The sequence below is a fragment of the Melozone crissalis genome, unplaced genomic scaffold, assembly GCF_028551555.1.
Source record: "Melozone crissalis strain CALT ecotype California unplaced genomic scaffold, PUWL_Pcris_2 ptg000005l_1, whole genome shotgun sequence".
NCBI lineage: Eukaryota > Metazoa > Chordata > Aves > Passeriformes > Passerellidae > Melozone > Melozone crissalis.
Genome location: NW_026535783.1, coordinates 11,058,268 through 11,129,606, shown reverse-complemented (window position 1 = coordinate 11,129,606; position 71,339 = coordinate 11,058,268). Strand labels below are relative to the sequence as shown.

At 43.9% G+C, this 71,339-nt stretch overlaps 1 protein-coding gene across 1 annotated transcript; it reads left to right on the top strand.

The window, feature by feature from the left end:
* Positions 1-37,305: 37,305 nt before the first annotated feature.
* Positions 37,306-48,885, top strand: LOC128943022 (RNA polymerase II elongation factor ELL2-like). Its single transcript, XM_054285789.1, has 7 exons — positions 37,306-37,434; positions 40,809-41,006; positions 42,396-42,520; positions 46,489-46,503; positions 47,990-48,167; positions 48,603-48,647; positions 48,787-48,885. The coding sequence occupies exons 1-7, from the start codon at positions 37,306-37,308 to the stop codon at positions 48,883-48,885; spliced, it is 789 nt and encodes a 262-aa protein (XP_054141764.1).
* The last annotated feature ends 22,454 nt before the right edge of the window (positions 48,886-71,339 follow it).

Sequence of the window (71,339 nt, the reverse complement as noted above, 5' to 3'; positions counted from 1 at the left end):
AGCTCTCAGAGCAGATTTTGAATCATGGCCTCCCCTTGTCAGTGATCCAAGGAATATCCAGATCTTTGCAAGAGTTTTGTAAAACACGTGGATAAGTGTTGGAGGCAAGGTACTTCAAACAGTTTTAAAGAGAAATGAGGTTCAAGTGTCCCTATAGAAATGTTGTCCATTTCATTGAATATTTTAAACTACTCTGTCTGAACCAGCCTTTCTAGATAGACAGATGCTGATTCCTGCACAGACCTATGGGGACTTGGAATGAAGTCCTTTTCCTAAGTTTCCTTTCATTTATTTATTACTGAAATGGTAGACCTGTTAGGAGCAAAGCCATAACCTCTTTTGGGGAGGATTATGAAATTGACTGTAGCAGGATAACATTTGGGAACACTCAGTAGGGCTCTGAATGCCTCTTTTTTCCTTGGAGAGCATTCTACAAGTTCTCAAATGTCTCCATGCAATGATGTTGAGCCCCCATAACTGAGCGTTCTTGAAGTGTTTTTTGATTGAACACCTGAGCCATCGTCGCCCTTCTGTTCTCCTTCAAGTGAAGTTCAACACAATGTCAACTCTGAAATTGTGAAATTTGAGTCTGTTATTGGCTGGGTCAGGGGTTGCTCCTTCAGCTCTGCAGTGCAGCAGCCCCAGGAACGCTGCCCTGGGGGGCATGGGGTGAATTGTGCTGAGGAGCCTCCCCTTGGCCTGGTGGCTGCTGCTGGTTGACAGAGCGTGCAAGAGTTCTGCTGTTGAGGGTGGGCTGAGAGTGAGGATTTTTCATAGTTACCCCTTCATGATTCATCTTTCCGTTTATGACATTTCTTCTAATTCTACACATCATACAAAAGTTATGTTTCCAAGCTTTAACACATGAAATCTTCATTTTATTGGCTGACTCTGTTTTCCCCTCCAGTTCCTTGTGTGTTGGGGCAGGCTTCCCTTCCGGGCAGGTGTATGAACACACTGGTCCCATCCCCTTTTATTGCTGCAAGAGTGCTTAGGAACACTTGAAATGGTCCTTTGCACTTTAAGTGTCTTGTTGCTGTGCGTTCTGACACAGACACAGTCCCCAGGTTGATGAGGATGTACCTGAGCATCCAAAGTCATCAGGAATGGTCATACCTGAAATTTCTGCAGAGATGAGAGCACTTTTCACAAAGATTGTAAAAAGGGACTTAAGGTATCATTTCCTATCATATGACTTCCTCTTGAAGGGATAGGATATCCCTTGGATACAAGGTTTAGTTGTTTTTTAAGGCGTATGCTCTTTTCCCCTGGCTTCTATTGCAAGCCGCAGGTTTATGTACAAAATCATGAATGGGATGGGACTGCTGAGGAATGCACCTTGAGCTGTTTATTTTCCAGTCTCACTTCATGGCTATGACAATGGGAAGATGCCAGCAGCTGACATCCTCAGCAGCAGAGAAAGAATTCAGTTTTACAACTCAAGTTTTTTCACCAATCGCAAAAGCAGAAGCATATTGACAGTAGTTCTATCCATCCACTCGAGCACACATACATTTGGTTACAGCAATGCTTGCTTATTTCAAATACAATAACTGCTTGCAAGCCTTGTGAGTGCAGCAGCCAGGAGATCAGATATGAACAGATATGGACATGGTCTTGAAGATAAAAACAAGACTTTTTAAGAAGGAAAATGAGATTTGCATGGTAATATTCAAGCCATTTTCAATGCCATGCTTTTATTCCTTCTCCCTGTAATGCCTAGACAAGGGTTTTATGGGTGCCAGCTGACTGAAATAAGGAGTAAGATTGTGTATGGGGAAAATGAAAGTCAAATGATCATAAACTGAGCATGAAACAGTTTTCCAGATGCATCAGTAATTTCAATGGCATCTGCAGTCAAATCAGCACAAATGTCAGCAAACTGTAATTGTGTTCATGGTCCTCCCTGGCCTTTCCAGGTCAGCTCCTCCTGCAGAGCACTTGGTGGCCTGGGCATGCTGCTGGCTTGTTTCCATTGAGGAGACTGGGATGAGGAAAGGCCAGGGCATTTTGTCAAAGAGATGATATTTGAGTGACCGTGTCCATGCTGGAAGCCTCACAGACTGACGGGCCCACAACAGGATGGCTCAGAGCTGGCAGGGCTGCACCTTGTTGCCCTGGTTAGAGGTGTTGAGCTGCTCCTTTGCCTCAGAGAGAGCCAAGTACAGCACTTTGGTGCAGAAACACTTCATTAGCCCTGGTTTGCACAGCTGCAGCTACTGGGGTTGGTGGGGTGCCCCTTTCTGGACTTGGAAATGAGCAGAGCCAGTGATGGGACAGGGCGGGGCATTCCCTACCTGTGCCCATTGTGAAATCCCTCTGCCCCCACTGTGTCACGTCCCGCTCCTCAGTGACATCCCGGCCAGCCTGGCACATGGAACTCCCCGTTTCCAAGGACACATGGCCATTGTCACCGGCACAGGGCAGGAGCGCTCAGAGCCTTCAGCGGCTGCAGCAAGAGCAGGGGTGTCAGAGCCACAGCGAGTGTTGTTCCACCTTGGCTGGTTACAGCAGCCGTCGTTCAAGAGCCCGATCCACCCACTGAGTGGAGGCAATTATTTACAGTTCTGTGCAGACAGGGCTGGTAAGAGACAAATTCACAATGGCAGAAGCACAAGAACGCAGAGTGTTTGAGTATTTATACATTTGAGCAAAGAAAGGAATTAGTGTTCGTTAACTGCAAGTTCCCTAGTTGTCTTCAAAAGGAGTGTTCTGTCTGCTGCTGGGTAATGATCCTCTCACTTCTCATGCTCATTAGTCTGCATGCTGAGTTTCTCCCTTCTTCTTAGTGAGAGATTTCTTGAGTGGGCGGCCATGGTCTGCCCCTGCTGGAATGGCCTTTTACCCTGGTGGAGCTGATTCAGTAGAGTTGATGCATAGGATTTATCAGTTTGTTCCTTTTTTGGGGGGTTTGTCCAAATGGGCTTGTGGCCAAAAATTCGGTATTCTTTGTATCCACAGTCAGTGTCTCATCCTTCTTCCCAAACCTTGCTGACCCGCCCTGTGTCTGAGGCCACTGAAACCTGTCAGGCCCTGCACCTCCACAAGGCAATTCAGCCAAGAAGTCACCTGCCTTTCCAAGGCCTGGCCATCACTTCCAGCTTGTTGGCTACTTCTTGTTTCATGGGAATCATCTCCCTTCTTGTTGATGAGCCTTGAAAGGCCAAACATGCAAGAACACATTTTCCTAAAAAGTATTTTGCATTTTGTAGACCTCTCAGCAAGACCAGTGTGTGTAGGGGAGCGGGAACAGCCGAGGCAGAGCGGGATGGCGGAGCTGCGGGCCTGGGCAGGATCCAGTGAGTTCCGCAGGGCCCCAATACGCACTGCATCCCGCAGGGCCCCCACCAGCACTGCCATGCCTGTCAGGGTGAGCCAGAGGTGCCAGGAGCAGCAGGTGAGGGGCAGGTGTGGGGCTCTGCAGGTTGGCAGCGGGCAGGGGCTTGGCCATGGTGTTGGTGTCAGGTGCTGCTGAGCCCGCGGGACCTTTTGGGCAGGGCTGGGGCCCCTCTGGTGCTCCAAGGGCCCTTGGAGGCAGCTGCCTGGGGGGAAGCGACTCACAGGGATGGCACGGAGGAGGTGTCTGTGTAAGTGGGAGGTTCTCTGATGGAAGTGGCCCTCAGGGATGCCAGAGAGGAGGTGCCAGTGGAAGTCAGATATTCTGCATGCTCAGACACTCATGCTCTGGGCATGGCTCATGGCCAAAATGCATGGATTTCTCATAGTTTCAAGTTTGTACTGCACTCACAGAACATATCAGCATAAAGGAAACTCTCTAAGAGTATTTTCTACTATTGGAAGGACCTGTTACTCTAGTTCTTGCTGTTATGCATAGTAGAGAACTCCAGCCACATGCACATCATTTTCAAAACTTTTCCACCTATTGATACATTTTTACCAAAGAAAGAAATTAATCCTCATTGGTTCTAAATTACAGTTCCTTTAAATACTATTTACCTTCTATTTGGGATTGATGTGTCTCTTCTCATGCTAAAAATTAGTCCACATTTTTCAGTCCATTTATCATAGCCATTTAGATTTTATCTCAGCCAATTTTGCCTCCAGAATGAAGCAGCTGGGTGGCAGTAATTTGTTTTGTTAAAAAATGTACTTAGGTTGATTAACATTTGAGTGATTTTTGAGTTCCAATGGAATCTGACATATTCTTTACTAAATGATGAATTCAGCCAAGCAACCCAAATTTCATTACATCTCACAAAATGTTTCCATTTCACATCCAGGAAAATAATTATTTCTAGAGCTGAGGAAAAGAGAAAGGGTTTCCATGTGTGTTTAGAGTTTAAATTCAGATTGTGCAGATGAAATTGTTCTCAGAGCTGACCCTGTGATGTGATTCCATACTGCCAAATGAATCCTGGGGAATGAATGAATCCCTGGTCCTGCCCTGAATTCTTGATTATTTTGTGAACCACTCTCACCAGGGTTGTTCTTTGTTCGTTGAGTCAAGCCAGTCAGGTCTATTGTACTCAGGCACTTGATCTCAAGGGAAGCCTGTGCCTAGAAATTCTAGCAATTGGGAAAGGATGACTTGCTACTCCAAGGCTTGGCTGCATTAGAGGCTGAGTGAGGGTGGCTCTCTCAGGGCACTTTTGTAGCCGGCTGCTTTCAGAGGGAGAGCTGTGTCAAAGCAGCCCTTTTTGGTGATGTGACAGCAAACCTTTGCAAATATAGCTCTTGTTTAAAATGGAGGGCCAAGTTAATCAGCAGAAATGGAGAGTAGGCTGAAATTTTGCAGAATATTTTTTTTGCTTTTTAGCCAAATGCTGGTGAGGCATGGAAAAATGAAAGTGTACAGGTTGTCAAATTGTATAACCCACTTGGAGGTAAGGTTGCCTTTCATATTTTGCTCAATGTCTGTAAGATTTTCAACTTGGTAATTCATTTTTGCAGCATACTCTTGAGACAGGGGATCTCTTGTATACAGAGCTCTCAGCTGGAGTTTGTTTTCCCTCAGGTCAGCCTTGCAGTCTCTTGCCACTGCATTTAGACACTGGTTTGTTTTCCCCTGAGAAAGCCTGCCAGTCCTTCCTTGTTCCCATACTGCTTGATGGCCTGGAATTTGGAGAATGGAGGTCATGCTTTGGATCAAATTATGCGCTTAAATTCACAGACTTGGTAGCTAAGGCTTTGGTTCTGGAGTACCTAGGCTCTGCCATAATCCATTGCAAATAATGGGAAATTGAAAAAAATGATCTTGAGGAAGTCGCACAGAGACTTTCATAAAGTCAATATGGAAAACCACGCTTGATTTAATTATTTGTCTTGGTCATTAATAAGTGCGCCAAAATTCTACATTGGGATATTTACAAGGAAATTGAAAGGAAGATATTGATGTCATCTTCCCCACAGATTCCAACACTCCCCTCAAAGCACAATGTACTTAGGTGGTGCCATTTGTGTTAACCTGTTCTGAGTGCAGTTTCCCCAAGGAGCCTGGCTCCAGGCAGACACCAGGTGCACATTCCCCTTCCAGGCACTCAGTGGTGCTGCCTGCAGCAGGGAGCTGAGCCAGGCACAGCCAGCTGCCCTGAGCAAAACAGGCTCTGACCTGGCTGTGGCTGCAGTCACCTGCCTGCAGGGACATCCCTGCCCCTGCGAGTGCAGCTCTTGCTCTGCCTTAGCCTAGTGCAGAGCATTTTAAGGCAGCACCATGGTGGCTTCTGGAGAGGCAAAACTCAACTTCTGAATTTCTCATTGGGGATGTTCTGTTTCATATGTGATTGATGATTTGTGAGATTCTTGCTGGTGGTCTACATAGATCCTAAGGGAATATTAAACATTGAATATCTAGGGTCTGAGGTCTGGCAGTAGTGAGCTAGTTGTTGAACTTGGTGGCAATTTTGCTTTGGGCTGGCACAGAGAAACTCAAATGAGACAGGTCTGGTTGCTGGTAGGGTACAGGGTGCCTTTGCAACATGCTCCATACAGTACCAGTTAGAGACTGGGCTTTGTCACAGAATCAGAGAATATGTGATTTCAAAGGGATCTACAAGGATCGGCAAGTACAGCTCTGTCCCCAAGAATCCCACCAGGTGCCTCTGGACCTTGTCCAAATACTTCCTGAGCTCTGCTGGACTTGGTGTCATGAGCCCACATAGTTGTGGGGAGCCTTTCCCAATGCCTGACCACCCTCTGGGTGAAGAACTCTTATCTAATGTTCATCTTCATGTTTGGGTATGGTTTCAGGTAATTTTTGCTTGAAGTCATTAGGAGTCTGATTTTAGCAGGTGTTTTGCTTGAATGCTGTGGGAAGTTTCTGTATCGACATTGGATTGATCTTCTCAAAACATTAGTAGTGCGTTCCCTCTAAAACTGCCACCTTTACATTGTTCTAACTAACTGAAATGTGGGATGTTTGTGCAATTAGGTTTGCAGGCAAATATCAGAGAGGCGTGGTCCAAGGAACAGCAAGTGGAGAAAGGCATTAAAAGTTGGACCTACATTGACAGATTGAAGGAGCGTGTAAAGAAAGGTCAGTCTCTGTGTGTGGGACGGAAGAGACAAAGCTCCTGGGTTTCTCCCCAGTACTCATGAAGTCTCCATCAGGCATCAAGCACGAGTCCCTGGTTTCAGAACAGTGCCTGGTGTGCCATATCCCCTGCCTCGACCTGCTGGCCAGGCTTTCCCTGATGCAGCCCAGGACACGGTTGCCTTTCTGGGCTGCCAGCACATGTTGCCAGCTCATGCCCAGCCTCTCATCCAGCAGCACCTCCAACTCCTCCCCACCTTCATCCCCAGTGTGCCTAGGTGCCAGAGCCTGTCCCAGCCCCAAAGATGCAGCACTTTGCTCTTGCCCTGGTTGAACCTGATGAGCTTCCCAGGTCCCTACTCGCCAAGGTTCTCCATGTCCCTCTGGATGGCATTCCAGGTCTCTGGTGTTGGCAAATTTAGCAAGGGTGCATTTAATCCCATTATCCATTTCATTCTTGACATAGCCAATGCTTGGGCTTACAAACTGGGGAAATCATGTCAAATCACCATGCATAAAAGTAATTTTTCAATTATAATACCCTTCCTTTACCAGATATTTTTAATGACTGTTTCTTCCTAAGGCTTTACTTTTTGAATCCTTACTGATCTATAAATGGTGAACAAATAGAGTTTCAACAATCTCGGTACATCCTTTTAAATCAAAATCCTTGCCTTCTCCCAGCCCCCCCATTTGACAATTCTTTTTCTGTTTTTCCTTTACTGAAGTGAAAATTCCTGAGCTCAGGAGAGCCCCACACTGTTCTCCAGATCTTGTGCCTGCGAGGAAGAGAACGATGCCCACCAACCCTGCCAAATTCTTCCAGAGACCTTTCAGGATGGTTTCTCAACATCCCATCAGAGACAGGGTGATTCATTTACTGGCTCTGAAGAATTACAAGAAGGCAGAGCTGCTTTTCCACTTAAAGAGAGAGGGAATTGTGGAAAAGGACAAGGAATCTCTTGGAGAGATCCTTCAAGAGGTGAGATCCTGGAGCTGTTGCTGGCAATGCTAACTCGTAGCTGTCTTACTTCAGGGTTTCAATCAGAAACTAATGAGAGGCTTAGGAAATGCTCCTTGTTTACATTTTTCCATCAGCTTTAACCAGTTTCCCCCCTACAGCAAGTCCATGTGAGGAAAGAAAGAAATCTTCCAAACTTTGGAGGCATTGTTGTTGTTTTTCTAGAATGGCTGGCAATGATAAATTCTTTGTAATGTTGTTGCTTCTCATGCCTTATTTTAATCCTCTCTCTTCTCCTGGCACTGTTTAACTGCTTCATGGAGTAACTTCACAGGGTGAAACTCTCAACTGGGTGAAACACTTAGCTGAGGTCCTTAAAATATCCAGGGACAGGTTTCAGAGGAGAGAATTTTGGTAGCTGCAGGGGGCAGTATTTCACTTGAATGGAGCTGGTGGCCTCTCAATGGTACCTGGATTCAGCTGGGGTCTGTGGGGATTGCCTTCCAGGGAAGGGTGTTCCAGGCAAATCCTCCATGAGAGAGGTGGTGGCCCAGCTTTGAGCACAGGGCTTCTTTGCAGTCATGTGCATCAAGTCTTCAACTTGCATGGCACCTATTATAATTCAGTGACTTTTCCAGCTGCCATTTTACTTCCACACGTATTTCTTTATCATTCATACAATTCACATTGATTGAAGGATGCAGTGGCTGTTTCCTTCCTTTTTTCAATACCCCCTATTGATGTAGGCTGTTGCTGAATTATGCAAGCATTTAGTATCATCTCAAGTAGCAATATTTCCTTTTTAGATATGACAGAAGGGATTCTAGGATTTCAAAGCTCAGCTCCTTCGAGGGTTAGAGGTGAAAAAAAAATTTACCTTTCCCTTTCTTCTTGTCAATATTTAGGGAGATTTTGAAGGAGTAGTTTCTTGTTAGCAGTGTGAACTGCCTCAAGGTACTGGTTTGCATTCTGAAAGGCCTGTGTGAACAGTACTTCATCCTGAAGACTGTTATTCAGTTTTTCCTGAACTTCATAGGGAGGTGGTGTTGGTTTTGGGTATAGATGAAAAACCAATTGGTTGAACTTGCTGAGCTCTTACACTCACAGCCTTCCTTCCCTTTCAACACAGCCTTAGCTCTGCTTTTAAGAAGCAACTTCCTGATTCTCGCTATCTTGGTTCCTTTTAAACTGTTGACGTGTAGCTGTAGGCAGATTATCTCATACAAGTGTTCCATAGAAAGCTGTAGTTTCCTCTGAGAGGCACTTGAGAAAGAAAAGCAGTTCTGTTTGCAGAGACAAATGCCAGCATCCTGTGGTGCTTCATGGGATGGTGAAAACATTGCCCAGGCTGTGCTCTGCCCTGGCAATGCAACTGGGTGAAACAAGAGGGCAGCCGGTGTCCTCCTGAGGATGGAAAAATGGATTTGCCCATGGAGATGACCTTCTTCATGTCCTACTCAAACGAAAAGGAAACAGAAAGGAAAAACCTGGTCTCTCCATATATTTCAAGTGGTGAAGACTGAGAGTTTTGGCATAGTGTACTTTGACTCTCAAAGGTGTGTTAAAGACTGAAACCCTGGATCCCTGGTGCAGGGAGAGGTTTTCTGAGTGTCCATTTCCTCCATGCTTGCTGCAGTTGGGCATTTAATTACATCCAAATTTCTACAGCCCAAATGGACAAGACCTGTTTAATCTTGTTTCCTCTTCCATGTCACTGCTTTGTTCTTCACATTGAACAAAAGTCCTGGGAAACTGCTGCATGATTTTCTTTTCAGCTGTGCTTTAGCTTTGTAGTACCAGTTTTACATCTGTAGTCTGATTTCAGGTGTAATGAACATGTATGTTTGAAATGTCTGTCCTTATGTAGCCAACCTGGATGCAAATGAAAATTCTTTCAGCCTGAAGGAACATTTCTATAGAGACATTGAGGAAGAATGGCTTGGCTACAGTGAAAGGGAAAGACAGACATCGGAGGTGACCCTTTCTCAGTAAGTTCAGTCAGGACAACAAGCATTTCAGAAAACCCTCTGGGAAATGAAGGTCTGTTTTCCCTGTAAAGAAAGAGCCATGACTGTTGATATTTTTGCTTTGTAACCTGAAATGTTGGGCCATGCTTACAGGAAACTAGCTGCATCCCAGAATTCTACCAGCACCAGCCTGTCCCTATCTATGGGACCTTCTGAAAGAGATACTCCACCCAGAACTTCTCAGGTATTTGGTGAATTTTTTGAATACTCTCTACGATGTCTGATGTTTTATCCCACTTGCTCTTGATGTCCAAGCTGTGATGTGAAGGTGTAGTGTTGTCTTTATATCATATGAACCTGGAGCATGTGCTTCTAATGGCATTCCTGTATGCTTTTCAAGATGGTTGCAATGTCAAAGCTTGCAGGATTTCTGTCAGCAGGCTGGCACGGAGCCGTGTCTGGCACTTCTGCTCTGGGCTGCTGATGTGCATGGATGGGAGGAGTGTGTGCTTGGTAGGGAAGAGGTTGTGATCCAGGGGTTCCTCTGGAGAACAGCAGGAATGAGACCTGCAGCCAGCCTGGGGCTTCTCTTTGTTGTTCTCATCTCTGCTCTGCACATGCTGTGACCGGCACCGCACTGGTGGCTTCTTGGGGCAGCTTTAGGGAATGATGTGGGTGTGAGACAACAAGAGCTGAGTGTGCTCCTGGTGTGTCTGAGCAGAAACAGAGAGCAAGGTAAATCCATCCTGAGCTCCCCATTCTGGGGAAGCCTTTGACAGAGGTGCTGAAGGGAGTGTCTTTCTCCCAAAGCCTGTGAGCCACAGAGAAGGAGAAGGACTTGCTGACTACTCAGGTGAGAAAGGAGGAATGGAATGGAGAACATTTTTAGCTGCAGCAGTTCCTTGTATGACAGGCATTTTAGGTAGGAAAGGTGTTTTTCCAGGCATTGTCAGTTAAGAATTGCTGCTTTTTCAGATATCAAGCAAAACTAATTGGGGTCATCTTTGCAGAAACAGCCTCTGGCTTCTGACTTTCTCCATCCTGTGATAAGCAAGAAGCAGAGGATTATCCTAGAGCCCAGTGATGTCCAGCCAGCAGCTGGTGGCCACTCTCCTTCTTCCTTGGACCTGCCTTCCACATCCTGCTCAACTCTGAACCTGCCTCCAAGTGTCAGCTCCCTTCCAACCTCCACCACTGAAATACAACAAAAAAATGGAATTCAGACACATTCTGGAATCCCAGTGTCTTCCAGGGTGCAGGGGAAGACTCCCAAGTCCAAAGGTGAGAAAAGAGAATTAGACAGGGTGAGACCATCCCACCCTTTGGATTTTTATAAAATGCTTGCCATGGTCAAAGCCAAAGGGATGAGCAGAGATCACAGGACCCAGGCAGAAAAGGAGTCACACAATCCAAGTGCAAAGGGGATTAAACTGATTGACCCCTTTTAGATATGTTTCCATTTAATTTTTTGCTGGATATCTGTATGGTTTTTTAGTCATATCCAGCCTCTCATCCACCAGCACCTCCAAGTCCTCCCCACCTTCATCCCCACCAAGCCTGTCTTTGTGCCAGTGCACGTCACAACCCCAAAGACGGTTGAATCTGATGAGGTTCCCAGGGCCCCAGTTCCCAAGTATGTCCTGGTCCCTCTGGATGGCATCCCAGGCCTCTGGTGTTGGCGAACTTGCTGAGGGTGCAATCTCACTGTCCATGTCATTCTTGATATAGCTCCATTCTTGAGCTTACAAACTGGGGAAATGATATCAAAGCAGCATACATAAAAGGAATTTTGATGAGAACTTCCCATTCAGTATCACTCCTTTAGCAGCTTTTAATGACTGTTTCTTTTTAATGCTTTACTATTTGGATTCTTATAGATCTGTGAATACCGATTAGAAGTTGATTCCACAGCCTTGGTACATCCTTTTGAGTCAACTTCCTTGCCTTCTCCAGACCTCCAGTTTGAACTGTTTGTTTCTGGTTTTCCCTCACTTTAGGAGAAAAAACAGAGGTCAGAGGAGTCCAAGAAAACAATTCAGGGCCTGGGAAGAAGAGGATGCTGCCTGTGAGACTTGCAGACATCGACTGGAGCGGCTGCGCTACTGTTTACGGTCGACCCTACAGGGACAGGGTGATTCATTTACTTGCCCTGAGGGATTACAAGGAGCCAGAGTTGCGTGCTCAGCTGCAGAGAGATGGAGTCAGGCCAAAGGACAAGGATTCCCTTGGAAAGATCCTTCAGCAGGTGAGATCGTGGAGCCTGTATCAGCAATTCTTCCATCATGTTGTTCTGCTGTTCATAATTTTACTGCTTCCTCCCCTGTTCAAATTAGAGGCTTTTCCAATTCTCCTTTGAGTTAAGTTCCAGTGCTATTTCTTTCAGATAGGCTTTCATAAGATGAACACCCATGGAAAGATGCAGTAGATGTTTCTTTCCTTTTTAAATATTCCCCATAGACGTAGGCTGTTGGTAAATCATGCAAGCATTTATATATCAACTAGGAATATTTCTTCTTTAGCAGGAAAAAGCATTTTGAAACCTAGTCAAAGGACTCAAATTCTAAGTTGATGTAGTTTCAGTTGATCCCACAGTGACTTTGAGAACTTATTCTCAGAACCTGGGAAGTTTGTTGCTGGGTTTGCCCAGGGCAGTGGCAGTTTTTCACCCTGAAGACATTCTCAATATAATGAGAGCCATGTTCTGCCATCCCAGCTGAAGTGGCTCATTTAAATTTCTGTAGTTTGCATATAGATGTAATGAAGATTTGTTTTCCTGAATGTCTGCCTGTAGGTAGCCAAGTGGAATGCAAAGGATAATTCCTTCAGTCTGAAAGAACATCTCTTTCAAACCCTTCAGACTGATTGGCCTGGCTACACTAAAATTGATAGAGAGAATTTGAGATTGATACTCTCTAGGTAAGTTCAATCTTTTGGGGAAGGAAAAGAGCCTTTTCAGAAGAAAGCTCAGGGAATTGAAGCCTGGATTCCTAGAATAGGCTGCCCCAGCAGAGGCCCATCAGGGTGGTGGAATCCAACTCCTGGCCCTGCACAGGACACCACAGGAATCACACTCTGTTCCCAAGAGTGTTGTTCAAACTCTTCTTGAGCTCTTGGTGCAGTGACCACTGGCCTGGGGAGCCTGTTGCAGTGCTCCAGAACCCTCTGGGCCATGAATGCTTCCCTGATATTCTGCCTAAAGCTCCCTCAACTCAGCTTCAGGCTGTTTCCTTAAGTCCTGACACTGAAGATCTGTTTTCCCTGCTAGGAAAGTACTATGACAGTTGATATTTAGGCCTTGTAACATGAAATATTGCACCATCCATACAGAAAATCAGCTCCATCTCAGAACCTCACCAGCAGCAACCAAACGACATCTCCAGGGCCTTCTAAGAGAGATGCTCCAGCAAGATCTGCTCAGGTATTTTGTGCATTTTTAACATTTTGGATTGTATATTTAATTTCAGCAGACTTGCTGGTGGCGTAAAAGCTGTGATGGGAATGTGCAGGAGCAGGTCTAAGCATGTTTTGCCTCAGACATTCTGAGTGCTGTGACAGGAAGGGTGTGACAAGAAGAGAGGATCCTGCAGGGGTGGAGCAGCATTGTCCTGAGGCAACTTTCTGCTCTGCCTGGAGACTTAAGCTCAGTGCCCAGCCTCAACTCATTCCCTGCAGAAGGGCTCCAAGGGCTGGCTCTGCTTGTGTGACAGAAATGCATGAAAAATCTCCTGTGCATTGGAGGATGCACGAGGCTGGGGCAGATGGGGCCCTCTCGCTCTCTTCTCCCTCTGTCTCTCTGTCCCTCTCATTGTTGACCCCAGCTCTGCACTATCCACGTGGCTGGACAAAACACAGGGTCTACAGAAAGGTGACATTCCCTCGCTCCCTCCTCTGCCTTAATTTCTCTCCTCCCTCCCTGTGCCTGGGCACAGCATGGCTGTCCTGTTCTGCTCCATTCTTGGCCCTGAGCTTTGCTGTGCTTGTGGGGAGCTTGTGGCTGTGTGCTGTGCCTTGTGGGGCAGCACCTTTGAGAAGATCCTTGGGAGGAGCTGAGAGATGAGTAAAGGGCACTGAGCAACAGTAAGGGCTTGTTGGTAAGCACTTGTGAAACTCTCTAGTACAAATGGAAGGGCTTGTCAGCCAACAGCTTTTGAGTCTGCAGAGTGGGAAGCCTGCTGGATTGAAGACAGCTGTACCTAAAAGCACAAGAGTTTCTTGTCATGTGGCTGCTGTCTGTGTTCATCCTGTTGAGAATTCACAACCAGCCATCATACCTTGTACTGCTGGGTTGTAATAGTGATGCAATAATCTCTTCTTAACACATTGAACTCTAAAACAGCCAGGTTCCTATTTAATAAATCATGTGGGGGTGTGATAGCAAAAGCTGAGTCTTTTCCTGGGGTGTGCAAACAGTAACTGGGATGTAGACAAATCTTACTGGGCAGCCCCATTTTGAGGAGGCTTTGCTGGAGTTGCTGAAGGGAGTGTCTACTTCCCAAAGCCTTTTAGCAGTAGACTTGGAGAAGGATTTGCTAAGTCCTAAGATGAGAAAGTAGGATTGCAGCAGAGCAGATATTTAGCAGATATGCAGGTCTTCCATGTTTGACAGCTAGTTTGAATTAAACAAGATTTGTTTTCAACTTTTGCCAAATGCTGCTTTTTTGGAATGGGAGCAAAAGCTGATCCTGATCATAGATGAATGAATTATTTTGCTATTGCTGCAGAAACAGCCTCAGGCTTCTGACTTGACCAGTCTTGTGAGGAGCAAGAAGCAGAGGACTGAGCAGTAGCCCAGTTACATCCATGCAGCAGCTGGTGGCCACTCTTCTTCCTGAGTGCTGCCTTTGACATCCCATTCTACTTCCTACCTGTCTCCAAGTCTGGGCTCCATTTCCCCTGCACTCTTTAGGTTTTAAGAAAAAGTCAAAGTTTGGAGTTCTAGAATGCCAGGCCTTGTGTGCAGATGACTGCCGTGTCCAAAGAGATGTGAAGAGAACTGGGGAGGCTGAAGCAGTAGTGTCCCTTGGATTTCAATGAAGGTATTAATGTGCTGCTTTGCCTAACTCCAGTGTGGATAACAGTGGAATAAAATTTGATTGTTAAAAGAAGCCTCTGTATGAATTTAGGTGCAAGCAAGACCATATTTCAGAGTTTCTGCTACAGTTATACAGTTTATACATATTAAAGTTAAAATGGTGTTATTTACAAGTAAATATGAACTAGGGAGATAGAAAGAATAAAGGAGGAGAAGGGCCAGGTGGGGGGAAGTGCTGAGATAAACACCGAGGTGGGTTAGGCCCGGACAGGCCCTCCCTTCCTGCAGTGCAGTTGCACAGGCTCAGCTGCAGCAGTGCTGCTGCATCCCCTCATCAAATTTGCAGTGCAGGAGGGGAGGGAGAGGCGTGTGTGTGTGTGGTATCAAAGTCTGGAACTTGCTGCTAGCTTTTGTGAGAGCAGGGATGTTGGCAAGGGCAGTCAGGCCTCCTGCAGCTCTGGGCCTCTGGGGCAGCTGCGGCCTTTGGAGCAGGCGCGGCATGGCCCTGGGTCACATTGCTCCTGTGCCTCCCAAAATATTGCAAGACATGTGCAGTTTTCTTTTCAAAATTATCCTGCACAGCAGTTTTGTGCATGTAGCCTGGGATGCATCCTTGGCACAAGTTGTTGTCTGTCCTGGTACTGAATTTCAACTTATTAAAGATTTACCGCTTGTAAATATTTATCTCAGGATGGTTTGAATTGCTTGTTCACATGGGGAGGGAGATTTTGTCATCCAAAAAGAAGTAGGTCTTCAAGCCCAGAGGAGCAGAAGGATTGGTGTGAGAGTGTTGGGAAGTGGCATCTGTTATTGTTATTGCCATTCCATCTTGGATTTGTATCATGAGCGTGATAAACCACACTTGTCTTTATTTGAGGGAGAAAGGATTGAAGAAGGTTTGACTCCTATCAGTGGCTTCAAGCATTAATGAGTTTTGGCCTCCTTAGGAGCTGATGTGCTTTGGGTTGTTGTTGTTTTGGTTTCAGACTTGTCTGGAGTTTGGTTTTAGGTCTGTATTAAAACCACCTCAGTTTACAGAGTTCCCAGAAGTGTGATGGCTAGCAGAGAAAAATAGCTCAAAATTCAAACTGAGAGTATTTTTATTGTTTTACATGAATAAAAAAACTGGCCAGGCTTGGTAACCTCTGAGTGTGCCTCAAGGCTCTTTTAAAGCAAACATAATGAAATTCTAAACTCTGCAGAAATGTTAGCATGCACTAATTGTCTTTTAATTTCTCCTTCACAGGGTAGTCCCAGCTACTCTGAGATGAAGAGCAGGTGCCAGTACCTCCACAAAAAGCTGTTCCACATTCAGCAATGAGTGTCTGAATTTGGCCAGCACGTGGAGTCCTGGCAACAGTCATCTATAACCTCATAGGAACATCTATGAACTCTGCTTTTTTTATTTTATAAGAAGATTAGTTGTTTTAGGATCCTTAAACTTAGCAATTAGAAGATGATTATTTGTTAAAAACGTAAGGTTAGTTATTGGAATATAGAAGTTAGTACTGAACTTTAGTAATAAAGAAGCTGCATTATTTTTAACTCATTCTCTTATTGTCACTTATATCATTATGGGAGTGTCTTTCTTCTGGTCAATTCTTCTCTTCAAGACTTAGGTTTGTCCACTGAATGATTTAAATCAGTAGAGAGTGGAAGACCACAACCTCTACTGTGAAGTTGTGCTGAGAAGAGATTGCAGCAAATGGAAGTTCTTTATGATTCAAATAAGCTTGTTTTCTGACCTTTCTTGTTAATTTAGCATCTTTGCCTTAAGTGGCAGAAGGCGTAGAGGTTTGGGCAACCGTGTCCCCAAATGACCTTGTTCTGGAAGGTTACAGAGCAGTGCACATGGGCTGCTCTAAAGCAGCTCTCAGGACTGCTTGTAATTCATGGCCTCACCTTGTCAGTGAGGCAAGGAATATCCAGATCTTTGCAAGAGTTTTGTAAAACACATGGAGAAGTGTTGGAGGCAGGGTGCTACATGAGTCTTAAAGAGAAATTGGGTTCCAGTGTCCCTATGGAAATACTGTCCATTTCTTAGCACTTTTAAATCTCGTATGTCTCAACCAGCCTATCTAGAGAGACACAGATGTTGATTCCTTCACAGACTTATGGGGACTTTGCTGTCAAGTCCTTTTCCTAAATTTCCTGCCATGTATTCATAAAACTGACACAGGAGAGGTGTTGCTAGTAGGGCCATAACCTTCTTTTGGGAAAGTTTATGAAATTGAGGGAGGGAGGATAAGGAGGGACAATGCCACAACTCAAAGGTGGCTGTGAATGCCCGTTTCTTCCTCAGAGAGGATTCTATAAGTTCCTCCCCTGTTTCCATGCAATGATGTTAAACCCTACACCTGAGTGGTCTTGGTGTGTTTTGCATCTGTTGCCCTTCTGTTCTCCTTCAAGTGAAGTCCATTAAAATGTCACCTCTTAAACCCAAAATTTGGGTCCATTTTTGCCAGGGTCAGGGGTTGCTCCTACAGCTCTGCAGTGCAGCAGCCCCAGGAATGCTGCCATGGGGGGCATGGGGTGAATTGTGCTGGGGAGCCTCCCCTTGGCCTGGTGGCTGCTGCTCGTTGACAGAGCGTGCAAGAGTGCCGCTGCCCTAAGGGTGGGCTGAGAGTGAGGATTTTTCATAGTTACCCCTTCATGATTCATCTTTCCTTTTATAGAATTTCTTCTAAGTAATTCTAGACATCATAAAAAAGTTGTATTTTTATGCTTCTACAAGTCTAATCTTCATATTCTCAGCATTTCCCCACCATTTCCTCGTGCGTTGGGGCTGGCTTTCTTTGGGGGCAGGTGTATGAACGCCTGGTCCCATCCCCTTTTACTGCTGCAGGAGTGCTTAGGAACACTTGAAATGGTTCCTTTCTCCTTTTTTTATGTGCCTTGTTTCTGTGCATTCTGACATAGACACAGTCCCCAGGTTGATGAGGATGTATCTGAGCATGCAAAGGCATCAGAGATGGTATATCCGAAATTTCTGCAGAGAGCACTTTTCACAAAGATAGTAAAAAGCAATTTAAATTATCATTTATTATCACATGACTTCCTCTCAAAGGGATAGGCACTTGGCAAGGTCGTCCATAGAACATTTCATGTGGGATGACTTTTTCTTCAAAAGCCATTCGAATTCTGATCCTCAGGAGTGGCAGGGGACACATTTTTGTGGGAGATTTCCTATTTCCTAAAATTTTACTAATTTCTCTCTTTAGACTCTGATTTTTTCTCTCATCTTGCTTCTGGGGTAAGACCTTGATGGGCAGAGTAGGTCTCATTTAACTGGGAGTGTTTTATATAAATTTTGCACAGTTTCAACTATGAAATGAGAATCTTTATCTGATGACAATCCAAAAGGCATCCCTAATCAGAGTACTATTTTTAGTTTTGACTGGATGTATTTCTCTAGCTTTGTTGGTGTGACAAGAAAAGCCTCTGGCCATGCAGAAAATGGGTTTACTAAGACAAATAAATACCTACACCATTCTTGCTGAGGGAAGTCAGAAAAAATGTCTTGGGCAATAATCTCCTGCACTACTTCCCTGTTTTGGGATCCCTAAGGGCAGTCTTTTGAAAATGCTGCATTGATCTGTAAGCAGCTTTTACATTTCAGTTGTCACAGTTGTTGTCTGCTTAAAATGAAATACCTGCCTTTCCAAATTGTCTACTGTACCTTCAATACCCCAATGGGTTTCTCTGTGTTTGCCTTCTCCAGTTTGAGTCATTATTGCTTGAGACACTTTAACTTGTTGAATTTTTGATACCCACCACCCTTCAGGACCAAATCAGACATGTAAGGATTTTACTGAATGATTGTTTTCATCATGGTGTTCTGATTTGGAAAGGTACACAACTTTGGAAAGAATTGCCAACAAGATGCTTTGTTCTGCCACCTCTGCAGCAGTTTATTCTGCTCATCAGTCTCCTGGGCTTGTGTGAACTGGTGAGCTTTGCAGTGCATTATTGCTACTTGAGCAAGTAACTGAATGCTTCTAAAGCTGTCCCAATTTGATTGGAGATGCTGAGTCCTTGCAGAAGGACTGAGGGACACAGCAGGGTTCAAGGCAGTAGCTGTCTTTAGCACCATGTCTTTTGTTCCAGGCCTAACCCTCGTTACTTTAGGAAAACCAGTGAGCTTCTTTTTGCTCTTCACCAGACATAACCATGTGTGGCACATAAACTGACATTTTTTTCTCATTTACTTTCACACCTATTCTATCAATCAGGACTGTGGTGGTTCCTGATCTCAGGTGCACTGGTCATCCCTTGGAAACAATGTTTAGATGTTCTTTTCAGAAATTTGCTCTCTTCCACATGGTTCTTTCCTGCATTCCCAACCTTTGAGATAAATATGGGGCTAATGTACAAGGCAAAGGCTTTCATGTATGAACAGTGCAAAGGGATCCGTCAAATCTGGTAACTCCAGATCAGGGGCTGTCATCAGTGTCTTTTTAAGATATGGAAAAGCTGCTGGATTTTCTGGAGGGTAAAACCTCATGAGATTCCTTTCATGGTTCATGTTATAAGTAAAAGTTAAGTTAAATTAAGGTATAGTTCAGGTATATTGTTTTAATTATGCTATATTAATTGTATTATGTTAAAGGGGAAGGATTATTAGAACCCTAGAACACTATTACTTTGTTCTAGGAGAAGGGTCCAGGGTTTGGTGGAAGGGCAGTCTGGCGGGGCAGGGCAAGGTCGAAGAGGGATTGGATGGAAGATCTGACCAATCATTCGAAGCCCTGCAGAAATGATTGGCCCAGAATGAATGGCGTTAAAGACCAATGAGAAGCCTGGAAATGGACCAATCGTCATGCGGATCCAAAATGGACCAATCGTCATGCGGATCCAAAATGGACCAATCCTGGAGTCGAAGGGGGCTATAAATGGGGGGAGTTTCATTGGGTCAGGGTTTTCCTTTTTGGAATCTTGTTGTTTTTGGGGAGGGTTCAGTGCACTTGGGGGTAGCACACTGTTTTGTTTTGACTCACTGTGTGGGTGCCTCGGCTTATCCTGGATGCTCCGTTCTTTGCATGTATTTTAATAAACAAGAATCTCTTCCTCCAGAGAAAGTTTGGTCTCATTCATATTCATAACAGTTCATGCAAATGCTTTTGCAGAATTCCATAACTGGGGATCCATAATCACCACAATCCAGTTATTCCCAAAAAATGGACAGAGTTGATTTACAAATGTCAGCTTTTCTGTTTGACAAATTGCTTCCTTTTTTTCTGTCTCCAAACTACGCTGTCCCTTTGACTGTGGCAGCCAGGAAGCCAGACATGGGCAGAAATGGACCTAGTCATGAAGACAAAACAAGGATTTTGTGACATGAAAAATGGGCTTAACAGGATAATGTTCAAGCCATTTTCAGTGACACGCTCTATTTCTTTCTCTCTGTTATGTGTTCTATGTTGCCAGCTGACTGAGATCGGGAGTAAGCTTAGGTATAGGGAAAATGAAAGTTAAAAGATTATAAGCTGAGTACAAGATATTTCTCCAAATTTTTCTGTAATTTCAATGGCCACCTGCAGTCAGCACAACTGTCAGCCTGTAATTGTGTTCATGGTCATCCCTGGCCTTTCCAGGTCAGCTTCTCCTGCAGAGCACCTGGTGGCCTGGGCATGCTGCTGGCTTGTTTCCTTTGAAGAGACTGGGATGAGGAAAGAACGGGGCATTGTGTCAAAGAGATGATATTTGAGTGACCGTGTGCATGCTGGAAGACTCACAGAATGACGGGCCCACGACAGGATGGCCCAGAGCTGGCAGGGCTGCACCTTGCTGCCCTGGTTAGAGGTGTTGAGCTGCTCCTTTGCCTCAGAGAGAGCCAAGTACAGCACTTTTGTGCAGAAACACTTCATTAGCCCTGGTTTGCACAGCTGTAGCTGCTGGGGTTGGTGGGGTGCCCCTTTCTGGACTTGGAAATGAGCAGAGCCAGTGATGGGACAGGGCGGGGCATTCCCTACCTATGCCCATTGTGAAATTCCTCTGCCCCCACTGTGTCACGTCCCGCTCCTCAGTGACATCCCGGCCAGCCTGGCACATGGAACTCCCCGTTTCCAAGGACACGTGGCCATTGTCACCGGCACAGGGCAGGAGCACTCAGAGCCTTCGGCAGCTGCAGCGAGAGCGGGGGTGTCAGAGCCACAGCGAGTGTTGTTCCACCTTGGCTGGTTCCAGCAGCCGTTGTTCAAGAGCCCGATCCACCCACTGAGTGGAGGCAATTATTTACAGTTCTGTGCAGACTGGGGGACTCAGGGACAAATTCACAACTCCAACTACACAAGAACGCAGAGTGTTTGAGTATTTATACGTTTGGTCAAAGAATAGAATTAGTGTTCATTGACTGCAAGTTCCGTAGTTCTCTCCATAGTGAGTATTCTGTCTGCTGCTGGGTAATGATCCTCTCACTTCTCATGCTCATTAGTCTGCATGCTGAGTTTCTCCCTTCTTCTTAGTGAGAGGTTTCTTGAGTAGGTGGCCATGGTCTTCTGCTGCTGGAATGGCCTGTTACCCTGGCGGAGCTGATTCAGCACAGTTGCTGCATTGCCTTTATCAGTTTGTTTCTTTTCTCAGGGCTTTGCCCAAATTTACTTGTTCCAAAATATTCTGTATTCTTTATATCCGCAATCAGTGTCTCATCCTTATTCCCAGACCTTGCTGACCTGCCCTGTGTCTGAGGTCACTGAAGCCTGTCAGCCCTGCACCTCCACAAGGCAATTCAGCCAAGAAGTCACCAAGGCCTGTCTAAGGCCTGGCCATCACTTCCAGCTTGTTGGCTACTTCTTGTTTCATGGGAATCATCTCCCTTCTTGTTGATGAACCTTGAAAGGCCAAACATGCAAGAACACATTTTCCTAAAAAGTATTTGCATTTTGTAGACCTCTCAGCAAGACCAGTGTGTGTGGGGGAGCGGGAACAGCCGAGGCAGAGCGGGATGGCGGAGCTGCGGGCCTGGGCAGGATCCAGTGAGTTCCGCAGGGCCCTAATCCGCACTGCGTCCCGCAGGGCCCCCACCAGCACTGCCATGCCTGTCAGGGTGAGCCAGAGGTGCCAGGAGCAGCAGGTGAGGGGCAGGTGTGGGGCTCTGCAGGTTGGCAGCGGGCAGGGGCTTCACCATGGTGTTGGTGTCAGGCGCTGCTGAGCACTCGGGACCTGTTGGGCAGGGCTGGGGCCCCTCTGGTGCTCCAAGGGCCCTTTGAGGCAGCTGCCCAGGGGGAAGCGACTCACAGGGATGGCACGGAGGAGGTGTCTGTGTAAGTGGGAGGTTCTCTGATGGAAGTGGCTCTCAGGGATGACAAGGAGGAGGTGCCCTTGGAAGTCAGATATTATCCATGTTTTGCCAGTCAGGAAATTCATGCTCTGGGCATGGCTCATGGCCAAAATGCATGGATTTCTCATAGTTTTAAGTTTGCACTGCGCTCACGAAACATGTCAGGATAAAGGAAACTCTCTAAGAGTATTTTCTACTATTGGAAGGAACTGTTACTCTAGTTCTTGCTGTTATGCATAGTAGAGAACTCCAGCCACATGCACGCCATTTTCAAAGCTTTTCCACTTATTGATACATTTTACCAAAGAAAGAAATTAATCCTCATTGGTTCTAAATTACAGTTCCCTTAAATACTATTCTACTTTCTATTTGGTATTGATGTCTCCCTTCTCACGCTAATTAGTCCACATTTTTCAGTCCATTTATCATAGCCGTTTAGATTTTATCTCAGCTAATTTTGCCTTCAGAATGAAGATGTAGTTGTTTCTGTTAAAAGCTTTACTTAGACTAATTACCATTTGAGTGATTTTTGAGTTCCAATGGAATGTGACATATTCTGTACTAAATGATGAGTTCAGCCAAGAAACCCAAATTTTGTTACATCTGACAAACTCTTTCCATTTCACGTCCAGGAAAGCAATTATTTCTAGAGCTGAGGAAAAGAGAAAGGGTTTTCATGCGTGTTTAGAGTTTAAATTCAGATTTTGCTGATGAGATTCTTCTTAGAGCTGACTCTGTGATGTGCTTCCGTAATGCCAAATGAATCCCAGTGCTGGTCCTGCCCTAAATTCTTGATTGTTTTGTGAACCACTCTCACCAGGATTGTTAGCTAAGGCAAGCTGGCCAGGTCAATTGTACTCAGGCACTTGATTTCAAGGGAAGCCTGTGCCTATAAATTCTAGCAATGGGGAAAGGATGACTTGCTGCTTGAAGGCTTGGCTGCATTAGAGGCTGAGTGAGAGTGGCTCTCTCAGGACACTTTTGTAGCCGGCTGCTTTCAGAGGGAGAGCTGTCAAATGCCAGTGAGGCCTGGCAGAATGGAAGTGTACAGGATGTCAAATCGTGTAACCCACTTAGAGGTATGGTTTCCTATCATCTTTTGCTCAATGTCTGTAAGACTTTCAACTTGGTCATTCTTATTCGCAACATATTGTTGGGACAGGCAATCTCTAGTGTTCAGAGACTTCAACCTGGAGGTTGACGTCAGTCTCAGGTCAACATTGCAGTCTCTAGCCGCTGCATTCAGACTATGGTTTATTTCCCCTGAGAAAGCCTGCCAGTTCCTATTTGTTGCCATTTTGCTTGATGGGTTGCAATTTGGAGCATGGAGGTCAAGGTTTGGACCACCTTATGCATTTAAATTCACAGACTTGGTACCTAAGGTTTTGGTTTTGTAACACTTAGGAACTGTCAATATCCATTAAATTAAATTGGGAAATTGAAATAAAGTGACCTTGAGGAAGTTGCATAGAGAATTTCATAAGATCAAAATGGAAAACCATGCTAGATTTAATTTTTCATCTTGGTAATTAATAAGTGATGTTACAACAATACTACACTGGTTTCTTTTCAAGAAAATTGAAAGGAAGATATTGATGTCATCTTTCCCACAGATTCCAACACTCCCCTCAAAGCACAATGTGCTTAGGTGATGCCATTTGTATTAACCTGTTCTGAGTGCAGTTTCCCCAAGGAGCCTGGCTCCAGGCAGACACCAGGTGCACATTCCCCTTCCAGGCACTCAGTGGTGCTGCCTGCAGCAGGGAGCTGAGCCAGGCACAGCCAGCTGCCCTGAGCAAAACAGGCTCTGACCTGGCTGTGGCTGCAGTCACCTGCCTGCAGGGACATCCCTGCCCCTGCGAGTGCAGCTCTTGCTCTGCCTTAGCCTAGTGCAGAGCATTTTAAGGCAGCACCATGGTGGCTTCTGGAGAGGCAAAACTCAACTTCTGAATTTCTCATTGGGGATGTTCAGTTCCACATGTGATTGATGACTTGTGTGATTCATGGTGGTGGTCTACATAGATCCTTTGGGAATATTCAACCTTAAATACCGGGCAGGTGAGGACTGGCAGTAGTGAGTCAGTTGTGGAACTTGGTGGCAATTTTGCCTTGGGCTGGCAAAGAGAAACTCATGTGAGACAGGTCTGGTTGCTGGTAGGGTACAGGGTGCCTTTGCAACATGCTCCACACAGTACCAGTTAGGGAGTGGGCTTTGTCACAGAGTCAGAGAATATGTGAGTTCAAAGTGATCCACAAGGATATGCAAGTGCAGCTCTGTCCCCAAGATATCCATCATCATTTTAAGCCAACTGTTTTGCCTTCTCTCAATTTCCCATTTGTGACTTCTTTTTCTCTTTTTTCCATCCTTTGAGAAAACCAGCAGATGTGAGAAGAGCCAAACCAAACGCTTCAAGTCTTGCCTCTGTGGACAAAACAACAAAGCCCATGAAGTCTGCAGGGAGTGAACAGAATCCTTGCAGTGCTGTTTATCGGCGACCCTACAGGGACAGGGTGATTCATTTACTTGCTCTGAGAACTTACAAGAAGCCAGAGTTGCTTGCTTGCTTGCAGAGAGATGGAGTCATGCAAAAGGACAAGGGCAGCCTTGCAAAGATCCTTCAGCAGGTGAGATTGTGGAGTTGGTGCCAGCATTATTTCTACCATGCTATTCTTTTCTTCCTAATTGTCGCTTTAAATACTGTCTCTTTAAATTAGATTCTGACGAACAAGTTAAGGAATGCTCCCTGTCAAGTTCTTCCATTAAATTCATCCAGAGGTCTCAAGCTGCAGGTCCATGTGACAAAAAGAAAGAAAACTTCAAAACTTTTTGGACATTGTTGTTTTCCTAGAATGGCTGGCAATGAGTAACAGGTTGTAATGTTGTTGCTCCTCATGCCTTATTCCATTCTCCTTCTTTTCCATGCACTGTTTAACTGCTTCAGGTAGTAACCTCATAGGTTTTCCTTGATTGTGTGAAATGGTTTGTGGTGGGACATAAAATTTCTTGGGAGAAGTTCCAGAGCAGAGGAGTTCAGGAACTGCAGAGGCCAGTATTTCATTTGAACAGAGTTGGTGACTATTTCAGGATCTGTGGGGATTGCCTTCCCAGGGTGTTCCAGGCACATCCTCCATGATAAAGATGGTAGCCAAACTTTGAGCAGAGGGTTTCTTTGCTGTCATGTGAATTAAATCTCCATGTTCATGGAACACTTTTATTCAGTAAATTCTCCAGTGCTCCTCTGAATTCCCTGGTTATTTTGTTATTACAGCCAACAATAGGATGCACATGCATTGAAAGTGCTCCTCTGAACTGCACTGGAATTTCCTTATTATAGCCTGCCATAGGATACACATGCATGGCAAGATGCATTGCTTCTTTCCTTCCTTTTAATATATTCTCTGTTCTCCTACGGTGTTTCTCAATGATGCCAATATTGATATACCAAATAGGAACATTTCCTCTTTACCTAGGAAAAAAATTGATGGAGGTTTTTCAATGGGCTTTTCTATGTAACTCTGAGAAGGTGTCAGCAGATGAAGTCTTAACCAACACTTTGGATAACAGAGGTGTTGGTGTTTTACTACCTAATTTTATCTTTTTGATTAGACTTTGTATGTGTCTTGAGGAAGATATGAACCTCATTTCTTTTCAAAGGAATACAGCAATGCCTGTGCACGGCTTTCTCATGGCAAACTTTGCTGGAATGAACCCTGGCTCAGCCACATGATGAGGGCCTCTGGGCCTGACCCCCTCTCCTTACACATTGTAGCTCTCAATGTTGTTTTCAAAGGAACTCTTGCTAGATAGGAAGGGAGTTACTTGGTTGTTTCCAATTGGTGAAACATTATTATGGCTTAAAACTCATGTGATAAAGAAATAATCAAGGTCTGTGTGAAAAGATATAATTGTTTCCAACTGGGTTCTGACAAGCAGCTGTTCAAGACCAATCATATTTCTGTAGTTTCCATGCAGCAAGCATAATAAAGATTTGTTTTCATACATATCTGCTTGTAGGCAGCCAAGTGGAATGCAAAGGATAATTCCTTCAGTCTGAAGGAACATCTCTTCCAAACCCTTCAGACTGATTGGACTGACTACCCTGAAATAGACAGACAGAATTTGAAGTTAATCCTCTCTGGGTTGGTTCAGTCTTTCAGAGATAGGAAAATAAAACATCCCTGGTTAATGAAGCTGTGATGGTGAGGAATCAGGGACCTGCCAGGATCCTGGCCCTGCACAGGACACCACAAGAATCACAAGAGTGTTGTCCAATCACTACTTGAAGCCTCCTGCAGTGACCACTGGCCTGGGGAGCCTGTTGCAGTGCTCCAGCACCCTCTGGGCCATGAATGTTTTCCTGATATCCTGCCTAAAGCTCCCCCAACTCAGCTTCAACCTGTTTCCTTGAGTCCTGACACTGAAGGACTCTGTTTTCCCTGCAAGGAATGAATTTTGACAGTTGATCTTTAGGCTTTGTAACATGAAACATTGGCCCATCCATCCAGAAAATTAACTCCGTATCAGAACACCACATACACCTGCCAAGCGACATCTCCAGGGCCTTCTGAGAGAGACGCTCAGGTATTTTGTTCATTTTGAACATTCTAGACTGTGTGGTAAATTTTGGCTGACTTGCTGCTGGTGTAAAAGCTGTGATGGGAATGTGCAGGACCTTGCCTTTTGGGGAAGCCTTTGATGGAGCTCCTGAAGGGAATGTCTTTCTCCCAAAGAATTTTAGCTACTGACTTGAAGTAGGATTTGCTAAGTGCTAAGATGGGAAAGTGGGAATGAGATAGAGTCTGTATTTACCTGCAGTCCTTCTGGCTTTGAATGCTCTTCTTTGTGTAGAAAGATGAATGTTCATACTCTACCCGATCAGAAATGCTGCTTTTTCAGAATGGGAGCAAAAGATGATCCTGATCATTGGTGAATGAATGAATTATTTTGTTATTGTTGCAGAAACGGCCTCTGGCTGCTGAGTTTTCCAGTCCTGTGAGGAGCAAGAAGAGGAGAATTGGCCACCAGCCCAGTCATGTCCAGCCAGCAGCTGGTGGCCACTTTTCTTCCTTCCTTCTTCCTTCCACATCTCTTTTGCCTTTGGACATGTTTCCAAGTGCTGGCTTCATTTCCCCCTGTATTCATGTGGTGCAACCAACAGAGAAATTTCCGAGTTCCAGGGTCCCAGCACCTGCCAGGGAGCAGAAGGAGTTCCCCAATTCAAGTGGGGAGAAAAATGAATTGTGGAGGCTGAAGCAGTGGCACTGCTTGGATTTTGATGAAGGTATTGATGTGCTGGTTTTCCTGACTCCTGTGTGGATAACTGTGCTGTAAAGATCTGGTTATTAAGAGAGGCTTCTGCCCAAATTAAGGTGCAAGCATGACTCTTTTCCACAGTCCATAGTAAAAATGCTATTGAAGAGGAAATGCAAACAAGACAGATAGAAAGAAATAAGAGAAGAGAGGCAAGGTGAGGAGGAAAGAGAAACATTAAGTGGGGAGATATCATCACCACATGGACTCTCTGTTGTCCAGCCTGTGTTTCTTCACCCATGGTCTGCTCAGTGATAGGTGTCCCCCGGTCTCTCTGGAGTCACCACCTTTATAATGTCCAAGATTGGAGTATCCACATGGTGGTCACAGCTGTCCCCACATCTTGGGCTAGAAGCTAGGCAAGCAGTGATTTTCCTTACTCACGGTCTCTACTGTGGAGGTTTTTGTCTGGTGTCCTAATTCCAAACCTTCAAGTCTGCTAGGTCAAGTCTTAGTGCTTTTCTTCTTGCCATCTGTGCTTCTCTCAAATTCCGGTTGTGATGGCTTATCTTATGGGAAAATCCTTTTTTGACTTCATTCTGAAATAGTTCATTCTGCTCTGGCAGCTTGTGAAAAGGGTGCTTTGAAAGAGGGCACTGGATACCTGAAGGCACTGCTCTGCATGACGGCTGTACCATTGTCTCTGCTGTATAGTCATGGTAAATCAGGAACTTTTTCTTTTCTGCCCTTATATTACATTGGAACTCTTGGTTTAAAAGACAACAAATGCAAAGGCAAGAACCTGTGCTGCTGGAACCTTCTCTAAAAGTACTTTGATTTTCAGAAATTCTCCCTCTACAAACCAATGAAGAACAAAGAATTATGAAATTGAATACTATTGAAATAATCTGGTAAAAAGGAAGAGCCAGACACTAGAAGCCAAAGGGAATGATGGATGTTTTTGTTATCCTCTGATTTCTAGGAAAATTACAAGTGTTGACTGAGACAGCACTTTTTCCATCAGCAGGTTTTCAAGACTGCATGCTGAAGGCAGAAACCTGTCACACATTTATTGCAGACTCGTTTGCTGAAACCTGTTGATCAAATCTCAGTGATTCCCTGGTTGTTCATTGAACTCAGCCTTTTTCTGGAAACTGCAAAAGCTACAAAACCTGGGCTGTGGTTTCTTGGAGTTCTACTTTGATCTGCGCTGGAAGTTTCCTCTCCATCCCAGCTGCAGAATTTCATTCTTCAAAAGTTGTGGAAGTGTTACAGATTGAAAACAACATGGAAAAGCAAAACAGAAATGCATAAAGAACACTTGATTTCTGATGACAGAAGGCAGAGTTCAGTTGCTTTGTTAAATCTGTGGGTTGCCTCTTTTGGAGGTTGACCCTGCAAAATCCCAATTGGGTTCAGCCTGGAGGCAGGTTTGGAGTGTGCAGATGCCTCTTGCAAGTGATGGTGTGCTTGTAGAGACAGGTGCTTTGAGATGGTCTTTCCACATTCCGGACATAGACACGGTACCTGCAAACCTTGGGATGCCTTTGGAACGATTTTTGCTTAAATCTAGAAACTCATGTGAGCAGCTTTGTTCAGGAGACAGTTCCCAAATTCTGCCCAGCTAGTGAAGGAAAAATCTGTTCCATGTTTCAAGTTGGGGCTTAGGCTGAAGTTTTCATGTGGACTGAGGCATGAGAGCAAACGCACTTCTGGAAATGAAATGCTCACAGAAAAGCTGTTCTTCCAAGTTGTATTGAACGTACTGTGACTATTGTTATTTCTGTCCAGTTTTATTACCACTATTAAACTTTCTTTTATACTTCTGCTGTACAACGAAAATCAAGAAAAGCAAGTGGAATATCACACAACAGCTCTTTCCTCAAGAATTGAAGGTGATGTAGCTTAAGTATTGCCAAGAGTGGCTGAGTTTTAACAAGATTACTTTGTGTAAACAGTGGCAAATGGAAGCTCATAAGGAATGTAAAGGAACTTGTGGCTTTTTATGCTTGAAACAAAACCTTAAATGGAAAGCAGAGAGAGATTACCATGATCTTGATTGTTCCTTCCTGTTTCAGCTGACTTTTTCTTATGGCAAATGTTTTTAATACCATCATAATTCTTCAACATTTCTTTGGAAAGAGGGCTTTGAAGTTATGTTTCCCAAATGCCTTTGAAAAAGGCATTGCTGAATCCCTTTGCCAAGAGCCAAAGGACAATTCACAAGTGCAGAGCTGTTTCCAACCCCATCTTGCCACGTTAATGAGGAGAACTGGAATTTTTCTGCAGGGTACTGGAGCCTTAGTGCCAGTAAGCCCTATAGAATGGAATTGGCTATCCTGCTGACAAGAGTGCAGGCACTCATTGGAACTTTTAGCTTCTGGATTTGGCAGGGAAGTGGGGATAAAAACGTGGCATGAGAAGAACTTCTGATTTCTTCTTTGATTCTTGTCGGAACATCGATATTGATTTCTCTGAAGCTGTTGTCTTTTGAAGCTGCATCTTTTGATGCATGACTTGAATGGCTTTGCAGATGCCACCTCATGCCTTCAAATAAGAAAAGCTGAGCTGGGCCTAACGCTGTGGGAATACACAACCAGAGAATACCGTGGCCATTCCCTCTGTCTACTTCTCGGGACTGTATACTGTGGAGGTCCTGTCTGTTCTATTTTTAAAAGTTGTTGCTTCTTGTGAGTAATTAGCTGTGGGAAGAACACTCTTGAGGACTTTTTCAAGACTGCCCAAGTGGGATCTTTTGGCCTTTTAATGATCTCCTGATGAAGAGTGTCAAAATTGTGCTTTCCTGCAGGAGCAAGAAAAGAGACTTCCATTGCTTCCACATTCTCTGCAACAAGCAACCAACCAGACTACCTGACGTGAGTAAAAGACCAATTCAGCCTGTCCACTATCAGTGGGGTGCAGTGTCAGGCTCTTTCGTGTGCTGAAAGGATGAGTTTGATCAGGTTTAGTTGGGTCTGGAAGGCTCAGAGCAGAGATGAACACTGAGGTGGGTTAGGCCCTATGGGCCTTCCCTTCCTGCAGTGCAGTTGCACAGGCTCAGCTGCAGCAGTGCTGCTGCATCCCCTCATCGAATTTGCAGTTCAGGAGGGGAGGGAGAAGTGTGTGTGTGTGGGTGGTATAAAAGACTGGAACTTGCTGCTAGCTTGTGTGAGAGCAGGGATGTTGGCAAGGGCAGTCAGGCCTCCTGCAGCTCTGGGCCTCTGGGGCAGCTGCGGCCTTTGGAGCAGGCGCGGCAGGGCCCTGGCTCACATTGCTCCGGTGCCTCCCAAAATGTTGAAAGCCATCTGTACTTTTCTTTTCAAACTTATCCTTCTATTTATGTATATCTGGCCATGGATACATCCTTGGCACAAACTATTGTCTGTCCTGGGAGTGAATTTCATTTTGTTGAGGATTTACTGTTTGTAAATTTAAATCTCAGGAGGGTTTGAATTGTTTATTCCCATATGAAAGGTGGTTTTGTCATCCAAAAAGAAATAGGTCTACAGGCTCAGAGGAGCCAGAAGCGATGGTATGAGAGTGTTGGGAAATGGCATCTGTTGTTCCCATTGCCATTCATCTTGGATTTTTGTTACGAGCATGAGAAACCTCACGCCTGTATATTTGAAGGAGAAGGGAATGATGAAGTTTTGATGCTCATCAGTGGCTTTAAGCCTTATTGAGTCTTGTCCTCCTATGAAGCCGATGCTGTTTGGGTAGTAGTTGTAGTTTCAGGCTGATACAGAGTTTGCTTTTGTGGCTGCATTACAAATTCCTCAGTTCCATGATGAGTGATGTAACTGCTGTCCGCTTGAAGAATCAAATATTATCATTAACTCTGCTTTGCTGTTAGACTAGAATGTGGCTCAAAAGTCCAGCTCTTTGAAACTCTCAACTGCATAAATACAGTCCCTTATAAAAATGTTTTACAGTTGTATTTTTACAAGTTAATGGAACTAAATTTAGTTTTTCCTACATAAGAAGAGGTTATACTTCAGTAATGTATCTCCTCTTCCTGAAGCTGTTGCGTTCGTTTGTCCTTTGACATTTGAAATGAGGGCAAATGTTTTCTAAGTGTGCTCCACTTCCTAATGGAGAAAACCTCTACCATGTAAATTATTAGTAACTAAGTGTCATAGAAATGTGACAGATTCCTAGAGTTGCCTGAATGCTTTCTCATGAAGGGCATGAGCTTGAATGTAGAAACTGTCAGTCCCAGAGCAACTGACTCAACCTTGGTTGTCTGTGTTTGACATTACCCAGTGCTTGGTGTAAAATTACAAATGTGTTTTATGGACTAGAAACATACTGGAATGTGCTCTTAAGAGATCACTCATGGAAAAATGGCCTCATTTTTTCCCTTAGAAAATACGTAGCCATTGTCTCCTAGGAGGAACGCCAGCGCTACAAGGATGACTTCAATGCAGAGTATGAAGAATACCGGAATTTACACTCTGCGGTTGACAAGACCATCAAGAAGTTCAGACGGTTTCAGGAGCAACGGAAGTCTCTGACTCCAGGCTCTGAATCCTATCAGGTAAAGAAGGACAAAACCATGAAGACTGTGCTTCATCATCACAGCAGTGTTCTGGATTCCCTGGAGCTGCTCAGTGAAACAACGTGATTTGAATACGTGGTTGGACACTGCTTGGGCTGGGTCTGATTTTTACAAGACCCTGCCTCAAACTGCCTTTTTTGATCTGTCTGTGAAGGAGCAGTAAGGGGAGAGGTGTCCCAAGCAGAGTCTTAGAGCATGGGCTCCTTCTGTTTCTTGTTGAGAGTCTTAATTGCAGATCTTGGGTGATGCTAGGAGAGGGAGATTTGTTTTTGCAAATGTCCCAGAAGAGTGGTGGCTGACAGAGAAGAAAATGTCTAGAGTCAGACTGAGTGAACTTTTAGTGTTTTACCAAAGTTTGCATTTCATGGTGGTGCTGAATCATTCCTCATTTTTTTTCTCTTGTCGGCACTGCATCCTCAAATCCTAGCAGATTATAAGCAGTTACAACAGGTACGTGTGACACCAGAGCTGCAGGACCATGGTAACTGCTGAGTCTGCCTCAAGGCTTTTCTAAAGCAAAGGACATCAGACTCTAGGATCTGCAGAAGTGTTTGAATGCTCTAATTTTCATTTTCTTTCTCCTTCACAGGGTAGCCCCAGCTACTCTGAAATGAAGAGCAGGTGCCTGTACCTCCACAAAAAGCTGGCCCATATTCAGAGCTGCATTTCTGAATTTGACCAGCGATAAGTGGAGTACTGGCAGCTGACACCTGCTTCAGCCTTGTGAAATCTGCAAACCCTGGATTTCTCATTTCAACTAGAGGATTAGGTTTTTAGGATTATTTAGGTTAGTATTAAAAAGTAGTTTATTTTAGCACGGAGCTGTAGAATATTTCTTATACGTGTAGGGTTAGTTCAAAGAAATTTAGTAAGTTAAGGAAGTTGAAAATGATAGTGTTTAAATTTGACAATAAAGAAATCTCACTATTGGTAATTCTTTCTCTCATTGTTGCTTGTATCATATTTGGAGTGAACTTCTGGTAAATTCTGCTCCTCAAGTCTTAAGTTTGTCCACTGAAATAAATTTATCAGTAGAGAGTGGAAACCCACTACCTCTACTGTCAAGTTGTGCACATTTGAAGAAAAGATTGCAGCAAATGGAAATTCTTTTTGATTCAAATAAGCCTGTTTTCTGACATTTCTTGTTACGTTAAATCTTTGCCAAATAGGTCAAAGGCATTGAAGTTTGCACAAACCCCTCCCCAAATGACCTTGTTCTGGAAGGTTACAGAGCAGTGCACATGGGCTGCTCTAAGGTGTCAGCTAAAGCAGCTCTCAGGACTGCTTGTAATTCATGGCCTCACCTTGTCAGTGAGGCAAGGAATATCCAGATCTTTGCGAGAGTTTTGTAAAACACATGGAGAAGTGTTGGAGGCAGGGTGCTACATGAGTCTTAAAGAGAAATTGGGTTCCAGTGTCCCTATGGAAATACTGTCCATTTCTAAGCACTTTTAAATCTCGTATGTCTCAACCAGCCTATCTAGAGAGACACAGATGTTGATTCCTTCACAGACTTATGGGGACTTTGCTGTCAAGTCCTTTTCCTAAATTTCCTGCCATGTATTCATAAAACTGACACAGGAGAGGTGTTGCTAGTAGGGCCATAACCTTCTTTTGGGAAAGTTTATGAAATTGAGGGAGGGAGGATAAGGAGGGACAATGCCACAACTCAAAGGTGGCTGTGAATGCCCGTTTCTTCCTCAGAGAGGATTCTATAAGTTCCTCCCCTGTTTCCATGCAATGATGTTAAACCCTACACCTGAGTGGTCTTGGTGTGTTTTGCATCTGTTGCCCTTCTGTTCTCCTTCAAGTGAAGTCCATTAAAATGTCACCTCTTAAACCCAAAATTTGGGTCCATTTTTGCCAGGGTCAGGGGATGCTCCTACAGCTCTGCAGTGCAGCAGCCCCAGGAATGCTGCCATGGGGGGCATGGGGTGAATTGTGCTGGGGAGCCTCCCCTTGGCCTGGTGGCTGCTGCTCGTTGACAGAGCGTGCAAGAGTGCTCCTGGTGAGTGTGGGCTGAGAGTGAGGAATTTTCATAGTTACCCCTTCATGACCTGTCTCGCCTTTTATGGAGTTTCTTCCAACTAATTCTACACCAAATAAAGAAGTTATATTTCCATGCTTTAACAAATTGAGGCTTCAAATTCTCGTCTACATTTTCCCATCCAGTTCCTTGTGTGTTGGGCCTGGCATTCCTTGAGGAAAGGTGTATTAATGTACTGATCCCATCACCTTTTATTGCTGCAGGAGTGTTTTGGAACACTTGAAATGGTTCCTTTCACTTTTCTTTGAGTGCCTTGTTGCTGTACTTTCTGACATAAAGACAGTCCCCAGGTTGATGAGAATGTACTTGAGAACCCAAAGCAATCAGTCATGATTACAGCAGAAACCTGTGCAATATTCGCAGCACTTTTCACAAAGATGGTAGAAACTGACTTAAATTATCATTCCTCTCATATTACTTTCTCTAGAAAGGATTGTAATATGGTATTTTCGTCCATAGAGCATTTCCGATGAGCTAACATCTTCTTTAGAAGCCACTGGAATTCTGATCCTCGGTAGTGCAAGGGGAAGCATTTGTGGCTGCTTCAGTGAGTTTTCCTGGCAACTTTTACTAATTTCTGTTTTTAGACTCTGATTTGGTGTCTCAGCCTTGCTGCTGGCCAATGACCTCCATGGGCTAAGTAGGTCCCATTTAACTGGGAGTGTTTCACATAAATTTGGTATAGTTTATGAAATGAGAATCCCTTTCTGATGAGATTCCAAAAGGAATCCCTAGTCTTAGTAGTATTTCTTTAATTATTACTTGAGGTATTCTTTAGCTTTGTTTGGTGTGACAAGGAAAAGCCTCTGGCTGTGCAGAAAAATGGGTCTACTATACCTAAGAACTTTTATCCTTCTTGCTGAGGTAACTCAGAAAAATGTCTTTGGCCTTAATCTCCTGAACTACCGCCCTATTTTGAGATGCCTAAGAGCAGTCTTTTGTAAAATCTGTAAGCAGGTTTTACATTTCACTTGTCACAGTCCCTGTCAGCCTAACACTAAGTAGCTGCCTTTAAAAATTGTCTACTGTACCTTCAATACCCCAATGGGTTTCTTTGTGTTTGCCTTTTCTAGTTTGACTCATTATTGCTTAAGGCACTCTGTCTTGTTGATTTGTTGATACCTACCTCCCTTTGGGACCAAATCAGATATTTAAGGATTTTACTGAATGATTGTTTCATCATGGTGTTCTGGGTCTGATTAGGAAAGGTTCACAATTGGCAAAGAATTGCCAACAAGATGCTTTGTTCTGCCACCTCTGCAGCAGTTTATTCTGCTCATCAGTCTCCTGGCCTTGTGTGAACTGGTGAGCTTTGCAGTGCATTATTGCTACTTCAGGAGGGAACTGGATGCTCCCAAAGCTGTCCCAATTTGATTGGAGATGCTGATTCCTTGCAGAAGGATTGAGGAACACAGCAGGGTTCAAGGCAGTAGCTGACTTTAGCACCATGTCTATTGTTCCAGGAGTGCCATCTATTCCCTTAGGAAAACCAGTGAGTTCCTTTTTGCTCTACACCAGACAGAATAATTTGTGGCACATAAAATGACATTTTTTTTCTCATGTATTTTCAAGCCTATTCTCCCAAAGAGGACTGTGGTGGTTCCTGTCCTCAGGTGCGCTGGTCATGCCCTGGAGACAATGTTTAGATATTCTTTTAAGAAATATGCTCCTTTCTAAGGGGTTCTTTCCTGCATTCCGAGTCTTTGAGATAAATATGTGGCTACTGTGCAAGGCAAAGGCTTTCATGTATGAACAGTGCAAAGGGATGAGTCAAATCTGGTAACTCCAGAGCAGGGGCTGCCATCAATGACTTTTTAAGATATGGACATTCCACAGTTGAGTGAAACACATCTTTCGATTCCTTTCATGGTTCATACAAAGACTTTTCCAACAGTCCTTAACTGGCGATCCATTAAAAATGCAATGCATTAATTCCCAAAAAAGGACACAGCTTTTTTATGCATGTTAGTTCTGATGTTTTAGTGTGCTTCCTACCTTTCTGTCCCCAAACTACACTCTCATTGTGAGTTTGGCAGCCAGATGAGACATGGGCAGATATGAACATGATCCTGAAGAAAAAGAAAAAAATTTGTGACATGGTAAATCATCTTGGCATGGTAATAGTCAACCTAATTTCAATGACATGCTTTTATTCCTTCTCCCTGTAATGACAGGACAAGAGTTCTTTGGTACCAACAGATTAAAATCAGGACTAAGCTTGGGTGTGGGGAAAATGAAAGTCAAATGAACATAAGCGGAGTGTAAAATGTTTCTCCAGAAGTGACAGTAATTTCAATGGCCACCTGCAGTCAGCACTACTGTCAGCAAACTGTAATTGTGTTCATGGTCCTCCCTGGCCTTTCCACGCCAGCTCCTCCTGCAGAGCACCTGGGGGCCTGGGCATGTTGCTGGCTTGTTTCCTTTGAGGAGGCTGGGATGAGGAAAGGCCAGGGCATTGTGTCAGAGATGATATTTGAGTGACCGTGTGCGTGCTGGAAGCCTCACAGACTGACGGGCCCACGACACGACGGCCCAGAGCTGGCGGGGCTGCACCTTGCTGCCCTGGTTAGAGGTGTTGAGCTGCTCCTTTGCCTCAGAGAGAGCCAAGTGCAGCGCTTTGGTGCAGAAACACTTTATTAGCCCTTGTTTGAACAGCTGTAGCTGCTGGGATTGGTGGGGTGCCCCTTTCTGGACTTGGAAATGAGCAGAGCCAGTGATGGGACAGGGTGGGGCATTCCCTACCTGTGCCCATTGTGAAATTCCTCTGCCCCCACTGTGTCACGTCCCGCTCCTCAGTGACATCCCGGCCAGCCTGGCACATGGAACTCCCCGTTTCCAAGGACACGTGGCCATTGTCACCGGCACAGGGCAGGAGCGCTCAGAGCCTTCGGCGGCTGCAGCGAGAGCAGGGGTGTCAGAGCCACAGCGAGTGTTGTTCCACCTTGGCTGGTTCCAGCAACCGTTGTTCAAGAGCCCGATCCGCCCACTGAGTGGAGGCAATTATTTATAGTTCTGTGCAGACAGGGGGGCTCAGGGACCAATTCACAAATCCAGCAGCACGAGAATCCAGAATGTTTGAGTATTTATACATTTGAGCAAAGAAAGGAATTAGTGTTCAATGCTTGCAAGTTCCCTAGTTCTCTTCATAAGGAGTATTCTTTCTGCTGTTGGAAAATGATCCTCTCACTTCTCATGCTCATTAGTCTGCATGCTGAGTTTCTCCCTTCTTCTTAGTGGGAGGTTTCTTGAGTGGGCGGCCATGGTCTGCTCCTGCTGGAATGGCCTTTTACCCTGCTGGTGCTGATTCAGCACAGTTGCTGCATTGCCTTTATCAGTTTGTTCCTTTTCTTGTGGGTTCTCCCAAATGTCCTTGTACCCATAAGTTCTGCATTCTTTGTGTCCATCATGAGTGGTACATCCTTCTTCCCAAACCTTGCTGACCTGCCCTGTGTCTGAGGTCACTGAAGCCTGTCAGGCCCTGCACCTCCACAAGGCAATTCAGCCAAGAAGTCACCTGCCTTTCCATGGCCTGGCCATCACTTCCAGCTTGTTGGCTACTTCTTGTTTCATGGGAATCATCTCCTTTCTTGTTGATGAGCCTTGGAAGCCACAAAGGCCAAACGTCCAGGAACATATTTTCCTAAGAAATATTTTAAATTTTTCAGATTTTCAGCAGGATCCGTGTGTGTGTAGGAGCGGGAGCAGCCGAGGCGGAGCGGGATGGCGGAGCTGCGGGCCTGGGCAGGATCCAGTGAGTTCCGCAGGGCCCCAATCTGCACTGCGTCCTGCAGGGCCCCCACCAGCACTGCCATGCCTGTCAGGGTGAGCCAGAGGTGCCAGGAGCAGCAGGTGAGGGGCAGGTGTGGGGCTCTGCAGGTTGGCAGCGGGCAGGGGCTTGGCCATGGTGTTGGTGTCAGGTGCTGCTGAGCACTCGGGACCTGTTGGGCAGGGCTGGGGCCCCTCTGGTGCTCCAAGGGCCCTTGGAGGCAGCTGCCTGGGGGGAAGCGACTCACAGGGATGGCAGAGGGGAGGTGTCTGTGTAAGTGGGAGGTTCTCTGACGGAAGTGGCCCTCAGGGATGCCAGAGAGGAGGTGCCAGTGGAAGTCAGATATTCTCCATGCTGTGATACTCAGGAAATTCTTGCTCTGGGCATGGCTCATGGCCAAAATGCACGGATTTCTCATAGTTTCAAGTTTGTAGTGCCCTCACAGAACGTCAGGATAAAGGAAACTCTCTAAAAATATTTTTTACTTTTGGAAGGACCTGTTACTCTAATTCTTTCTGTGATGCATAATAGAGAACTCCAGCCACATGCACACCATTTTCAAAGCTTTTCCACTTATTGATACATTTTTGCCAAAGAAAGAAAGTAATTTTTTTTGGTTCTAAATTACAGTTCCCTTAAATACTATTCTACCTTCTATTTGGGATGTCTCTCTTCTCACGCTAAATAGTCAACATTTTTCAGTCCATTTATCATAGCCATTAAGATTTTATCTCAGCCAATTTTGCCTCCAGAATGAAGCAGTGGGATGGAAGAAATTAGTTTTGTTAAAAAATGTACTTAGGTTTGTGGGATCTCAGTCTCTCAGAACTGGGGGGCTCGGGAGTCCTGGAATGCTGCCAGAAATGTCTGGTGGCTGGACTTTGATCCCACATGGGAGATGACATCAGTATGAGGACGGGAGGATTTCACTGGGGTGAATGGTGAAGGGACAAGTTAATTGGAGTGTGAGATACAGGGTTTAAGATCCCTGTACAGGGGGGTCTAGAGAGGCAAGATGGAGGGATTGGGGCGTGCCCTTCTCCTTCTTCTTCTTCCTCTAAGCCTCCATCTTCTGTGGTGGAGTTGGCACTCCGGGATTGGACCTTACTAGGGGAACACTGGTTAATAAGGGAAGAGGGTATTGGAGAAAAATGATAAATATTGTATACGTAACTCCGGGTATAAAGATAGGTGACCGCCCCAGGGGCTTTCAGTGTGTGCCCATGGCTGACTGCTGAGCAGAACTCTGTCAGGCCAAGAGAAAATCTTTTAGATAAGCAATTAATAAACACCAAGACCAAGAACAAATCTGAAGCTTCCTCTCGTCCTTTCGAACCCGGGGGCCCAAGGCCATCTTTGGGCTTTTTCCCAGACCATCTAAACAGCACCAAAATCCAACATAGGTTGATTAATATTTTAGTGATGTTTGAGTTCCAATGGAATGTGACATATTCTGTACTAAATGATGAGTTCAGCCAAGCAACCCAAATTTCATTACATCTCACAAACTCTTTCCATTTCACATCTAGGAAAAAATTAATTTCTAGAGCTGAGGAAAAGAGAAAGGGTTTTCATGCATGTTGAGATTTTAAATTCAGATTGTGCAGATGAAATTGTTCTCAGAGCTGACTCTGTGATGTGCTTCCATAGTGCCAAAGGAATCCCAGTGCTGGTCCTGCCCTAAATTCTTGATCGTTTTGTGAACCCGCTCTCACCAGGATTGTTAGCTGAGTCAAGCTGGCCAGGTCCATTGTACTCAGGCACTGGAATTCAAGGGAAGCCTGTGCCTATAAATTCCAGCATTTGGGAAAGGATGACTTGCTACTTGAAGGCTTGGCTGCATTAGAGGCTGAGTGAGGGTGGCTCTCTCAGGGCACTTTTGTAGCCGGCTGCTTTCAGAGGGAGAGCTGTGTCAAAGCAGCCCTTTTTGATGATGTGACCGTAAACCTTTGCAACTCCAGCTCTGGTTTAAAAAGAAGGGTATCATTAATCAGCAGTAATGGAGAGTAGGCTGAAGTTTTTACAGAAAATTTCTTTCCCTTTTTAGTCAAATGCCAGTGAGGCCTGGCAAAATGGAAGTGTTCAGGATGTCAAATCGTGTAACACACTTGGAGGTATGGTTTCCTATCATCTTTTGCTCAATGTATGTAAGACTTTCAACTTGGTCATTCTTTCTCACAGCATATTGTTGGGACAGTCAATCTCTAGTGTTCAGAGACTTCAACCTGGAGATTGAGGTCAGCCTCAATTCAGCCTTGCAGTCTCTTGTCACTGCATTCAGACAGTGGTTTATTTCCCCTGAGAAAGCCTGCCAGTTCCTATTTGTTGCCATTTTGCTTGATGGGTTGCAATTTGGAGCATGGAGGTCAAGGTTTGGACCACCTTATGCATTTAAATTCACAGACTTGGTACCTAAGGTTTTGGTTTTGTAACACTTAGGAACTGTCAATATCCATTAAATTAAATTGGGAAATTGAAATAAAGTGACCTTGAGGAAGTTGCATAGAGAATTTCATAAGATCAAAATGGAAAACCATGCTAGATTTAATTTTTCATCTTGGTAATTAATAAGTGATGTTACCACAATACTACACTGGTTTCTTTTCAAGAAAATTGAAAGGAAGATATTGATGTCATCTTTCCCACAGATTCCAACACTCCCCTCAAAGCACAATGTGCTTAGGTGACGCCATTTGTGTTAACCTGTTCTGAGTGCAGTTTCCCCAAGGAGCCTGGCTCCAGGCAGACACCAGGTGCACATTCCCCTTCCAGGCACTCAGTGGTGCTGCCTGCAGCAGGGAGCTGAACCAGGCACAGCCAGCTGCCCTGAGCAAAACAGGCTCTGACCTGGCTGTGGCTGCAGTCACCTGCCTGCAGGGACATCCCTGCCCCTGCGAGTGCAGCTCTTGCTCTGCCTTAGCCTAGTGCAGAGCATTTTAAGGCAGCACCATGGTGGCATCTGGAGAACTCAAAACTCAACTTCTGAATTTCTCATTGGGGATGTTCAGTTCCACATGTGATTGATGACTTGTGTGATTCATGGTGGTGGTCTACATAGATCTTAAGGGAACATTTAACTTTAAATACCTGGCAGGTGAGGACTGGCAGTAGTGAGTCAGTTGTGGAACTTGGTGGCAATTTTTCTTTGGGCTGGCACAGAGAAACTCACATGAGGTCTGGTTGCTGGTAGGGTACAGGGTGCCTTTGCAACATGCTCCACACAGTACCAGTTAGGGAGTGGGCTTTGTCACAGAGTCAGAGAATATGCGAGTTCAAAGTGATCCACAAGGATATGCAAGTGCAGCTCTGTCTCCAAGATTTCCATCATCATTTTCAATCAACTCCTTTGCCTTCTGAAAACTTCATATTTGTCACTTCTTTTTCTGCTTCCTTTCCTTTGAGAAAACCAGCAGATGTGAGAAGAGCCAAACCAAACTCTTCATGCCCTTCCGCTGAGGACAAGAGAGTAAAGCTCATGAAGCCTGGAGAGAGGGAAGAGAATCCTTGCAGTGCTGTTTATCAGCGACCCTACAGGGACAGGGTGATTCATTTAGTTGCTCTGAGGACTTACAAGAAGCCAGAGTTGCTTGCTCGCTTGCAGAGAGATGGAGTCATGCAAAAGGACAAGGGCAGCCTTGCAAAGATCCTTCAGCAGGTGAGATTGTGCAGTTTGTGCCAGCATTATTTCCACCATGCTATTATATTGTTCCTAATTGTCTTTTTAAATTCTGACTCTTTAAATTAGATACCTATGAACAAGTTAAGGAATTCTCCCTGTCAAGTTCTTCCATTAAATTCACCCAGAGGTCTCAAGCTGCAGGTCCATGTGACAAAAAGAAAGAAAACTTCAAAACTTTTGGGACATTGTTGTTTTCCTAGAATGGCTGGCAATGAGTAAAACTTTGTAATGTTGTTGCTCCTCATGCCTTATTCCGTTCTCCTTCTTTTCCATGCACTGTTTAACTGCTTCAGGTAGTAACTTCATAGGTGTTCCTTGATTGTGTGAAATGGTTTGTAGTGGCACATAAAATTTCTTGGGAGAAGTTCCAGAGCAGAGGAGTTCAGGAACTGCAGAGGCCAGTATTTCATTTGAACAGAGTTGGTGACTATTTCAGGATCTGTGGGGATTGCCTTCCCAGGGTGTTCCAGGCACATCCTCCATGATAAAGATGGTAGCCAAACTTTGAGCAGAGGGTTTCTTTGCTGTCACGTGAATTAAATCTCCATGTTCATGGAACCCTTTATTCAGTAAATTCTCCAGTGCTCCTCTGAATTCCCTGGTTATTTTGTTATTACAGCCAACAATAGGATGCACATGCATTGAAAGTGCTCCTCTGAACTGCACTGGAATTTCCTTATTATAGCCTGCCATAGGATACACATGCATGGCAAGATGCATTGCTTCTTTCCTTCCTTTTTATATATTCCGTGTTCTCCTAGGCTGTTTTTGAATGATGCCAGCATTAATACATCAAATAGGAACATTTCCTCTTTACCTAGGAAAAAAATTGATGGAGGTTTTTCAATGGGCTTTTCTATGTAACTCTGAGAAGGTGTCAGCAGATGAAGTCTCAAGCAACACTTTGGATATCAGTGGTCTTGATGTTTTACTACCTAATTTTATCTTTTTGATTAGACTTTGTATGTGTCTTGAGGAAGATATGAACCTCATTTCTTTTCAAAGGAATACAGCAATGCCTGTGCACGGCTTTCTCATGGCAAACTTTGCTGGAATGAACCCTGGCTCAGCCACATGATGAGGGCCTCTGGGCCTGACCCCCTCTCCTTACACATTGTAGCTCTCAATGTTGTTTTCAAAGGAACTCTTGCTAGATAGGAAGGGAGTTACTTGGTTGTTTCCAATTGGTGAAACATTATTATGGCTTAAAACTCATGTGATAAAGAAATAATCAAGGTCTGTGTGAAAAGATATAATTGTTTCCAACTGGGTTCTGACAAGCAGCTGTTCAAGACCAATCATATTTCTGTAGTTTCCATGCAGCAAGCATAATAAAGATTTGTTTTCATACATATCTGCTTGTAGGCAGCCAAGTGGAATGCAAAGGATAATTCCTTCAGTCTGAAGGAACATCTCTTCCAAACCCTTCAGACTGATTGGACTGACTACCCTGAAATAGACAGACAGAATTTGAAGTTAATCCTCTCTGGGTTGGTTCAGTCTTTCAGAGATAGGAAAATAAAACATCCCTGGTTAATGAAGCTGTGATGGTGAGGAATCAGGGACCTGCCAGGATCCTGGCCCTGCACAGGACACCACAAGAATCACAAGAGTGTTGTCCAATCACTACTTGAAGCCTCCTGCAGTGACCACTGGCCTGGGGAGCCTGTTGCAGTGCTCCAGCACCCTCTGGGCCATGAATGTTTTCCTGATATCCTGCCTAAAGCTCCCCCAACTCAGCTTCAACCTGTTTCCTTGAGTCCTGACACTGAAGGACTCTGTTTTCCCTGCAAGGAATGAATTTTGACAGTTGATCTTTAGGCTTTGTAACATGAAATATTGGCCGTCCATACAGAAAATCGACTCCATCTCAGAGCACCACATACACCTGCCAAGCGACATCTCCAGGGCCTTCTGAGAGAGACACTCCAGCAAGACCGGCTCAGGTATTTTGTTCATTTTGAACATTCTAGACTGTGTGGTAAATTTTGGCTGACTTGCTGCTGGTGTAAAAGCTGTGATGGGAATGTGCAGGACCTTGCCTTTTGGGGAAGCCTTTGATGGAGCTCCTGAATGGAGTGTCTTTCTCCCAAAGCTTTTTAGCTGCTGACTTGAAGTAGGACTTTCTAAGTGCTCAGATGGGAAAGTGGGAATGAGATAGAGTCTGTATTTACCTGCAGTACTTCTGGGTTTGAATGCTTTTCTTTGTGTAGAAAGATGAATATTCAAACTCTAACCAATCAGAAATGCTGCTTTTTCATAACGGGAGCAAAAGATGATCCTGATCATTGGTGAATGAATGAATTATTTTGTTATTGTTGCAGAAACGGCCTCTGGCTTCTGACATTACCAGTCCTGTGACGAGCAGGAAGAGGAGATTTGGCCACCAGCCCAGTCATGTCCAGCCAGCAGCTGGTGGCCACTTTTCTTCCTTCCTTCTTCCTTCCACATCTCTTTTGCCTTTGGACATGTCACCAAGTGCTGCCTCCCTTTCCCCAGGCATCCATGTGGTGCAACCAACAGAGAAATTTCTGAGTTCCAGAGTCCCAGCACCATCCAGGGAGCAGAAGGGGATCCCCAATTCAAACGGGGAGAAAAATTAATTGAGGAGGCTGAAGCAGTGGCACTGCTTGGATTTTGATGAAGGTATTGATGTGCTGGTTTTCCTGACTCCTGTGTGGATAACTGTGGTGTAAAGATCTGGTTATTAAGAGAGGCTTCTGCCCAAATTAAGGTGCAAGCATGACTCTTTTCCACAGTCCATAGTAAAAATGCTACTGAACTGAAAATTCAAACTACAGAGATAAAAAGAAATGAGAGAAGAGAGGCAGGCTGAGGGGAAGAGAGAGTCATAAAGTAGGGAGATATCATCACCACATGGACTCTGTTGTCCAGCCTGTGTTTCTTCACCTATGGTCTGCTCAGTGATGGGTGTCCCCCGGTCTCTCTGGAGTCACCACCTTTATACTGTCCAAGATTGGAGTATCCACATGGTGGTCACAGCTGCCCCCACATCTTGGGCTAGAAGCCATGCAAGCAGTGATTTTCCTTACTCACGGTCTCTACTGTGGAGGTTTTTGTCTGGTGTCCTAATTCCAAACCCTCAGCTCTGCTAGTTCAAGTCTTAATGCTTTTCTTCTTGCCATCTGTGCTTCTCTCAAATTCCGGTTGTGATGGCTTATCTTACGGGAAAATCCTTTTTTGACTTCATTCTGAAATAGTTAATTGTGCTCTTGCAGCTTGTGAAAAGGGTGCATTGAAAGAGGGCACTGGATACCTGAAGGCACTGCTCTACCATTGTCTCTGCTGTATAGTCATGGTAAATCAGGAACTTTTTCTTTTCTGCCCTTATATTACATTGGAACTCTTGGTTTAAAAGACAACAGCAAAGGCAAGAACCCGTGCTGTTGGAACCTTCTCCAAAAGTACTTTGATTTTCAGAAATTCTCCCTCTGTAAAACCAATGAAGAACAAAGAAATATGAAATAGAATGCTATTGTGAGAATCTGGTAAAAGGAAGAGCCAGACACTAGAAGCCAAAGGGAATGATGGATGTTTTTGTTATCCTCTGATTTCTAGGAAAATGATAAGTGTTGAATGATACAGCAATTTTCCATCAGCAGATTTTCAAGACTGCATGCTGAAGGCAGAAACCTGTCACACATTTATTGCAGACTCGTTTGCTGAAACCTTTTGATCAAATCTCAGTGATTCCCTGGTTGTTCATTGAACTCAGCCTTTTTCTGGAAACTGCAAAAGCTACAAAACCTGGGCTGTGGTTTCCTAGAGTTCTACTTTGAACTGTGCTGGGAGTTTCCTCTCCATCCCAGCTGCAGAATTTCATTCTTCAAAAGTTGTGGAAGTGTTACAGATTGAAAACAACATGGAAAAGCAAAACAGAAATGCATAAAGAACACTTGATTTCTGATGACAGAAGGCAGAGTTCAGTTGCTTTGTTAAATCTGTGGGTTGCCTCTTTTGGAGGTTGAGCTTGCAAAATCCCAATTGGGTTCAGCCTGGAGGCAGGTTTGGAGTGTGCAGATGCCTAATGCTACTGGTGGTGTGCTTGTAGAGACAGGTGCTTTGAGATGGTCTTTCCACATTTCTTCTGGACATAGACACAGTACCTGCAAACCTTGGGATGCCTTTGGAAAGATTTCTGCCTAAATCTAGAAACTCATGTGAGCAGCTTTGTTCAGGAGACAGTTCCCAAATTCTGCCCAGCTAGTGAAAGAAAAATCTGTTCCATGTTTCAAGTTGGGGCTGAGGCTGAAACTTTCATGTGGACTGAGGCATCAGAGCAAATGCACTTTTAGGAATGAAATGCTCACAGCAAAGCTGTTCTTCCAAGTTGTATTGAACATACTGTGACTATTGGTATATCTGTCCAGTTTTATTACCACTATTAAACTTCCTTTTATACTTCTGCTGTATAACCGAAATCAAGAAAAACAAGTGGAACATCACACAACAGCTCTTTCCTCAAGAATTGAAGCTGATGTAGCTTAAATATTGTCAAGAATGGCTGAGTTTTAACAAGATTACTTTGTGTAAACAGTGGCAAATGGAAGCTCATAAGGAATGTAAAGGAACTTGTGGCTTTTTATGCTTGAAACAAACCTTAAATGGAAAGCAGAGACTGTTTACAATGATCTTGATTGTTCCTTCCTGTTTCAGGTGACTTTTTGTTAAGACATTTCTTTCTAATACCATCATAATTCTTCAACCTTTCTTTGGAAAATGGAGGGCTTTGAAGTTATGTTTCCCAAATGCCTTTGAAAAAGGCATTTCTGAATCCCTTTGCCAAGAGCCAAAGGGCAATTCCCAAGTGCAGAGCTGTTTCCAACCCAATCCTGCCACGTTAATGAGGAACACTGGGTTTTGTCGGCAGGGTACTGGAGCCTTAGTGCCAGTAAGCCCTATAGAATGGAATTGGCTTTCCTGCTGACAAGAGTGCAGGCATTCATTGGAACTTTGGGCCTCTGGATTTGGCAGGGAAGTGGGGATAAAAACGTGGCATGAGAAGAACTTCTGATTTCTTCTTTTATTGTTGTTTGAGCCTCGATGTTGATTTCTCTCAAGCTGTTGTCTTTGGAAGCTGCATCTTTTGCTGCATGACTTGCCTGGTTCTGCACATGCAACCTCATGCTTTTAAAGAACAAAATCGGAGCTGGGGCTAACCCCATGGGAATGCACAACTTGTAGAATACAGTGGCCATTCCCTCTTTTTAATTCCCAGGACTGAATACTCTGGAGGCCATGTCTGTCTTTTTTTTAAATGTTTTTGCTTCTTGTGAGTAATTAGCTGTGGGAAGAACACTCTTGAGGACTTTTTCAAGACTGTCCAAGTGGGATCTTTTGGCCTTTTAATGATCTCCTGATGAAGAGTGTCAAAATTCTACTTTTCTGTAGGAACTAGAAAATATACTTCTATTGTGTCCACATGCTCTCCAACAAGTGACCAACCAGATTACTTGAGATGAGTAAAAGAACAATTCACCCTTGCCCCTATCAGTGGGGTGCAGTGTCAAACTCTTTCCCTTGCTGAAAGGATGAGTTTGATCAGGTTTAGTTGGGTCTGGAAGGCTCAGAGCAGAGATGAACACCGAGGTGGGTTAGGCCTGGTCGGGCCTTCCCTTCCTGCAGTGCAGTTACACAGGCTCAGCTGCAGCAGTGCTGCTGCATCCCCTCATCAAATTTGCAGTGCAGGAGGGGAGGGAGAGGTGTGTGTGTGTGTGTGGTATAAAAGACTGGAACTTGCTGCCAGTGTGAGAGCAGGGATGTTGGCAAGGGCAGTCAGGCCTCCTGCACCTCTGGGCCTCTGGGGCAGCTGCGGCCTTTGGAGCAGGCGCGGCAGGGCCCTGGCTCACATTGCTCCGGTGCCTCCAAAAATGTTGAAAGCCATCTGTAATTTTCTTTTCAAAATTATCCTGCGCACTAGTCAGGTGTGTCTGGCCTGGGATTCATCCTTGGCACCATGTGTTTCAGTCTTTGGACTGAAATCCAACTTTTTAAATATTTACTGGTTTTAAATATCAACCTCAGGATGGTTTCAAACATTTATTTCCATGTGAAAGGTGTTTTTGTTATCCAAAATCCAAGATCTTAAGGCCTAGAGGAGCAGAAGCATTGGTGTGAGAGTGTTGGGAAGTAGCATCTATTGTTGTCATTACCATTTCATTTGGATTTGTATCATGAACTTGATAAACCTCATGCTTCTTGATTCGCGGGAGAAGGAATTTTATAATATTTGTCTCCCATCAGTGCCTTTAAGGAATAATGAATTTTGCCCTCCTTAGGGGCTGATGTGCTTTGGGTAGTAGTTTTAGTTTCAGGCTGATATAGAGATTGTTTTTGTGACTGTATTGCAGATGCCTCAGTTCCTTGTTCAGAGATGTAACTGCTGTCTGCTTGAAGAATCAAATATTGCCATTAACTCTGCTTTGCTGTTAGACAGACAAGAACATAGCTCATAAGTCCAACTCTGTGCACTCAGCTTCATAAATGTAGTCCCTGACAAATATGTTTTACAGATGTATTGTCACTAGTAAATGTAACTAATTAAGCCTTTCCTACAGAGGAAGAGATTATAATTTTGTAGTGCATCTCCTCTTCCTTAAGCTGCTGTATTTGTTTGTCATTTGACATTTGAAATTTAAGCAAATGTTTTCTAACCATGCTCCACTTCCTAATGAAGAAAACCTCTAGGGTTCAAAAGATTCGTAACTAAGTGTCATAGAAATGTGACAGATTCCTGAGCTACCTGATTACATTCCCTTGAAGCACACGAGCTTGGAAGTAGAAGCTGTCGGTCCCAGAGAAACTGACTCAAACCTTGGGTTTCTGTGTTTGACATTACCCAGTGCTTGGTGTAAAATTACAAATGTGTTTTATGGACTAGAAACATACTGGAATGTGCTCTTAAGAGTTCACTCATGGAAAAATAGCCTCATTTTTTCCCTTAGAAAATACATAGCCATTGTCTCCTTGGAGGAACGCCAGAGCTACAAGGCTGACTTCAATGCAGAGTATGAAGAATACCGGAATTTACACTCTGCGGTTGACAAGACCATCAAGAAGTTCAGACGGTTTCAGGAGCAACGGAAGTCTCTGACTCCAGGCTCTGAATCCTATCAGGTAAAGAAGGACAAAACCATGAAGACTGTGCTTCATCATCACAGCAGTGTTCTGGATTCCCTGGAGCTGCTCAGTGAAACAAAGGGAACCTGCAGAATTGGCATATATGGTCGGACACTGCTTGGGCTGGGTCTGATTTTTGCAAGACTGTGCCCAAAAGCCCCTGTTTGATCTGTCTGCGAAGGAGCAGTAAGGGGAGAGGTGTCCCAAGCAGAGTCATAGAGCATGGGCTCCTTCTGTTGCCTGTTGAGAGTCTTAATTGCAGATCTTGGGTGATGCTGGGAGATGGAGATTTGTTTTTGCAAACGTCCCAGAAGAGTGGTGGCTGACAGAGAAGAAAATGTCTAGAGTCAGACTGAGTGAGCTTTTAGTGTTTTAATAAAGTTTGCATTTCATGGTGGCAATGAAACATTCCTCATGTTTTTTTTCTTGTAGATGCTGAATCATCGAATCCGAGCAGATTATCAGCAGTTACAACAGGTACGTGTGACACCCAAGCTGCGGGGCCACAGTAACTTCTGAGTCTGCCTCAAGGCTTTTTTAAAGCAAATGGCATCAGACTCTAGGATCTGCAGAAGTGTTTGAATGCTCTAATTTTTGTTTTCTTTCTCCTTCACAGGGTAGCCCCAGCTACTCTGAAATGAAGAGCAGGTGCCTGTACCTCCACAAAAAGCTGGCCCATATTCAGAGCTGCATTTCTGAATTTGACCAGCTGTAAGTGGAGTACTGGCACTAAGACATCTGGTTTGGCCTCTTTAAATCTGTGGACCCTGGATTTTTTATTTCAACTAGAAGATTAGGTTTTAGGAATTTTTGAGTTAGTATTGAACTGCAGGTTATGTTAGCACTGAGCTGTAGCTTATTTCTTAAAAATGTAGGATTAGTTCAAACAAGTTTAGTAAGTTTAAGAAGTTGAAAGATGATCGTGTTGAAATTTGACAATAAAGAAATCTCACTATTGGTAAGTCCTTCTCTCAATGTTCCATCTATGATATTTGGAGTGGATTTCTTCTGGTCAATTCTGTTCTTCAAGTCTTAATTTTGTCCACTGAAATAAATTTATCAGTCAAGAGTGGAAGCCCACTACCTGTACTATGAAGTTGTGCTCATTTTAAGAATAGATTTTGGCCGATGGAAATTATTTATAAATTTTGAGTGTTTTTGACCTTTCTTGTTTATGGAAAATCTTTGCCTAAGTAGTCAAAGACATTGAAGTTTGGACAACCGTGTCCGCAAATCACTTTGGTTTGGAGGCCTACCGTGGAGTGTGTGTGGGCTGCTCTAAGTTGTCGTCTGAAGCAGCTCTCAGAACAGATTTTAAATCATGGCCTCCCCGTGTCAGTGAGCCAAGGAATATCCAGATCTTTGACGGAGTTTTGTAAAACATGTGGAGTAGTGTTGGAGGCAAGGTACTTCAATGGATTTTAAAGAGAAATTAGGTTCAAGAGGCCCTAGGGAAATGCTGTCCCTTCCTATACACATTTAAACCAGTCTGTCTCAACCAGCCTTTCTAGAGAAACACAGATGTTGATTCCTGCACAGACCTCTGGGAACTTGGAATAAACTTTTCCTAAGTTTTCTGCCATTTATTTATTTAGCTGAAACGGTAGCCTTGTTACCAGAAAAACCTTTAACTTCTTTTTGGGAAAAATATGAAATTGTCTGAGGCAGGATAATGATTGGGAACACTCAAAGGGGGCTCTGAATGCCCCTTTCTTCCTTAGAGAGGATTCTACAAACTCTCAATTGTTACCATGCAATGATTTTAAGTCCCTACCTGAGAGATCTTTGAGTGTGTTCTGATTGAACAGCTGAGCCATCGTTGCCCTTCTGTTCCCCGTCAAGTGAAGTTCATTAAAATATCACCTCTTAAACCCTAAAATTTGGGTCCATTTTTGCCAGGGTCAGGGGTTGCTTCTACAGCTCTGCAGTGCAGCAGCCCCAGGAACACTGCCGTGGGGGGCATGGGGTGAATTGTGCTGGGGAGCCTCCCCTTGTCCTGGTGGCTGCTGCTGGTTGACAGAGCGTGCAAGAATGCTGCTGGCCTAATGCTGGGCTAAGAGTGAGGATTTTTCATAGTTACTCCTTCATGACCTAGTGCACCTTTTATGGAATTTCTTCTAACTAATTCTACACTGCATAAAGAAGTTTTATTTCCATGCTTTTACAAGTCTAATCTTCATATTCCTGGCTGACTCTATTTCCCCCCCCAGTTCCTCGTGCGTTGGGGCAGGTTTCCCTTGGGGGAAGATGTATGAATGCACTGGTACCATCCCCTTTTACTGCTGAATGAGTGTTTAGGCCTACTTGAAATGGTCCTTTCCACTTTTCTTTAAGTGCCTTGTTGCTGTGCTTTCTGACATATACACAGTCCCAGGTTGATTAGGATGTACCTGAGCATCCAAAGTCCTCAGGGATGCTCATACACACAATTTCTACAGAGATGACAATACTTTTCACAAAGAGGGTAAAAAGGAACTTATGTCTTTCCCTATGACATAATTTCTCTAGAAAGTATTTCAATTTGGTATTGTCTTCCATAGAGCATTTCATGTGGGATAACATTTTCTTTAAAAGCCACTGGAATTCTGATTCTCAACAGTGGCAGGGGAAGCACTTTTGGCCACTTAAGTGAGGTTTCCTGGAAAATGTTACACATTTGTCTTTGTGGGCTCTGATTTACTCTCAATCTTGCTGCTGGGGTAAGACCTCCATGGGCTGAATAAGTTTCAATTAACTGGGACAGTTTTGGATAAATTTAGTGCAGTTTCAGCTATGAAATGAGAATCTCTATCCACTGGCAACCCAAAAGAAATCCTTAATCATAGTAGTATTTTTATTTTTAACTGGAGTTATTTCTGTAGTTTTGTTGGTGTGACAAGGAAAAGCCTCTGGCCCTGCTGAAAATGTGTCCACTAAACCCAAAAAGTATTTCTATTTACTTCTTGTTAACTCAGAAAAATGTCCTTGTCATTAACGTCTGGCACTAGCTCCCTGTTTTGGGGTCCCTAAGGGAAGGTTTTGTAAAACAGTGCATTCATCTGTAAGCAGATTTTACATTTCTCTTGTCACATTCCCTGTCAGCCTAGGATGAATTAGCTACCTTTCCAAATTGTCTACTGTACCTTCAATACACCAATGGGTTTCTTTTGTTTGTCTACTTTAGTTTGGGTCATTCTTGCTTGAGGCATTCTAACTTGTTGATCTGTTAATACCACCACAATTCAGGACCAAATCAGATATTTAGGGATTTTGCAGAAAGATTGTTTTTATCATGGTGTTCTGTGTGTGATTTGGAAGGGTTCACAACTTTGGAAAGAATTGCCAACAAGATGCTTTTATCTGCCACCTCTCCAGCAGTTTGGTTTGCTCATCGGTCTCCTGGGCTTGTGTGAACTGGTGAGCATTGCACTGCATTTCTGCTACTTCAGGAGGGAAGTGGATGCTCCCAAAACTGTGCCTGTTGAATTGGAGATGCTGATTCCTTGCAGAACAGAGCAGGGTGTAAGGCAGTAGCTGTCTTTAGCACCACGTCTTTTGTTCCAGAGTGCCAACTGGTTACTTTAGGAAAAACAGTGTGCTCCCTCATTAGCCCTGGTTTGAAAAGCAGCAGCTACTGTGGTTGGTGGGGTGCCCCTTCCTGCACTTGGAAATGAGCAGAGCCAGTGATGGGACAGGGCGGGGCATTCCCTACCTGTGCCCATTGTGAAATTCCTCTGCCCCCACTGTGTCACGTCCCGCTCCTCAGTGACATCCCGGCCAGCCTGGCACATGGAACTCCCCGTTTCCAAGGACACGTGGCCATTGTCACCGGCACAGGGCAGGAGCGCTCAGAGCCTTCGGCGGCTGCAGCGAGAGCAGGGGTGTCAGAGCCACAGCGAGTGTTGTTCCACCTTGGCTGGTTCCAGCAGCCGTCGTTCAAGAGCCCGATCCGCCCACTGAGTGGAGGCAATTATTTACAGTTCTGTGCAGACAGGGGGGCTCAGGGACCAATTCACAAATCCAGCAGCACGAGAATCCAGAATGTTTGAGTATTTATACATTTGAGCAAAGAAAGGAATTAGTGTTCAATGCTTGCAAGTTCCCTAGTTCTCTTCATAAGGAGTATTCTTTCTGCTGTTGGAAAATGATCCTCTCACTTCTCATGCTCATTAGTCTGCATGCTGAGTTTCTCCCTTCTTCTTAGTGAGAGATTTCTTGAGTGGGCGGCCATGGTCTGCTCCTGCTGGAATGGCCTTTTACCCTGCTGGAGCTGATTCAGCACAGTTGCTGCATTGCCTTTATCAGTTTGTTCCTTTTCTCAGGGCTTTGTCCAAATGTACTTGTGCCAAAAATTCTGTATTCTTTGTATCCACAATCAGTGTCTCATCCTTCTTCCCAAACCTTGCTGACCTGCCCTGTGTCTGAGGTCACTGAAGCCTGTCAGGCCCTGCACCTCCACAAGGCAATTCAGCCAAGAAGTCACCTGCCTTTCCATGGCCTGGCCATCACTTCCAGCTTGTTGGCTACTTCTTGTTTCATGGGAATCATCTCCCTTCTTGTTGATGAGCCTTGGAAGCAACAAAGGCCAAACGTCCAGGAGCACATTTTCCTAAGAAGTATTTTGCATTTTGCAGATATTTCAGCAGGATCCGTGTGTGTGTAGGAGCGGGAGCAGCCGAGGCAGAGCGGGATGGCGGAGCTGCGGGCCTGGGCAGGATCCAGTGAGTTCCGCAGGGTCCCCACCAGCACTGCCATGCCCATCAGGGTGAGCCAGAGGTGCCAGGAGCAGCAGGTGAGGGGCAGGTGTGGGGCTCTGCAGGTTGGCAGCGGGCGGGGGCTTGGCCACGGTGTTGGTGTCAGGCACTGCTGAGCCCGCGGGACCTGTTGGGCAGGGCTGGGGCCCCTCTGGTGCTCCAAGGGCCCTTTGAGGCAGCTGCCTGGGGGGGATGACCCAGATGAGGTGTCTGCGGATGTGGCATGTTCCCCATGCTGTGTCATCCAGGAAATTCATGCTCTGGGTCTGCCTCATGCTCAAAATGCTTTGATTTCTCATTGTTCTATGTTTATACCCAAGTCACCAAAAATCCAAGGATAAATGAAGCCCTTGAACTGTAATTTTTCGGTATTAGGAGTAGGCATTTTTTTAGTTCCAGCTGTGGTGCAGAGGGGAGAACTCCAGTCACATGCATGTCACTTTCAAAGTTTTCCCCTTATTGGTAGATTTTTAGCCAACAAAGAAATGACTGTTCATTGGTTCTAAATTACATCTTTGTCCTCATTAATTAGTCTTCTATCTTGTCTTGGATATTGATGTCTCTCTTCTCATGCCAATTAGTCCACATTTTTCAGTCTTATCTTTTTTCCCAGAACAGTTGATTTAGGCTCTGAGACTGAAATGTCTTAATTTGTTTCTTCTTTGTCTTCTGGCTACTCCAACGTGTTCATGGAGGGCTAGGAACTCTAGGATCCAGGTGTCCACCCTTCTACGCCCTCAGGCTTTGTCTGTTGGAAGTTATCAGGGTTAGTTTAGCAAAGCTAAAAGTTGTGGTGATCTAACAATCCAACTCTGGCAATAGACTCTCCAAAGACACTTAACAACCTTCTCTCTAAAGCAGAAAATTATAATGCTTAAGACTAATACACTGCTTGTAATCAATATACTGCTTATGATTATTTAAATGATTAATGACATATATAATTAAAATCATTAATTAGAAAAAACTATATGCTAAACAAGCAAAAAAAAGCTGCATAAGTATTCCAAGCTGATGGGTTTGTTGCCTTACATGTTTTGTTTCCATTCTTCTATAAAATGTAAGTATGCTCTTTGAGCATACTTATTCGTTAAGCTGGCGTAAAAGGATGTGAAGTTCAGGGGACTCCCTCTTCCCCTTCATGTCAAGTCCCTGTTCTGATCTTTGCCAGTAGTGATGATTGAAACAGAGAAATTATGGAATTATGTTGAGGCAGCACTTTCTTTAAATGACAGTGACATGAATGAAGGATGAATAGTCTCACAAGCAAAATATTGAAGGATTTAGAAAAAAGACTTGTTGAATATTGCTTCTTGCGACCTTTGCAAGTGATACTCCTATTTCAGCAAAAGTTCAGGCCAATTTAAGATGAATAGCTTATTAGCTTCACTGTCAAGCAATGCTGCTTTCAGAATGAAGCACTTGCATGGCAGTAGGTTGTTTATGTTAAGAAAAAAAACTTTATGCCAATAGATATTTAAGTTATTTTTGCATTCCGATGGAATGTGACATATTCTGTACTAAATGATGAGTTCAGCCAAGAAACCCAAATTTTGTATTATCTGGGTAACTTAGGATAAACTGGTTCCATTTTACATCTATGCAAAAAGTTGCATCTAGAGTTGAAGAAAAGAGAAAGGCTTGGGTGTGTGTTACAGATGAAATTCATCTTTTTGCCGTTGAAGTTCTTCCTGGAGCTGACTCCAGGATGGGCTTCCTTAGTGCCCAATAAATCCCAGTGTCAGGTACTGCCCCGACATTCAGATCTTTTTGTGAACCTCTCTGGAGTTTTTGCTTAGCACTGACCAGTTCAATTGTACTCAGGCACTCGATTTCAAGGGAAGCCTGTGCCTATAAATTCCAGCAATTGGGAAAGGATGACTTGCTACTCCAAGGCTTGGCTGCATTAGAGGCTGAGTGAGGGTGGCTCTCTCAGGGCTGCTTTCAGAGGGAGAGCTGTGTCAAAGCAGCCCTTTTTGGTGATGTGACAGCAAACCTTTGCAAGTACTGCTCTTGTTTAAAATGGAAGGCCTAGTTAATCAGCAGTAATGGAGAGTAGGCTGAAGATTTTATGGAAAACTTCTTTTTCCCTTTAGCCAAATACCATCAAGGCGTTGCACAATGCAAGTGCACAGGATGTTGAATTCTATAACCCACTTGGAGGTATGGCAGCCTTTCATATTTTGCTAATGTCTGTAAGATTTTACACTTGGTCATTCATTTTTGCAGCATAGTTTGGGGATGGGGGATCTATTGTGTTCTGAGATCTCAACCTGGAGGTGGTTTTCCGTCAGGTCAGCCTTGCAGTCTCTTGTCACTGCATTTAGGCACTGGCTTATTTCCCCTGAGAAAGTCTGCCAGTCCTTCCTTGTTCCCATTTTGCTTGATGGGTTGAAATTTGGCACAAAGGGGTCAAGCTCTGGACCACCTTATGCACTTAAATTCACAGACTTGGTAGCTAAGATTTTGGTTTTGTAACACCTAGGCACTGTCATTATCCATTAAATCAAATTGGGAAATTGAAAGAAAATGTGCTTTAGGAAGTCACATAGAGAATTTCATACGGTCAATATGGGAAAAACATGCTTGATTTAATTTTTTCTCTGGGTCATAATTAAGTGAATGTTACCACAATACTACACTGGGTTCCTTTCAAGGAAATTGAAAGGAAGATATTGATTTCATCTTACTAACAGATTCCAACATTCCCCTCAAAGCACAATGTGCTTAGGTGATGCCATTTGTGTTAACCTGTTCTGAGTGCAGTTTCCCCAAGGAGCCTGGCTCCAGGCAGACACCAGGTGCACATTCCCCTTCCAGGCACTCAGTGGTGCTGCCTGCAGCAGGGAGCTGAGCCAGGCACAGCCAGCTGCCCTGAGCAAAACAGGCTCTGACCTGGCTGTGGCTGCAGTCACCTGCCTGCAGGGACATCCCTGCCCCTGCGAGTGCAGCTCTTGCTCTGCCTTAGCCTAGTGCAGAGCATTTTAAGGCAGCACCATGGTGGCTTCTGGAGAGGCAAAACTCAACTTCTGAATTTCTCATTGGGGATGTTCAGTTCCACATGTGATTGATGACTTGTGTGATTCTTGGTGGTGGTCTACATAGATCCTTTGGTAATATTCAACCTTGAATACCTGGCAGGTGTGGACTGGCATTAAAGAGTCATTTGTGGAACTTTGTGCCACATCTGCTTTGGGTTGGCTCAGAGAAATTCAGTTGACACGGGTCTGGTTGCTGGTAGGGTACAGGGTGCCTATGCAACATGCTCCACACAGTACCAGTTAGGGTTTGGGCTTTGTCACAGAGTCAGAGAATATGTTAATTCAAAGGGAACCACAAGGACAGTGAAAATCAGCTCTGTAGCCAAAATTTCTATCATCATTTTAAATCAACTCTTTTGCCTTCCGAAAACTTCCCATTTGACACTTCTTTTTCTGCTTTCCTTTCCTTTGGGAAAACCAGCAGATGTGAGAAGGGCCAAATCGCACACTACATGTCCTGTCCCTGAGGAGAAGAGAACAAATCCCATGAAGCCTGCAGGGAGTGAACAGAATCCTTGCAGTTCTGTTTATTGGCGACCCTACAGGGACAGGGTGATTCATTTACTTGCTCTGAGGACTTACAAGAAGCCAGAGTTGCTTGCTCGCTTGTAGAGAGATGGAGTCATGCAAAAGGACAAGGGCAGCCTTGCAAAGATCCTTCAGCAGGTGAGATTGTGGAGTTGGTGACAGCATTATTTCCACCACGCTATTCTTTTCCTAATTGTCTTTTTAAATTCTGACTCTTTAAATTAGATACTGATGAACAAGTTAGGGAATGCTCCCTGTTAAGTTCTTCCATCAGCTTCACCCAGAGGTCTCAAGCTGCAGGTCCATGTGACAAAAAGAAAGAAAACTTCAAAACTTTTGGGACATTGTTGCTTTCCTAGAATGGCTGGCAATGAGTAACACTTTGTAATGTTGTTGGTCCTCATGCCTTATTGCATTCTCTTGCTTTTCCATACACTGTTTAACTGCTTCATGGAGTACCAGGTGTTCCTTGATTGTGTGAAATGGTTTGTGATGGCACTTAAAATTTCCTGTTAGAAGTTCCAGAGCAGAGTAGTTCAGGAACTGCAGAGGCCAGTCTTTCATTTGAACAGAGTTGGTGGCCTCTCAATGGTACTTGGCTTCTGCCAGGATCTGTGGTGATTGCCTTTCAGGGTGTTACGGGCACATTCTCCATGATAAAGATGGTAGCAAAAATTTGAGCAGAGGGTTTATTTGTTGTCATGTGAATTAAAGCTCCATCTTCCTTGGATCTCATTTATTCACCAACTTCTGAAGTGCTCCTCTGAATTCCATTATTATTTTGTTACTACAGCCAAAAATAGGAAGTATATGCATTGAAAGATGCAGTGGTTCTTTCCTGCCTTTTTCAATATGGCCGTTCCTGAATGATGCCAGCATTAATATATCAAGTAGGAACATTTCCTCCTTATCTAGGAAAACAGTGTCTTGGATCCTAGTGCAGGGAGGAGAATTCAACATGGATACAGTGTCTGCTGATCCCACAGTGACTTTTAAGAGCTCAATCCTTGAACCAGGGAAGTTTGTTGCTGGGTTTGCTCAAGGCAGTGGCAGAGCTTTTTCACCTTGAAGACATTCACAATATAATGAGAGTTGTGTTCTGCCACCCCAGCTGAAGTAGCTCATTTAGATTTCAAGTTGATTATAAATTTTCAGCTCCTTAGATTGTAAAGGATGAAAACATTTTCTCCTGTGCCATTGCCATATTTGATATTTCCCTGCAGTCAATGTGCTGTAGGAGGTGTGAACTGCCTCAGGGTCCAGGTTTGCATTGTGAAAGTTCTGTGTGAGCAGCCCTGCAGCCTGAAATGCCTTGCTCAGGCTTTTGTGGACATCAGAGCAAGTGGGGGTTCATTTTGTATAAATCTCAAATGGGCAGAGTGAGCTTGCTGAGATCTGGTACACACACACTTGCTTCCTTTCCAACACAACCTGAGTTCTGTTTCTAAGGAGTCAATCCCTGATTCTGGATATTTTTGTCACTTTTAAATTTCATTTTCAGCTGTGGGCAGATAGGCATCAATATAGACATAAATTATGTTTTCAAGGCAAAAAGTCAAAGTTGTGAGAAATGGTGGTGATGTGTTAGATGAGTTATGCAGTGTGTTGCGGGGGTCAAATTGATGGAGATTTTTCCCAATGCACTTTTCAGTGGAACTCTGAGCAGGTGTCAGGGGATGAAGTCAAAACCTGAACTTTAGAGATAAGTGGCCTGGAGGTTTTATTACCACAATTTACCTTTTTGAGTAGACTTTGTATTTGTCTTGAGGACGATATGATCCTCATTTGATTTCAGAGGAATAGAGCGAGGCCTATGCATGGCCTTTTCATGGCAGGATTTGCTAGAATGAACCCTGGCTCTGCCACATGATGAGGGACTCTGGGCTTGACCCCCTCTCCTTACTCATTGTAGCTCTCAATGTTGTTTTCAAAGGAACTCTTGCTGGATATGAATGGTGATCCTTGGTGTTTTCTATTGGTGAAACAGTAATATGGCTTAAAACTCATATGATAGATATATAATCAAGCTCTGTACTAAAAGACATTATTTAGTTGAAACTGGGTTCTCATAAGCAGCTGTTCAGGACCAATCATATTTCTGTAGTTTCCATGCAGCAAGCATAATAAAGATTTGTTTTCCTACATATCTGCCTGTAGGTAGCCAAGTGGAATGCAAAGGATAATTCCTTCAGTCTGAAGGAACATCTCTTTCAAACCCTGCAGACTGATTGGCCTGGCTACACTGAAATAGACAGACAGAATTTGAAGTTAATACTTTCTGGGTAAGTTCAGTCTTTTAGAGAAAGGGAAAAAAAATCCCTAGTTAATGAAGCTTAGATTGTTAGAATATGGGGAGGTATCAGGGACCTGCCAGGATCCTGGCCCTGCATAGAACACCACAAGGTTCACACCAGGTGCCCAAGAGTGTTGTCCAAACAATTCTTGAAGCCTCCTGCAGTGACCACTGGCCTGGGGAGCCTGTTGCAGTGCTCCAGCACCCTCTGGGCCATGAATGTTTTCCTGATATCCTGCCTAAAGCTCCCCCAACTCAGCTTCATGCTGTGTCCTTGAGTCCTGACACAGAAGGACTCTGTTTTTCTTGTAAGGAAATAAATATGTCAGTTGATCTTTAGGCTTTGTTAAGATGAAATATTGGCCCATCCATACAGAAAATCGACTCCATCTCAGAACACCAACACCTGCCAAGCGACATCTCCAGGGCCTTCTGAGAGAGACTCTCCAGCAAGACCTGCTCAGGTATTTGTGCTTTTTTAAAATTCTGGACTCTATAGTAAATTTAAGAAGACTTGCTGCTGGTGTAAAAGCTGTGATGTGAAAGTGCAGGCCTTTCCCTTTCAGGGAATCCTTTGATGGAGCTCCCGAAAGGAATGTCTTTCTCCTAAAGCTTTTTAGATACTGATATGAAGTAGGACTTGCTAAGTGCTAAAATGAGAAAGTAGGAGTGAGACAGAACCTTAGTACTTCCTTTACCTGCAATACTTCCTGCTTTGAATGCACTTTTTATTGAAGAAAAATGTGGTTTTAACCTTTGCATGTTCAGAAGTGATGCTTTTTCAAAATGGGAGCAAAAGCTGATCCTGATCATTTGTGAATGAATGAATTATTTTCTTATTGATGCAGAAACAGCCTCTGGCTTCTGACATTACCAGTCCTGTGACGAGCAAGAAGAGGAGAATTGGCCACCAGCCCAGTCATGTCCAGCCAGCAGCTGGTGGCCACTTTTCTTCCTTCCTTCTTCCTTCCACATCTCTTTTGCCTTTGGACATGTCTCCAAGTGCTGGCTCCATTTCCCCCTGCATCCATGTGGTGCAACCAACAGAGAAATTTCTGAGTTCCAGAGTCCCAGCAACTGCCAGGGAGCAGAAGAAGATCCCCAATTCAAACGGGGAGAAAAATGAACTGGGGAGGCTGAAGCAGTGGCACCGCTTGGATTTTGAGGAAGGTATTGATGTGCTGGTTTTCCTGACTCCTGTGTGGATAACTGTGGTGTAAAGATTTGGTTATTAGGAGAAGCTTCTGCGCAAATTAAGGTGAAAGCATGACTCTTTTCCACAGTCAATAGTAAAAATGCTACTGAAGACGAAATGCAAACTACAGAGATAAAAAGAAATGAGAGAAGAGAGGCAGGGTGAGGGGAAAAGAGAGACATTAGGTGAGGAGATATCATCACCACATGGACTCTCTGTTGTCCAGCATGTCCTTCTTCACCCTTGGTCTTTTCAATGCTGGAGATCTCCAAGTCTCCCTGGGGTTTCCACCTTTATACTGTCCCAGATTGGGGTATCCACAGGGTGGTCACAGCTCGCCCCACAACTTGGTCTAGAGGCCATGCAGGCAGTGATTTTCCTTACCCACAGTCTCTACTGTGGAGGTTTTTGTCTTGTGTCCTAATTTCAAACCTTCGCTTCTGTTATGCCAAGACTTCGAGGTTTTCTTCTTGCCAATTGTGATTCTCTCCAATTCCTGTTGTGGTGACTTATCTTAGGGGAAAATCCTTCTTTGTCAGTGTTCTGAAATATTTAATTGTGTTTTTACACCTCATGAAACGGGAGCTTGGAAAGCAGGCACTGGATACACAAAGGCGCTGCACTACATGACTGCTCAATCGTTTTCCTTGATGCATGGTCATGGTAAATCAAGACTTCTTTCTATTTCTGCCATTACATAAGATTTTTTCTCTTGCTTTAAAAGACAATTATACCAAAACCCAGAACCTGTGCTGATGGAACCTTGTAAAAAACTACAAAAAAACTACAATTTCTAAACTAATTTTTAGAAATTCTTTCTTTAAATAGTTCAAAACCAATGAAGAACAATGAGATGTGAAATAGATTCCTGTTAGGAGAAGCTGGTTAAAAGGAAGAGCCAGACAATGGATAGCCACAGGCAATGGACTGTTTTCTTTCCATCTGATTTCTAGTAAAATCACAAGTGTTGATTGAGTCATCGCTTTTTCCATCAGCAGATTTTCAAGACTGCATGTTGAAGGCAGAAACCTGTCACACATTTATTGCAGACCCGTTTGCTGATACATATTGATAAAATCTCAGTGATTCCCTGGTTGTTCATTGAACTCAGCCTTTTCATGGAAACTGCAAGAGCTACAAAACATGGGCTGTGGTTTCTTGGAGTTCTACTTTGAACTGTGCTGGGAGTTTCCTCTCCATCCCAGCGGCAGAATTTTATTCTTCAAAAGTTGTGGAAGTGTTACAGATTGAAAACAACATGGAAAAGTGAAACAGAAATGCATAAAGAACACTTGATTTCTGATGACAGGGACACCCCCAGCAAGGCACTGTTCAGTTGCTTTGTTAAATCTGTGGGTTGCCTCTTTTGGAGGTTGAGCTTGCAAAATCCCAATTGGGTTCAGCCTGGAGGCAGGTTTGGAGTGTGCAGATGCCTCATGCTAGTGGTGGTGTGCTTGTAGAGACAGGTGCTTTGAGATGGTCTTTCCACATTTCTTCTGGAAATACACACGGTACCTGCAAACCTTGGGATGCCTTTGGAAAGATTTCTGCCTAAATCTAGAAACTCATGTGAACAGCATTGTTCAGGAGACAGTTCCCAAATTCTGCCCAGCTAGTGAAGGCAAAATCTGTTTTGTGTTTCAAGTTGGGACTTAGGCTGAAACTTTCATGTGGACTGAGGCATGAGAGCAAATACACTTTTGGAAATGAAATGCTCACAGCAAAACTGTTCTTCCAAGTTGCATTGAACATACTATGACTATTGGTATTTCTGTCCAGTTTTATTACCACTATTAAACTTCCTTTTATACTTCTGCTGTACAACTGAAATCAAGAAAAGCAAGTGGAACATCACACAACAGCTCTTTCCTCAAGACTTGAAGCTCAGGTATCTTAAATATGTCAAGAATGGCTGAGTTTTCACAAGATTAATTTGCAAACAATGGCAAATGGAAGGTCACAAGGAATGGAACAGATTGTGTGGAATTATTATGCTTGCCAAAAGACCTGAAATGGCAAGCAGAGAGAGATTACCATGATCTTGATTGCTCCTTCCTGTTTCAGCTGACTTTCTTTATGGCAGCTCTTTTTATTATGATGGTAATTGAGGATATGTGTGCAATATTTCCCAAATTCCTCTGCCAAGAGCCAAAGGGCAATTCCCAAGTGCAGGGCTGCTTCCAACCCCGTCCTGCCTGTTAATGAGGAGCACTGGGTTTTGTCTGCAGGGTACTGGAGCCTTAGTGCCAGTAAGCCCTATAGAATGGAATTGGCTTTCCTGCTGATGAGAGTGCAGGCACTCATCTGAACTGTGGGCCTCTGGATTTGGCAGGGAAGTGGGGATAAAAATGTGGCATGAGAAGAACTTCTGATTTCTTCTTTATTTCTGGTTAGAACAGTGATGTTGATTTCTCTGAAGCTGTTGTCTTTTGTGAAGCTGCATCTTTTGCTGCATGACTTGAATGGCTCTACAGATGCCACCTCATGCCTTCAAATAAGAAAAGCTGAGCTGGGGCTAACACTGTGGAAATGCACAACCTGTAGAATAAAGTGGCCGTTCCCCCTTTCTAATTCCCAGGAATGAGTTCTTTGGAGAAGGTTGTTTGTGCCGTATTATTCAATGTTGTTGCTTCTTGTGAGTAATTAGCTGTAAGAAGAATGCTCTGAAGGACTTTTTCAAGAATGTCCAATGGGGTCTATTGGACTTCTAAAGATCTCCTGATGAAGAGTGTCAAAATTGTGCTTTTCTGCAGGAGCAAGAAGAGATACTTCCATTGCCTCCACATGCTCTGCAAAAAGCAACCAACCAGATTACTTGAGGTGAGTAAAAGAACAATTCACCCTTGCCCCTATCAGTGGGGTGCAGTGTCAAACTCTTTCCTGTGCTGAAAGGATGAGTTAGAGCAGGTTTAGTTGGGTCTGGAAGGCTCAGAGCAGAGATGAACACCGAGGTGGGTTAGGCCCAGACAGGCCCTCCCTTCCTGCAGTGCAGTTACACAGGCTCAGCTGCAGCAGTGCTGCTGCATCCCCTCATCAAATTTGCAGTGCAGGAGGGGAGGGGGAGGTGTGTGTGTCTGTGTCTGTGTGTGTGTGTGGTATAAAAGACTGGAACTTGCTGCCAGCTTGTGTGAGAGCAGGGATGTTGGCAAGGGCAGTCAGGCCTCCTGCAGCTCTGGGCCTCTGGGGCAGCTACGGCCTTTGGAGCAGGTGCGGCAGGGCCCTGGCTCACATTGCTCCGGGGCCTCCCAAAGTGTTGCAAGGCATCTCTAGTTTTCTTTTCAAAATTATCCTACAAAGTCAGGTGTGTCTGGCCTGGAATGCATCCTTGGCACCAGTTGTTTTCAGTCCTTGTTAAAAATTTACTGCTTTTAATATCAGTCTCAGGATGGTTTGAAGCACTTACTCGCATGTGGAGGCAGCTTTTGTTATTGAAAAAGAGCAAGATCTTAAGGCCTAGAGGAGCAGAAGCATTGGTGTGAGAGTGCTGGGAATTGGCATCTATTCTTCTCATTATCACTTCATTTGGATTTGTATCATGAGATTGATAAACCTCATACCTGTCAATTTGAAGGAGAAGGGAATTTATACTATTGACTCTCATCAGTGGCCTGAAGCATTAATGAATTTTGCCCTCCTTAAGGCCCGATGAGCTTTGGGTAGTAGGTGTAGTTTAAGGCTGGTATAGAGTTTGTTTTTGTGCCTGTATTGCAAATGCCTGGGTTCCATGATCAGTGATGTAACTGCTGCCCGCTTGAAGAATAAAATATTATCATTAACTCTGCTTTGCTGTTAGAGAGACAAGAATGTAGCTCAAAAGTTTAATTCTGTGCACTCAACTCCATAGATGCATTCCCTGACAAATATGTTTTACAGATGTATTGTCACTAGTAAATGTAACTAATTAAGCCTTTCCTACAGAGGAAGAGATTATAATTTTGTAATGCATATCCTCTTCCTTAGGCTGCTGTATTTGTTTGTCATTTGACATTTGAAATTTAAGCAAATGTTTTCTAACCATGCTCCACTTCCTAATGAAGAAAACCTCGACAATTTGAACTGTTAGTAACTAAGTGTCATAGAAATGTTACAGATTCCTGAGCTACTTAATTGCATTCTCTTCATGCACATGAGCTTGAAAGAGAAACTGTCGGTCCCAGAGAAACTGACTCAAAGCTTAGGTGTCTGTGTTTGGCATTACCCAGTGCTTGGTATAAAATTACACACGTGTTTTATGGGCTAGAAACATACTGGAATTTTCTCTTAGAGTTCACTCATGGAAAAATGGCCTCATTTTTTCCCTTAGAAAATACATAGCCATTGTCTCCTTGGAGCAATGACAGCGCTACAAGGATGACTTCAATGCAGAGTATGACGAATACCGGAATTTACATTCTCAGATTGAGAAGATCACAAAGAAGTTCAAACAGTTTCAGGAGCAATGGAAGTCTCTGACTCCAGGCTCTGAATCCTATCAGGTAAAGAAGGACAAAACCATGAAGACTGTGCTTCATCATCACAGCAGTGTTCTGGATTCCCTGGAGCTGCTCAGTGAAACAAATGGAACCTGTAGAATTGGCATATATGGTCGGACACTGCTTGGGCTGGGTCTGATTTTTACAAGACCGTGCCCAAAAGCCCCTTTTTGAGCTGTCTATGAAGGAACAGTAAGGGGAGAGGTGTCCCAAGCAGAGTCTTAGAGCATGGGCTCCTTCTGTTGCCTGTTGAGAGGCTTAACTGAAGATCTTGGGTGATTCTGGGAGATGGAGATTTGTTTTTGCAAACGTCCCAGAAGAGTGGTGGCTGACAGAGAAGAAAATGTCTAGAGTCAGACTGAGTGAGCTTTTAGTGTTTTAATAAAGTTTGCATTTCATGGTGGCAATGAAACATTCCTCATGTTTTTTCTCTTGTAGGCACTGCATCATCGAATCCGAGCAGATTATCAGCAGTTACAACAGGTACGTGTGACACCCGAGCTGCGGGGCCACAGTAACTGCTGAGTCTGCCTCAAGGCTTTTTTAAAGCAAAGGACATCAGACTCTAGACTCTGCAGAAGTGTTTCCATGCCCTAATTTTTCTTTCTCCTTCACAGGGTAGCCCCAGCTACTCTGAAATGAAGAGCAGGTGCCTGTACCTCCACAAAAAGCTGGCCCATATTCAGAGCTGCATTTCTGAATTTGACCAGCTGTAAGTGGAGTACTGGCACCAAAACATCAGCTCCGGCCTCGTTGAATCGGCGGACCCTGGTTTTTTTATTTAAACTACATGATTAGTTTTTAGGATTTTTTAAGTTATTATTGTACAGTAGGTTTTTTTAGCACTGAGCCATAGATTATTTCTTAAAAGTGTAGAATTCATTCAATGAAGTTTATTAAGTTTAAAAAGTTGAAAGATGATAGTATTGAACATTAAAAATAAAGAAATCTCACTGTTTGTAATTCTTTCTCCTATTGTTTCTTGTATTATATTTGGAGTGGATTTCTTCTGGTCAATTCTGTTACTCAAGTCTTAAGTTTGTCTACTGAAATAAATTCATCACTAGAGGGTGGAAACCCACTACCTCTACGGTGCCCACTACCTCTACGGTGAAGCTGTGCTCCTTTTAGGAAAAGATTGTGGCAGATGGAAATTGCTTAGGACATGTGGTTTTGGACCTTTCTTGTGGCAAACTCTTTGCCTGAGTGGTCAAAGGCATTGAAGTTTGGACAAACCCCTCCCCAAATGACCTTGTTCTGGAGGGTTACAGAGCAGTGCACATGGGCTGCTCTAAGGTGTCAGCTGAAGCAGCTCTCAGGATTGCTGTTCAATCACTGCCTCACCTTGACAGTGGGCACCAAGGAATATCCAGATCTTTTCAAGAGTTTTGTAAAACACATGGAGAAGTGTTGGAGGAAAGGTTCTTCAATGGGTTTTGAAGAGAAATTGGGTTCAAGAGTCTCCAAAGGAATCTCAATGAGTTTTGTAGTTTTCTCCAAACTACTCTGTCACAACCCATCTTTCTGGAGATATACGAATGTTAATTCCTGCACAGACATATGGGGACTTTGAAGTCTAGACCTTTTCCTAAATTTCTTGTCAGAAATATATTCAGCTGACAGGGTGGAAGTGTGGCCAGCAATGCCAGAATCTTCTTTTGGGAGAGATATGAAATTGACTGAGGGAGGACAACACTTGGGAACACTCAAGTGGGGCCTCCTTCCTTGGAAAGTATTCTACAAATTCCTGAATCCTCTCTGTACCAATTTTGTTGAGTCCCCATTCCTGAGAATTTTTGGGCATTTTTTGATTGAACAGCTGAGCCATTTCTGCCCTTCTTTCCTTCTTCAAGTGAAGTTCAACAAAATGTCACCTCTTAAACCCTGAAATTTGGGTCCATTTTTGCCTGGCTCATCTCTGCAGTGCAGCAGCCCCAGGAATGCTGCCGTGGGGTGCATGGGGTGAATTGTGTTGGGGAGCCTCCCCTTGTCCTGGTGGCTGCTGCTGCTTGACAGAGTTTGCAGGAGTGCTGCTGATGAGAGTGGGCTGAGACAGATGTTTTACAAGCACATCCTTATTCTGAGTCACATTTTCACTCTTCCTGTAAACTGCTTTTAGGATGCATAATGTCCACATACTTATTAGGCCTGTGTATTTTTGGCTGTCATTTTGGTTCAGATTCCTTTAAAAACCATATTAAAATTTAAAAAGTCATTACTCCAAACAGGAAAGAATCAAAAAACACAACATCTTTAAGTGTAATAAGACTTTAATTTTATGATAAAAAAGCCATCAATCCAATAAATTATAGTTGCTGGAAAGCTGCTTGTTATGCCTCTCCAAAATTATTATATGAACTCATGAGGGTCTGTGTGGTTTGGATCTAACTCTGTAAGTTCACAGAGGGGGAACAAAGCAGCAGCATGCCTGAGGACCACAAGGATGCTTGAGACCCCTGGGAGTGGGGCAGGGCACAGTGTCCTTGGCACAGGAATATGATGGGGACTGGCACCTGATGGCTTCACCAGAAGCCTGTCACCACTCCTCTGTCCCATGCCTGCTCACAGCTGGGATAACTTGTGCTGCAAAAGAGATCTGAGCATCCCAGATTGCAGTGCTGCTTGTGAGGCTGCACCCATTCTTGAGGTGGTCCTCACCTGCTGCTGCAGGTGAGAAGATTTTGGTTTAGGAAAAAGCAGAACTCATAAGGTTAACGAATAAAAAGATGTCCCAGTCTTTAGAAAGTCTTTGTTTATGAACTGGAGTATCTTTGGTCTCCAAAAGGATGGGCATGTCATGGCCCAGGCTTGTCCAGCTGATTTCTCCTGTTAACTGAGCATGGCTGAACATATAAAGGAATGTAGGTAGTTGTTGATTTGCATTTACAGACTATAGGCAGCCCCCCAGTCTTTATCCTTTTGAGCATTCAATAGTGGGAATTTCATGTCTTCAGCTTGGAGCTCCCAGGTGAATCTCCAGGTCACATAGAAAATCTTTCAGGTTAAAAACCCTACAGCAGTCTTCACCCTGACAGCCACAAAAGTCAGAATCAGGGCTAGCTTTCCTCTGATGACATCTGTATCCATGACACACAAAGGACTTGACCAGCAACCTGCAAACGATGCAGATATATAGAATGGTATTCTTGTTGGCCTCTGCCATTGTCTTCAGCTGTCCTTGAACAAGAGTGGAGCAGAACTGAGAAGAGGGATGGATATCAATACTGGAAGATTGGGTGTTTTTCCTCGCCAATTGACCTGAACCTCCTCCTCCTTTCCAAATGTGACAGCCGCATATACAGGCTAAGAATGGCTTCAAGATACTTAATAAGATCATGTTTTCAAAATAGCCATTTTCATATTAATAACATTGATTGCAAAATACATGTAGTAAAACAATTCTGTGAGGACATCACTTTACTGAAAAGTCAGAAGTACTGACCCAGAGAGGAAGAACAACTGCAAACCTTTTAAAAATAAAGCTTTGACCAGAATTCAGCCTTCCACCCCAAATTACCCTCTGTACTTGGGTGAAGTGTTGCTGCCTTAGGTGTTTGCCTTCTCTATCTTCAACCTGAGGCTTCTGGAGCAGGCCTGGACTGGCTGATACGTCTGTCTTTGTATTGACACCAGTTTTTGTAGTATTTTCTAAGAGACGCTGGGAACTTACAATGACAGCAAATACTGCGCTACTTGCTCTCCACCAGCAGAGCTTCCCCTAATACCACCGCAGTGAAGTGGGCACAAACGACCTCAGGTAACCCATGATGGCTGAATATCATGTCACAACCCTGGAAAGAAGAAGCCATCTACAGCAAAGTTAGTGCCAATCCTCGGCATAATTTCTAATTATCCACCCATACATCCGTTTCCACAGTAAATTTCTTGCAGTTCTACACTTGCAACAAGATAGCAAAAATCTCACCAGACAAGCTTTTAGGAAAAAGATGAGCAGGTTTCCACAGATTTACAGCAGTGTCAGTGAAGATGGGATGAGTCTTAATAGTGTCATTGTTGCCTCCTGCTTTCAGAACCACTGGAAAAGTCTGACAGGTAACAAATAATGCAGGGAGCCTACATATACTTACCTATAAAAAGGTACTCTCATGTCAGGACTCAGTATGTCCCTCTGGGTGTCCAGAGTTGCCAAGGACCCCGTCAGGGGGCTCGAAGACCCTGGCATGATGCCCAGAACACCTGGGGATTTGATTTTGACCCTTGGAGCAAGTTGCCAGCTTTGTATGAGGACATGAAAGTCACAGAGGTTTGAATACTGTTATAACAAAATAATCACAGGTGAAAATGTAGATTTTAGGATTTTTGGTATGGGGGTTATGGGGACAAGATGGAGGAACTTGGGCGTGTCCAGCCTTTCTCCTTCTTCCTCTTGTTCTCCATTTTCTGCAGTGATGTTGGCACTTTGGGATTAGTTTAGAGTAGAAGTGCACTGTCTAACATAGGTGATGGGTATTGGGAATTAAGTGTAAATATGTTATATGTAGTTTGTAGTATAAAAAGACAACACTGCCTCAGGACTGGTCAGAGTGCTTGTGGCTGCCTTGCTGAGCAGATCTCAGTTGGGCAGAAAGAAAATTTTATAGATAAGAATTAATAAACAACCTCAAGACCGAAAAGTGAAGAGTCCAGACTCGTTCTTCAGTTACGCGGGTGAAAGCAGAGACATCCTACGCATCTCGGGGCAGCAATTATCAACAGCAACCTGAGACCCTCACAGAGCCTGGGTGGGGAACAAGCTGGATCAATGCTGGACCCAAGACTAGTGATCCTCTCGTATTTGATCTCCCCTTCCTTTTTATCTTTCTTCCCTCTTTCTTCAATGCTTCATAAACCAAACCCTTCCTCCCTTCCTCCCAAATTCTCCCCCTGCTGCCTGAACACACTCTGGCTTTTGAGACACTGCCTGCAGCTTCCATCAATGCTCAGTGCTGCTCTTGTGGCTCAGTGGGTGCTCACTTGAGGATCTGGGTTTCCAAGGTGAGGCTGTGGCTCTAACCAGCCTGGTCTAGTGGAAAGTGTCCCTACCCATGACAGGGGTGGTGGGACAAGAGGATCTTTAAGTCCCTTGCAACTCAAGCCAATGGCTCTTCCCAAGTCAGCATGGTTCTATGATTCCAATATGCTACAAAAAATATCAGCAGTGTAACAGCCAAGTATGTTAATATATATCCATAAGTAATCACATAAGACTGATAGGAGAACTTTTTTTTTAATTTTGTATCAAAATTTTTACACATTCAATCCAAAAATGTGTAATTTAGTCAGGGTACATTAAAAGAAAAACATACAAGTGTTTCAGGACATGCCTAATAAAATAGTTATTATTTTTTCTAACAGGTTGGTGGGGTTTTTCTTTTTGTTTTGTTTTGGTTTGGTTTTGTTTTTGTGTATTTTTTTTTTCAAATCAACACCACCATGGCTTAAGAACAACAGCAAAGGTTTTCTGACTATCATGTGGAAAACCTTACTAGTGCAGAAAATATTTTTTTTGTCTCTATAAAGCTTAGTGCTAGTTTGCGACAAGAACACACATATATAGGATAGCAAAAATTAAGTCTAAAACTTAAGCCTAAATATATAATTTAAATGCTATAGGTACTGCCTAGGGACATCCAAATTCACCACTGACCTCTTTCTTTCATTTGAATGCTGCCAGTGCCAGGGGAGTTTGGGAGGCATTGGAACCAGTGAAAGCATTCCCAAAGCATTCTATTTTCCAAAAACCACTTCCTTAAATAACTTTTTTTTCCAATTGGTTCCTGTTTTTTACTTTATACCATAGTATAAGGTGGGGGGTTATATCAAAGGAGTTTTTACTTTATGCCAGACACAGTTTTAAATAAATACCAAATTCAGTATTTCCCTAATTCCTGACTATCTGTGATGGATACAGTCCTAAAGCCTCCACTAAAACCAGCTAAGAATAGCTACTCACAAAGCATCATTATCTACTTTCAGTCATGTTTCCAAATGCTAAAAAAGGTTTAAAAATAGCTCTAAGGTACATACTTTTCTTCAGAAAATCATCTTTCAGAATGAAAGTAAGAATGTCTAGTAAGATTTCTTCTAAGGCTTAAAATTTATCAGATGGTGTATGTCTGCAAGTACAACACATCTGCACCTGATACAGGCAGCGTTATGGGGATACACAGTAAAATGGAAACTTGGTTTATTGTCTGAACAGTAGTAAGCATTAATCTCTGAATCTCTGAATAAATACTAAATATTTTATACTGCCTAACTTGTCTGTATAAAACCTGTGGCTATCACTTGTCTAAAATGCATAATAGCAAAATATTTCTCTGGTTTGGATATAAAGTGTTTATATTTCCACTAAGCCTCTTTTTAAATACCTATAAAACATTTACAGATATTAAACCCAGTACTTTCTTATGTGTTATCTACACACAAATCATTGGCAACAGATTAATTCCTAGTGAAAAAACTGGGAAAGCTTTCAAAATATTAAAAATGCAGGACTACATGAAGCTTAGATTAACATTCACAGAGCTTTTGTGTCACTTTTGCACAGGTTGTCAGTATACAGCATTTAATCCCTACTTTGGATAATTGAGCTGACTTCTGGTAGAAGCACCCAAGGATGCTATCAGACATCTAGACAAGCTGTAGTTTAACTGTATGCACAAATTTTTTCATTACTTTAGGCTTCAAAGAACTTACAGTTTTATTAATATCTATCCAGTAATTTTATTTTTGCTTAAATTTGTAATAACTATATAACTATAAAAACTACTTTTTCAGGTGTAAGTTCCATACATATTACTTTCCTACTAATTTTTTGTTAATAATTTCAGTTTTCTTTCATGATCCTGAAAAAGCATTATCATTTTCTAGATTTTAGGCTCCCTATATGCAAAATGTATATAAG

What these genes read in the sequence shown, in the direction of transcription:
- LOC128943022 (XM_054285789.1), top strand. Translation starts at nt 37,306, where the DNA reads ATGGCGGAGCTGCGGGCCTGGGCAGGATCCAGTGAGTTCCGCAGGGCC. An exon ending in CAGGCTCTGAATCCTATCAG is followed by an intron (nt 48,168 to 48,602) that starts GTAAAGAAGGAC and finishes TTTTTCTTGTAG; the next exon opens with ATGCTGAATCATCGAATCCG. An exon ending in ATTATCAGCAGTTACAACAG is followed by an intron (nt 48,648 to 48,786) that starts GTACGTGTGACA and finishes TCTCCTTCACAG; the next exon opens with GGTAGCCCCAGCTACTCTGA.